The sequence below is a fragment of the Malaya genurostris genome, chromosome 1 (genome assembly GCF_030247185.1).
Source record: "Malaya genurostris strain Urasoe2022 chromosome 1, Malgen_1.1, whole genome shotgun sequence".
NCBI lineage: Eukaryota > Metazoa > Arthropoda > Insecta > Diptera > Culicidae > Malaya > Malaya genurostris.
Window position 1 is genome coordinate 81,914,761 of NC_080570.1, and position 72,089 is coordinate 81,986,849.

A 72,089-nucleotide genomic window follows, 5' to 3' on the forward strand; every position below is an offset into this window, starting at 1 on the left:
GTCCCATGTCTATGTCGATAAAATTCGCCTCACTGTTCGGCTTTTTGTTCCAAATGTAATGAATTGTACGAACTGCAAAAAATTCGGCCACACAGCTACTTACTGTAGTAATAAACCAAAATGTATTAAGTGTGAAGGGCCTCATAAAGATAATGATTGCAACAAGGAAATTGAAAAATTTATTTGTTGTGGGGAAAGTCCTCATGATGATATTTCAGTATGCACTGCATCCAATCATCATCTCAATGAGCAGTAGCATTGCATTGCTACATTGCTTCATTCCATATGATTTGACAAAAAATATCGACTGGATTAAATACCAAAGTAGTATCTCTAGTATTTTGAATTCAATGGAAGAGCTCCCTCCACTTGAAGAATATGACTTCCTCATTTGTTCGATTCTGGAGGCAGCAGAACAATCCTAAACTAAACGCTTTCCTGGGCCAACGACTAACAGAAGGCCTCCCAACCCCTGGTGGGACAAACAGTGCTCAGAGGCTAAACTCGCAAAACAAAATGCTTGCAAGACGTTTCTAAAACGGGGAGGAGGAACTCCTCAGAATTTTGAAAAACTTATGGTTTTAGAAACCAAGTACAAGAACATACTTCGAGCCAAAAAATGTAGCTATTGGAGACATTTTGTCGAAGGTTTGTCAAGAGAAACCTCAATGAGCACTCTTTGGAACACGGTCAGACGAATGAGGAATCGTAACGTGGGCAATGAGAGTGATGAATACTCGAACCGATGGATATTTGACTTTGCTAGGAAAGTTTGCCCAGATTCTGCTCCTACGCAGAGCATTATTCGGGAATCTCCTCTAAATAATGGTTTTATTAATAACCCATTTTCAATGATGGAATTTTCTATAGCACTCTTGTCTTGTAACAATAACGCTCCTGGGTTGGTCAGAATTAAATTCAACTTGATGAAGAATCTGCCCGACCTCGCAAAAAGACGTTTGTTGGAATTGTTCAACAAGTTTCTTGAGCAAAATATTGTTCCACCTGACTTGAGACAAGTGAAAGTTATCCCCATTCAAAAGCCGGGGAAACCAGCTTCCAATCACAACTCATAGAGGCCCATTGCGATGTTGTCCTGCATCAGAAAATTGTTCTAAAAAATTATTCTACGACGTCTCGACACTTGGGTCGAGACGAACGGTTTGTTGTCAGATACTCAGTTTGGCTTCCGTAGAAATAAAGGGTCGAATGATTGCCTTGCATTACTTTCGTCTGACATCCAAATTGCCTTCGCTCAAAAGCAACAAATGGCATCTGCATTTTTAGACATTAAAGGAGCATTTGATTCAGTTTCCATTGATGTTCTTTCAGACAAGCTCCGCCATCATGGACTTCCAGCGGTTATAAATAATTATTTGAACAACCTTTTGTCAGAGAAGTGCATGTATTTTTCACATGCGATTTGGCAACATTCAGGATTAGCAACATGGGTCTCCCGCTAGGCTCATGCCTCAGTCCGTTCCTCTAAACATAATTTTTACGTGAGTGACATTGACAGCTGTCTAGAAACCCAATGTAAACTAAGGTTTCAGTCACTGTACCCAAAGCTATTGATCTGCAAAACCATTGCAAGATACCTTTGATAACTTGTCCGTTTGTGCTGTTCATCTTGGTATCGAATTCTCTGCGGAGAAAACAGAGTTAGCCGTCTTTTCAAGAAAGCATGATCCCGCGCAGCTTCAGCTCCATATGATGGGAAAAATGATCCAACAGGTTTTAACTTTTAAATACCTCAGGGTGTGGTTCGATTCCGAATGCACGTGGGGAGGACACATTAGGTATCTGATAACGAAATGCCAACAAAGAGTAAATTTTCTTCGAACAATAACAGGATCTAGGTGGGGTGCTCATCCGCAAGATCTAATAAAATTGTATCAAACAACAATACTTTCAGTGATGGAATATGGATGCATTTGTTTTCGTTCCGCTGCAAACTCTCATATTATCAAACTTGAGCGAACTCAGTGCCGTTGTTTGCGAATTGCCTTAGGCTGCATGAATTCGACACATACAATGAGTCTTGAAGTTCTGGCGGGAGTTCTTACATTACACGATCGATTTTGGGAGCTTTCATCACGCCTGCTAATAAATGTGAGGTGCTGAATCCCATGGTAATTAATAATTTCGAACGACTAGTCGAGCTTCGATCTTAAACAAAATTCTTGACAGTACATTTTAACCATATGTCACAGGAAATCAACCCATCAAGATATATTCCTATCCGTGTCAGCATCCTGAGTGCCCCTGACTCAACTTTATTTTTCGATACATCATCTACGCTCAACGGAAATCCCAAAAATATTTTCAAGTAAGTTCAGGCATATTGACTCTGAGAAAATGTTTTACACGGACGGATCGCGAATTGAAGAAGCGACAGGGTTTGGTATATTCAACAATAATGTTTCGGCCTCATTTAGGCTTCAAGAACCTGCATCTGTTTATATAGCAGAGCTAGCAGCAGTTCATTATAGTTTGAGTGTAATCGTCACATTATCTCCAAACCATTATTTCCTCTTCACTGATAGTCTGAGTGCAATTGAAGCCATTCGCTCAAACATGACTGGCAAGACTGAACCGTTTTTCCTGGGCAAAATAAAACGGTGCACTCAATTATTCCGAAAATATCGACAAAGGCATGGTTCAGGGGACTGGATGTGAGTAGGGATTTCATTCGTGTGATGTCCAGACTCATGTCCAATCACTACACGTTAGATGCACATCTCCTTCGAATTGGGCTCTCCGAGACTAATCGTTGTGCTTGCGGAGAAGGTTATCGGGATATTGATCATGTCGTTTGGACATGCGTGGAGTATCGTGATGTCAGATCTCAACTAATAAATTCTTTGCGTACCCAATGTAGACTATCCAATGTCCCAGTTCGAGACATTCTTGATTGTCGGGACCTTCCATACATGAAACTTATTTATCATTTCATAAATAAAATTGGAGTTTCAATTTAATAAAGGCCCCTTTTAAGACTTAGTTCTGATTCCAGCTGCGTCCATGAGTTCAACCAATAGCTAAATTAGAATAAAAATTATGTAATGATACAAACAAACTCGAAACAGTTTATGAAATTATCAACAAAATGTCTGAAAATAACAGCTTATTTTATAATTTATAGAAGTTAATCGTTTGGTTCAAATAATATTTCCGAGTAGATTTCATAATTAATGACGAGTTACCTAAGATGATATTTAAGTAATAAGAGGTATATGTTTTAATAAATTCAAATCGTTGTGACTATGTTAGAATTAAATAATGATAAGAATTTTATGTAAAAGTGATGCTACGGCGAAGAAAAACTTATGTAAACTGCTTTAAGAAATAAACGTATTTATGAAAAGAAAAGATCAACAAAAGAATTATTAATGAAAAAATTCACATATATGCTCAAAACTTGCATCTTGAAGACAGCATAAACAGTTTTTCAAACAGCCTACCCAGAATACAGAAATACTGCAAATCAAACTCGGCCAATCAGCCACAGTCTCCCCTAAATTTAGCTGTATCATTACACAAATAATATATATAAATTTTACCATTTTTGTTCTAAATATTAAGGTAAAGCAGGACTTGATAAACATAGACATTGTCGATAACATCAACTCAACTTTTGTTGACATGTAATAAATAGTTAGTATATTCCAATAATGACATCAGCCGGACTAAATACATTTTTCGTTTGGACCTAGATATTTAAACAAACAGAGATCATTGATGATGCTGAGAGGAAGAATCGATTTAAAAGAATCATGTTCTAGCTTCAAATCAACATAAATCAAATTAAAAAATTTACTAACTGTTTTTGTTACTTTAAACATTCTCCATTTCTCTGCGTGTACATAGTCGTCATAAGTTAAAGCATCTAGAAACTCTTACCACAAGGACAAACGTATTGTGCATTGAAGCCATATCTTTAATCACATACCTCGTCATAGTTCCGCATGAGAGCAAACAAGGAACGATACAAACTGGAGCGGAACAGACAGAACTCGTTTTTCCGGTAAAAACGCGCCACCGATCGCGAAGCGTTGGAACAGATGTGTTACGTGCGAGTGTTTGGGACGCTCTCGAGTCCCTTCAATCTCAGAGAGGGCTACGGTAAGATAATGAACTCTCTTGGTGTTATTCAAAAAACGAATATCGAGAGTGGTACGAACCTTGGAAACGTACATCGGACTGAAAGAAGAAGTTAGGCGTATAGGACAGGACATAAATGCGTCAAAAATCATGAGAGGAAAAGGCTGTAGAGAAAAAACACGTCGAGAAGAAATACGTCGTTAATGAATTCGTGTATTTAGGCTCACTAGGCCGGGTTGGCGGCTCAATGCATAGGACGCTGGTCTTACAAATCAGTTGTCGTATGTTCGAGCCCCGACCTGGAAGGATTTGTGTCAGTAGAATCGTAGCACTAGCCATGTACTGGTTCTGTACACTCTGAGTCGGCTGCGAAGTCTGTTGAAACAGAAGGTCAAATTCCACTACAGGAATGTAATACCACGGCTTTACTCAAGGGGCAAATCACTCTAAACTTTGTCTGAACTCAAACAAGTTTTACCGGGAGTAAAAAAGTTTAGCAGGGATCTCGCTGGATTAGAATGGGATTAGAGAAGTTTAGCCGAGATCTGGAAAAGAATTATTTTGACATAAGAAGCTGTTAACGTGGGAGCAGAGATGCCAGGTATTTTCAAAGAAAATCGGTATTGCCTTGTATAAAAAATCTGTATTTATCTGTATTCACTAATGAAAGGAAATTTCGGAAATAAAATGATGTTTAAAGATGTTATTCCATTAGATTGCAGATGCAAGGAGCATTCCTTTATATCGTAAGTCCTTGCCGCACTGACAAGAACCACAATTGAATTGTAAATCCATATACTTTTTTCGTTTGAAAATGATGACTTGGAATTCAAACGCCCAATACGCAACGTCAAGTCAGGTCATACAACTTTTCAGTCTGACAATAAAGTTTCATGACGCCATGACTTCCTTGAACATCAGTTCAAATTGGTTTCAAATTATGATATAAATGTATTTCAGCGTTCATCATTAAACATCTGCACGAAAAATTTTTCATTTTTATATGGGCAATCAAACACGCTCAGACGGAAAAGTTTCATTATTTTTTTCTTACTTTTTGTGGTATCTGTATAAATCTGTATTTAATTTGAGAAATCTGTATAAAATCTGTACTCTGTATTAAATCTTTATGCGCATGTAAAAATCTGTGTAATACAGATAAATCTGTATAAATGGCATCCCTGCGTGGGAGCTCGAATGACACATACACTTCAAACAAGATTAGGCAAAACTAGGTTGGATTAGTTTTAAATTACCCAAACTTATCTAGACTAGTTGGGATTAAATGAGATTGGAGAAAATTATTTTGGGATGACATGAGTTTATTAGTATGAGATTGTCTAGAGTTTAGAGTGATTTGCCCCTTGGCTTTACTAGTGATTGCTGCGCTGATATTGATACCAATAGAGCAGGGCTTGTATTATGAATCCTCAAACGAACGAAGCAACAAAAAAACATCTGCTGTGAACACTTTGCTTGACATAGCTGAATGAGAGACCTATATTAGAGCGAAACTGGATGCGTGTGAGTATATGCTACTGAGCAGACCAATTCCCCTTGCCAAGTAAATTGTCTGTGCACTCAGTCTCAGTTAACACATGAACTAAGCAATCCATGACAATGTAATGAAATGAAGGGTTCGCTCTCGTTAGTATTGTACGAGAAAGAAGACCTTGCTTCACGGCGTGCTACTAGACACGAAGCAAAGTCATATAGGCAATGTTTACGGTTTATTTTTAAAGTGTATGTTTACAGAAATCATTTTTAACATAATGTTCGCATTCCAAGACCAAATTTGATCACATTTTAAACATACTTTAAACGTTTTACAGCCGAAATTTTGCATTTGAGCCTATTTTCAAAACGATCAATTTGTTTCTTGGCAGTTTACACTGTGTATATATCCTAGAAACACTAAAAGCAATGTTCTTTAAATTAATATTCATCGGAACTAAAAGTTATGAATCTAGTTTCCTCATAGGCATCTACAATATGAGAACCATTCATCAAATGCTAACCTCATGAAGCATAGGTCTCAGCAAGCGGGCATATTCATGAACTAATGAACGAACGAAGCAGCTCTCCTTGCTTGGGTTGCGCTGTGAATTCTACCTGACATACGAATGTGTGTGAATAGCACAGATAGTGAAACCCTTTTGTTAATATTCGTTGCTTCAATTTGCAAGCCCTGCAATAGAGAGATTCATACTCGTTTTAGGCACAAAATCGATCTTTGGACTTAGAAAATCCCTTCAATCGAATAAAGTGCGCCACTGCACGAAATCTCTAAATATCTATCTATAAAACGCTAATTTGACCAGTTATTATCTATGGCCACGAGATATGGACTATGTTAGCTGAGGACCAACGTACCCTTAGTGTTTTCTGAAAAAGTACGAGTGTGTAATGTCAGAGACATAACTGGATGTCGTGAATACGAATGAAAATGACACGATTTCTTTACACTTTCGAGTTCGAATTGATAGTTGATCGATTGTGTGAATTGCGAAACTTTCCCCCTTTTCACTACTAAAATTTTAAACGATTTTTGACATCGATTACCTCATTTCGGATTTGCATATTTCATTGAAAAAAACTTTCAAGATGCTGTACAGGATCTCTGCCTTGTGGAATTCTCTACACGGGCATAATTCCGATTCTTGAAATGAGCAAAACGAGTCATGATTTGAGGAAAATAATATATTTTCATGTTATGATAATACACCATGATTAAAATTTCTCGGATGATCCATTCGGACTGATTTCTATGAAATTTATACGTTTGTTTTATTTTGCAACATAAATTCAGGCGTTATGTGTGATTTTTCCAGCGATGGTCATTTTTGCAATATAAATTCAGTGAAAAGCACGTCAAACTTCTTTTAAAATGAAAATATTCTGTTTTTGAAAAACGACGACGCAAGAGATAACGTGTTTACTTGCGTTCATTTCTTTAGTTTTGATTTTGTGTTTCACAATTTAAACACTTAAACGAACTGCATGAAAAAACTCGAGTGATTCAAACCTCTTGAAAAGAAACTCTATGACGAATTTTTGCAAAAAATCGTCTTATTCATAATAGTTAGGTGCATCAATACAGCTTGTGTTGTTATATCTATGAAACATATAAATCAAAGTTTTTGAACAAAATAATATTTTTCTGATTTTCGTTAGATGATGTTCCAAATTCACAATCGAATTAAACGCTAGCTCTCGGAATATTATTCTAGCAACAACGATCACATCAAATATGTAAGAATACATTCGAACAAAATGTAACATTGATGTTTGTCAAATGAAAAGCGTAGCCGTGCTTAGTCTCTTATGATGTCAATTTTCGGTTCATTATCTTTATTTTCATGTCGGTGGGTAAACCTTACGTTTATTAAATAACATGCTTCAGGATCAAGTAAACATTTTCTGTAGGTCTTGCTTTTCAATGTCTGATTTTTGCTTTACTATTAATCTATCAATTAAGAGGGTTCAAAGTGATATTCGGATAGAAAATTAGAGTTACGAGCTTTGAAAGAAATGCATTTTTCAAGTAACGCATTTTCGAACCATTATTAATTTTCGTGGAAGAAGAGTTATTGCTCATGATTTCATGATAAGTTAAAATGATTGGTTTCATGATTTTCTAATCATAACAGCAGTAACGGATTTCTTTCCGTGTACGATATTAAGCACAGTTCGGAACATTTATCTCGAACGATTTTCGCACGGCGAAAAGTGCACGAAACAAATCAAATTATTTTGGATTTTCACTAAACTGATGATTTCTACCTTCGATTTGCAGAAGGTGCGCTCTCCGATGCCGCTGTTTGAATGCATCTTCTCGCCCCGACGTCTGCTTTCATCCAACTCACAAGAAGAAATGATCGATTTCGAGCACGGTTCCCCTTTTATAACGTTAAGTTATTCGTTCATTATTTTATTATCGTGACTTTAAAATTAAATTCATTCGTCACGTTAACGTTAAATTAAAGATATGTGTCTGACTACCTCCAAAGCGTCGTCCTTGCGCGAAAAACCCAAGCAAAAGTAAAGAATTTTCCGCGTTGTTTTAAAATTTTCAGAAAACCTAATTTTTGAGTTGTTTGTGGTTATCTCACACTGTTCAAAATATTATCCTAAATTCCTGATCATATTTTTGATGAAATAGTGAAAGAATTATGTTGCTGCCATTAATACAAGTCGAGATATCCACGATTAAGTTCTGCCCATTCTTCCATATGGCTAATTTTGAAAAGGCGCCCCATAGTAAAGTAAGTCGTATTCACGACAAAAAACTGCTGGGGAAAGGACCATCTATGGTGAAGTGTAGATGGAAGATGAAATTTGGAGACGCATAAGTCACCAATTAAGACAGTTGCAAAGAGAACAAACCCCATCGTACGGACAGCTAATGATGGGCTGGGATGTCATTGGAATATTGGACAGTCCAGTGAAAAAGTTTCTTGAATATAATTCGGTTTTAACAAGAAGAAGAGAATCGCAGCGAGCAATATGGATCGGTCTAGTTGAGTGGCTGACGATGAGCAGCCATGGTTCGAGTCTAGTGGATGTGGAGAATATAGCTGCTAGATAAAGTAAGTCTTCATAGTCTTCTTTACCTTTCTCATAAAATTAATCCACAAACTAAAGCTGAAATTGACCATAGAAATTCCAATAGTTGCGGACACCTCACAATCAAGGTTGTACCTGAAGCCGTCCAATTATAGAAGGTAAAAGTCATAGAATAATTATAGAAGAGAGAGGTTATGAACTCGAATAACGTATGGTCCGCACGCAGAGATATCAGCAAAGTACGCGCCAGCAGTAAGGATTCAGTGTATCCAATACGTAGAGACGTCAGCTATCCTGTTACTTACTAACGATACCCTTACATTGCAGCAGACATCCGACCATCGTAGTGACATTAACCGGGAGCCAACAGTTACCGATACTAATTGCATCAACCGAACTCACCTTGACGACATCGACGTGATCGAACAGGATAACCGCTGATACAACAGTTTGAGGCTAGATAGTCAAGTTCCACAAACATACAGGTAGCATAGACTACACATTTTGATTCCAGAATTCAAAGTGTTCAGTTCTAATTAACGTTTAGTACATGAAATGTTATTATTTTTAAAAACTCTATATCAAAACCAAATACTTAAGTGCATATCTGCGTAGTAGAGTTCGTTTTCTTGCATTCCAATTATTGTTTAGTTTCTTAGAAATCTGAATCACATAATCGGGAAAACAGACTTTAAAAAATCGTGCAATTATATTAGTCAAGGCATTACATCAATATGTTTCATGTATAAGCAATTGCGTAGCTTTGCTATCTTTTTATATGTGCATTTCATCTATTTTAGCTTCTCTCATATAGAAAGGTTATGCAATCACTTGAAAAATCGATAAGCAAAAAGCGTCATATACCACTTGACTCAGTTCGTAGAGCTGAGCAATGTCCGTGTGTGTATGTGTCGAATAATCTCACTAGGTTTTCTCAGAGATGGCTGAACCGGTTTTGATAAACAAAGATTCAAATTAAAGGGATTGTGGTCCTACATGCAATTTCGAATTTCAAGCGGATCCGACTTCTGGTTCCGGAGCTATAGGGTAAAATATGTTAAATATTGTACACCGTCACTTGATGCGGTGAAACAAACCAAGTGAAAATTTTTCTAAACAGGACTCAAAACTGCACAAATCAATAGCCATTATCAGTAGGCAGCTAAACAAACTGATTCCGGCTATGCTGGTGGAAATCTGTCAAAGCATCTCTGAGAAAAATGAGTGAGATTTACTTCGGAATATATGATCACTATTTCCGGTGTTTCCGAAACCGGAAACCAGCATAGCCGGAATCAGTTTGTTTAGCTGTCTATTGATAATGGATCAAATGAAATGTCCCATACGAAATTCCTGAATTTCACCCGAATCTGACTTCCTATTCCGGAGTTGTAGGGTAAATAGTGTTAAATACTTAAATACTTAAAACGGCGAAACAAAACACGTGAAAAATTTCTAAACTTGACGAAAAACTACACAAATCGATAACTATTGGCAGTAGGCAGCTATATTAACCGATTCCGGCTATCCTGGCTCTCGGTTTCCGGTTCCGGAAGCATCGGAAATAGTTGTTATATATTCCAAAATGGGTCTCGCTCATTTTTCTCAGGGAAGCTTTGACAGATTTCCACACAATTAGGTTCAAATGAAAGGTCTCATTGTCCCATACGGAATTCCTGAATTCATCCGGATCCGACTTCCGGTTCCGAAATCATAGGGTAAAATGTGTTAAAGATTTTGTACCCTCACTTAAAGCAGCGAAACAAAAAAAACACAAAAAAATAAACTAGATTGGCCTCAGAACTACTCCAATTATCAACAGGTAGCCAAAGAAACCGATTCTGGCTATCATGGTTTCCGGTTTTCGATTAATGACGAGAGATAATAGTTATATACTTAAAAAAGATCTTATTCACTTTTCCCAAAGATTACAGAAGCGATATTCGCAATCTTAGGGTCAAATGAAAGGTTCGTCACGCGTATCTGAAATAGCTTTACACTTACATTATGTATCGTTAGCGCAAAAAGTGAAGTGATACCAAACAAGGCATTATCAAGTCGACGTCACCCCGATAGCGTGATTTTACACCGTCGTTTAGAGTACGACGTCAAAATAGTGAAAAATCTTCGAAATTTGAATAAAAACTAGTTAGTTGATGTTGATGGCCATACGAACCAATATCAGTTGTACCGGTTCTCAGGATCCGGTGCCGGAAGAATCTACAATAGCGGAACTCATTTCGTTTTCTCGTGGATGACAACCGATCAGAGAATTGTTTCATTATGTAGGTTATACTAGTTAATTCACAAGACATTTCTTTGGTTTCTTTCAAGAATCGAAGAGAAAAATTTTGAATAGAATACCACAGTATTATGTATGAGAATATGATTGATATGAGAAAGGTATCACTACACCACTAGGTGGATTAAAACAGGTTTTTATTCTCGATGCACTTACAAACACTTCTCTGTCTCTTGTGGTCATATAACTCTTTCCTGCAGTTAATTTACAATAAATTAAATAAATATGAGGACTTACGTCAAAATTTTTCTAGAGTAACTCTTTCGTTAAAATATTATTTAGAAAGATATATCGTTATAACTTTTTAAAGTATTCGAAACAGTCGCGTAAAGTTAGTCCAACTGAACCCATATTTCGGTTTCTTTGGTTCTTTACTCTCCAATTCTTGCCATTCATTGGTTTTCTTTTTATCTTCTTCGCTTTCATCGTACTCGTCTGCATCGCCAGCTTCTAGAGGTGAAATAGTTTCAGCTAGAAGAAAAAAATATCGCATTAACTAATTTTTACCAACTGACCTAATATTCGTTCACCTTTCGTTTCATTTACATAATCTTCATCATTGTCTTCATCATATTCAACATTCTCAGTGCTTTCATCGTCGCCTCCAGACATCAAAGATTCAACAATGTCCGTTAATTCGTCAGAATTCTCTTCATCTTTATGTTTCACCGTTGCTTCTGTGATAGGCTTATTGGACGAGTTTAGTTTAGTAGTAATATTTCGCTTTGGTTCTTTTTCTGGAACAGTTTTGCTATCCGAATAATTGTCTCGTATTTTATGCAAACTCGCTTTCTTTTTTTTCTGACTGGTCGAACCAAGTAAGTCTCCTAAGAAATCGCTCCCCAATAAACTAAATCCAGTATAACTGGAATCAGGTGACTGGACTTCAGTTTCATCCTGCTCAGTAATTTCATCGTCGTCTTCATCTTCATCATCATCATCATCATCTTTACGAGCAAGCAGTTAGTTATAATAAATTGAACATGTAACACAATACTTACCATCGCCTAACCCGAATGAACCTAATAAATCGTCTGCTTCATCATCGTCGTCTTCATCATCATCCTCTTCATCTACCTCAATGTCCTCAACAGGTGGTAATGGTTCTGGCTCTGTAACTGACAGGCCACGTGGTCCAAATTTGAAGCATGATACTCGAAGAACCGCTTCAATTTCGTTATCCGCACGAAGCTCCAATCCTAAACACGCTTTGAAAGAATCATCTGCTCGTCTACTTATACCATAGATACGACCACAGAAACGGTTGAATCCCCCTGGCAATGGCATACAAACAGGAGTAGCTTTCCTACCTATGTTAAATTTCACAAATGAACGATACTTCCATGGAGATAATGCACACGTTGCTTACCTGAAATAACACGATTAGCTAGCACTCGATCACCAAACTTTACTCCAATAGACATTCTATTTCCATCGAGGTACTGAATTGTTGCACACCCGGGTCCTTTAATCGGCACAAGCGGAAGGAGAAAATCCCGACAACAATTACATTCGTATGTTGTACATCTACAGTATCGGTTTATCGGATTGGCATCATCAACGTTCACAACAGGAGCCTCACTTATCACCTCTTGAGGAACTTGGTTGATTTCTTGCAATACTTCATTATTCTCCGAGTTAGTCTCTTCGTCTGCATTTGCGTTGCTAGCCTCATTACAATTAACTTCATAACAGTTTACTATTTCACTTGCATCCGAATCATCAACTGCATTCGATTCGGAAATATTTCCATCAACTGCATTTTCACTATCGCTGTATTCCTCGACATCTTGTCTAAGAATAATAGATGATTTATCTGTTAATTTCGATGATTTTGCTAGAATAAAAAATATGTTTGTATTAAATCTAATCAGTGCTAAATGTACCATACTTTCCAACACTCTTCCAAATGATGATACAATCAGAGTTAATATGACTATTGAGGCTTTAAACATCATGTTACGCTGATCTTAAAAAAGAAGCCGTTTTAAACTGGAATTGAGGGAAAATTTTCTTGATAACACACGCTTAAGGGGTTACACCACTGTAGAATTTAAAGCAAATCGAAATTTTTTTCATTGCAAAAGGGCATGTATGATCTTTAAGATAATATTAGAAAAGATGAAAAGCGGGAAAAATTTCTAGACGTCCTGATTTCGAGTATGAGATACGATCTTACAGTTACGAGAACTTTAAACGCGTTTATCTCAGAACCACGTATTTTGAGCTGGCCGGAAACATAAGTCAAGTACATCTTGACCAATCGATTCAAAAATTATACAGAATATTCTGGATAGTTATCTCCACAGAGGTACGTAGGGGTTTTTTGAAAATTGTGAATATTTTTTTATAAACAATTTTGTGATGGAAAAATGCGGTTTTATTTTCAACGAGCTGCCATAAAATTACAGAAAATCAATTAAAAAACCCCTACGTACCTCTATGCACACTGTAATATGAAATTAGAAAATGTTTTATTTTTTGTTCTAGATCGAAAATTGCGGGAGCTGAATTTCCGGCCGTCAAAATGCAGCACATTCGCAGAAATCCCGCAAGCCGCCATTTTGTTTTTCGATTTTTAAAACTGATAATTTTTTTTTGTACTTGAATATACATATTAAAAAATGCTGTAAACAAAATTCGGATTACTCCATTTTTTTGGATCCCAAAATAATCCCCCAAAACAGTCCTTTTTTGTCGTGAATACGACTTACTTTACTATGGGGCGCCTTTTCAAAATTTACCCTCTGAGAGAGTGATAAGATTTTGATCGTGAATATCTCCTGTTATATCTAATGAATCAACATAATTCATGCGACATGCCATCGGAAATATGATCACAATTTTATGATAAAACTTTCAGTTGTGTGACATATTCTCAAATAGTTCAAAATTAAACTTTTCTGAAATGTTTGGTATAAACGAGTATCAAAGAGGATAATTCATAAGGCGCGTTTGCCTTTCTCGTATTTTGAAAGCTCATAGCTCAGTGATCTGTAGAAGGATTTATATAATCTAACTACCAATAGAATTTTCAACTTGAACGTGTATTGCAACAACATTGAAGTTTTTCAAGAGTACACTATTGACAAAACTGTTTGATTTAACCCATGACAGCACCAGCCAATCAGAACGCGAGATGTCTGCATCTATACAAGAGCATCCATATAAAAGTTGAATGGTTCATTTTTCCTACCATTTGCTGAGCAACTCTTCCCGAAATAAGACACACGAGAGCAACATCGACGACCTGTCGTCTCACTGTTTCCCGATATGAATGCACGAGACACCGTAAGCACAATGACACCGAAAATCGCTAGAAAGGTAGCCAAAAGGTCAAGCAAGGCCCATTGACGAAACAAGACACACACGAGAACCATCTCAGATCTCAATATCCAAAAAAATACCAAAGGATTCATCAAGATGGGAGTTAAAATAATTTGAACCGTCACTAACACATTCAATTACGAACGGTAATGCGAAAGTGGAAGTTTTGTTGAACACATCTTTATACTAGTATACAAATATGCCGTGCGAAACAGAGTTGCCACAGATCAATATTTCTTTCTCAGTGATGTGGTCGTCCGGAAAAGGACGGGGTTTTCAACGGATGTCGTTACGGATGGCCAGCTGCAGATGTCGAAGGATGATTTTCGTTTTCTTGTTGTCACGGGCAGCGTTATCGGCTAATTCCAACACTTCGGCAACCAAGTACTCCTTCACTGCCGCCAGATAGACCGATGCACCAGCACCGACACGCTCGGCGTAGTTCCCCTTCCGAGGCAAACGATGGATTCTGCCGTCAACTGGGAACTTCAGACCAGCACGGTTTGAGCGGGACTTTGCCTTGCCCTTAACTGTTCCTCCTGTGTGCGTGTTTCTGCGTAAAAAATCCACAAGATGCTGTTAACAGCTCGACAGCCAATTCAGTATTACTGGCTGCCGCTCTGTTAACTCTCTCTTTTATATCGTTTCACTGTTTCCTAGCAGGTATAAAATGAAATGTGATGTGAGAAATAGCGTCATTTAAATTAAAGCAGCTACTCTGAACGTACGAGACACCGTCAGCACGATGGCACCGAAAAGACGACAGATTTGTACCGTCACTAACACATTCAAGTACGAACGGCAATGCGAAAGCGAATGTTGAACACATCTTTATACTAGTATGGGGTCGTGTGAAAATATGCCATGCGAAACAGGGTTGCCATATATACAGGTTAATCTGTATTATCATTATTACTATCATTATTATTATTAGGATCACTCTTGCATACCGAAGATCGTCGATACATTTCAGACCAGGCCATTGCAATTGTCTCGTACTGAAATTTCGAGAAGAATCAGATATCTTCGAACTTCATAGCTTCAATAAAAATAAACTACAAATTTGTCGTACCTAGCCTCCTAATTAAAAAGGAATTGTTTCAAGTTTGTAATATATAGTTTTAGAATAGTAGCTGTTTAATGTAACTAATCTGTTCTTTAATGTAGGTGTATCGCTTCAAATTCTATTAGTGAAAAAGAGGAAAGCTTTCACAATTCATACAATCAATCAACTAACTGATATTCGGAAAAGTGATGGGAGCGTGTCAGTTTTTTCGTATTCACGACATCCAGTTATGTCTCTGACATTACTCACCCGCCTTTTTTTTTTACTACAGTGGTGTAACCCCCTTAAAGTCTAAGTCTTCAGAACCATAATAAAATTGATAAGAATGTTGTGAAAGAAAATATACAAAAAGCCAATGAAACTTAACCCTACATGATTTATATAGGAACCTTGATTGGAAGCAAACATAAAATCCCTATCAAGAAAAAAACAGCGATGCTAGAGTAATCAGCATTTTTTGGTGAAAATAATGAATTTTTTGAAACTGAAACGAAGCGAAAAATATTAGAGTGGTTAAAATATCTCCGTTGCCCTATCAGAGTTGAAAAAACCGAACCTCTAAACTGAAAATCAGTTATAGTGAAATATCATTAAGATTAACTGACCATTATATTCATTTCATTTGTCAATCGGATTTTCTTCGATGCAGTGAAACGCATCTAATTTTCAGACACATAGGCTAATATCTTTATCTAGACATCAGTCAACCCGTGTGAGCTCTTTGAACGAATACGTGATTTTCACAAACGGTTCACGTGACTGAGAACTGAACGTTTTAATATATTATTTCTTGAAATATGAGTTACATTAAATTATCAAGATTTAAATTGGGTGTTTAGTCACAAGTGGATGAATTACCGTCCTTGTGTCAGTGTGGGACTCTAAACAGTGCTGATACGATGGCCCTCCGACGAGACAGGAGGTTGGTGCAGGCCTAACAGGTTGGGATGTAGGTGCGTATGCTTGGATGCAGCCCAAGAACGAACCTTGTGCTTTATCGAATTAGTTGACTGTGATAAAGCTGGTTCAGAACTAACGAAACCATTCGTTGCATCAGCTCTAGCCAACTCATCAGCCTATTCATTTCCAGTAATACCAGAATGGCGGGGTACCCATGAGAACATAAGAAGTGAACAGCATTTGAAATGCTGAGGTCTTCGATTTTGGTTCAACATGCAATGCAATCACTAGATTCGACCCTGAATCATTCAAACTAAGTGCTTTAAAGCTGTCTAATTGTCGGAACAAAAATATATTCGTTTACCACAGATTTTCTGCTGAAGTGCCGATTGTATTCCACACAGAATCGCGTAGATTTCTGCTTGAAACACAGTACAGTATCCACCAAGTAAATGAGGCTGCTTTAGCCGCATTTTACAACAGTATACACCAGCACCATTACCATTACCACTACCAGAGAACCGTCCGTATAACAAACTATGTGTTCAGCAAGTTGTCGTTCCAAATAACCAGACAACCATTCCTCATGAAGAGGATATCTCACATTGAATGTTTTGAAAGGAAAACTGTCAGTGAGAGATACGTCTCTAGTAGCGAGTAAATACTCATCCCAACTAATCATTTCAGACCACAAGCGAGCGAGGCTAATAGCATAGTCTATAGGGTTACTGTTCCAAAGCCCTGTAACCTTAAGACGGTATGCACAAAATAATGCTTCTTGTTTTAGGAAGACATATAGTGGTATAATGCATAGTAGCGCCACCAGAGCAGCAATTGGAGGGGCTCCTGGCATCGTCATTAGGACCATCTTTTGAAAATGATTTAGCTTTGACTGAACTGTCGCAACTTTTCCTTTTCAAATTTGAATTTTTGAGCGGTTAGTGGAATGAAACTAAACCGTTTAAAAAAAATAAATAATAGGTTCCTTTGGATTCCATTATGAAAAAACTCTTTCGTTAAGATACTAACGTAATAGTGAACGACCAGATACCGGTATTTCGAAAAGCTTTTTGCGTTCTTCAACAGTGTCTTTATAAGTCTTTTGAAGAAAATTTGCTGTGTTGTGTTATTTATAGTAATGCAGGTAGATCAAATTCAGGCAGTAACTGTTTATGTACTTCCTATTTTTGTGTTAGGTAGCAACTTGGAGAGCCAAAAATATTTGTTGCCTTGGTCGTGATTCAATAATGAACTTGAATTGTTTTCATATATATATCTAAACGTCTAATTTCCGTTTGTTGAAAAACTTCTAATTTCCATGGGTTGGAAATTTGTCCCTAAATTTTTTTGTCATTTGTAGAAATTTCCTGATCATCGACAGGCCCGGTAAAAGAGGTGGGTACGGTGGGTAGCACTACCCACCCGATAATTCCAAAGCTGGGTAATTACCCACTTGAAATTTCGAGCAAAAAACAATTGTAATATTAGTATTATTTATAATAATAAGAATATTTTTATTGTAATTCGGAATAATAAGTAATTTCAAAATTATAGAATGCTAGTTCTCAAGGTAGAGTAAGGATGTAAAGATATACCGTAGAAAGGAGAGACGTGACAAGGGTCATTTGAGCAAGCTGAAATCTTTCAGTAACTTAACTTTTCCCTTTCATCAGAGGAGCCGAGCTTCAGCATCTCATCGATGCGAATCATTCGAGTCTCTGATATACCGGAAAATACCGATAAACGTCTTTTACTCTTTACATTCCGCACCAGCAAAAAAAGAATGCAGTAGCAAGTAGAAAGTAACTTCTGGTAGCTTTGCCGGACTTAATAGTAAATTTTAGAAGACCTTCATCGGAATTTTCCGGCAGATGTTTATGGTCAACTCCTCTGGTAGAAAGTGAGAGTTAAGTTACTAAACGATTTCTACATGATCAAATGAACCTTGTCACGTCTCACCTTCTATATCTTCACATAAATAAAATCACTCGAGATCTTTTGACGTAGGACTACATGTTGATTTTTTATACTGGTGTGCAAATTCAAAATACTGAAAACGGTACAAACAGTGTTCAGGTTTTGAACATCTATATCTCAATCATTTTTAATTGATTTTCCATATCATTACATAAAATGCATTAGAAATATTGCTACACTTCGATTGAAGTAGATGAATGTATATCTAAAAAATCATATTTCAGATAATTGGTGATCAAAACTTCAGTTAGTAACGAAAATCTTTGTTATGGTTTTCTTGAATAAATACGACAGTTTTGTATACATAAGATCGCTTTCAAGAAAATCACTCATTCAAACCAAGATTCTGTATCGAATAGACTTGTACACTTTGTGGTTCAGAAAAGAGGAAAAAGTTGCTAACACATCGTTCAAAAAGTCCAGGAACTAATCAGCAAAACATAATTTCGTGTGCAGGAGTATTTTTTATTCATCAACATTATCATTTTCAAATGACATACAATCGCTCTAGCACTTTAATAATTTTTCAATACCATCCTTATGAAATGATTTATCAATGGCCTGAACATCGGCTTCAGTTGCGGCGATGACTGTTTTATTTGAACCATATTTTGCCCTGGCTTGTCTTTTTCTGATCAGCAAAGGACAAGCAATCGCTGGAGGCTAGGTAATTGTGAATAACGCGGGTGAGGAAACAGATCGCAGCCCAATTCGTTTAATTTCGTTATTGTTTTCATCGACCTATGGCATGGTGCATTGTCTTGGTTAACGGTGATTTCTTTGTTATTCTTATGAGGCCGTTTTTTACGACTTCGCTCTTCAATCGCATCACTAACTCAATGTAATAATCACTTTTGATGGTACTTTCCTGTTCAAGATAGTTTATGTTAATTATACCTTGAACATGTTAAAACTGATGCCATGATTGTTTCCAGCTATCTGTTACGTTTTCAGATGGCTTTCCCAGTCCCGGATAAAAATAGTGGATCCATGTTTCGTCCACTGTTTAATACTAACGCGTTCCATTTTATTGCGGTAGACTTTTGTTGATTATGAACGAACACGGCACCCAGTTGGAAAAGATCTTTTTTATGCCCAGATTGTCGTACAAGATCGTAAAAAAATTTCCAGTTCATGTGCTAACCACCTCAGCACATCTAATGTCACGAATTTTGATTTTGCGTTCATACATCAATAGCAAAGCCTTGGTATTACATTTCTGTAGTGGAATTTGACCTTCTGTTTCACCAGACTTTGCAGCCGATTCAGAGTGTACAGAACCATTGTATGGCTGGTGCTACGATTCTTCCAGGTCGGAGCTCGAACATACGACAGCTGGTTTGTAAAACCAGTGCCTTATGCATTGAACCGCCACCCCGGGACTTCATACATCACGATTATCAAAACTTGCTTAATTTTTTCCGGTTGACTGTTTCGTTTGGCCACGTAGGAAATCAGAACACCACAAACCTTTATTTTGAATGGATCCTAGTAGAGAACACACTTATCATTTTTCATTAATTTGTCACTTATATGTCGGTAGATTCAGTGTTCCTGGTGCTGGCATGGTATGTTAAATTTTGATATATGTTTTTTGAACGTGATCTCCGAGTCAGTCCCGGGACTTTTTGATTAACAGTTCGGCTGAAAAGTTCGTATCGTTTCTATGAGAGGGCGCCACTAGAATTAAATCCATACCATTTTCAGTTAGTACCAACCTTCAAAAGATACGTGTATAAATTTGACAGCTGTCTGATTATTAGTTTGTGAGATATTGCATTGTGAAAATAAAATGGAAAAAAAGGAATTTCGTGTGTGGAGTGGGAATTTCGGAGTGAAGTGATGTAGCCATGTTTCGTCCATTGTTATATATCGACGAAAAAATCGGTTTTATTTCGATATAACAGCTCCAAACACTGCTCAGAATCATCAATTCGTTGTTGTTTTTGATCGATTGTGAGCTCACGCGGCACCCATTTTGCACAAAGCTTTCTCATATCCAAATATTCGTGAATAATATATCCAACACGTTCCTTTGATATCTTTAGGGTATAAGCTATCTCGATCAACTTCACTTTACGGTCATTGGAAAATCATTTTGTGGATTTTTTTCACGTTTTCATTGGTAACAGCCTCTTTTGGACGTCCACTGCGTTCATCGTCTTCGGTGCTCATATGACCAGTACGAAATTTTGCAAACCACTTACGAATTGTTGCTTCGCCCAGTGCAGAGTCTGGATAACACTCATCAAGCCATTTTTTGGTATCGGCGGCACTTTTTTTCATCAAAACGTAGTGTTTCATCAACACACGAAATTCCTTTTCTTCCATTTTTTTCACAATAAATCGAAAATCGATTGTTTCTTCGTTATCGAGGATATGTAGGATGACGTCGATGATCATGGAGTACTGGATGAACGAATTCAGCACTTTCCATCAACAACCTCAACAAACTAAACGATCAGTATAACCAAAATTCTCAAAGAAATAATTTCGAAAATTCGCAGACACAAATAAGTTAAAACGGACCACAAAAGACTGCTATATCAATATTGAAAACAAATATTAGAAGTGATTTTGAAACCAGCTTAAACCTTAGATGCGAAATTTTGTTTCAAAACTTTGTGCCGAAAACTCTTCAAACTTCTAATTTACGCGTTTCATGAAAAGTTTTATAGAAAAAATATTTTATTTAAATAACGAGTTTGCACTTCTTAAGGATAAATATCATTTTCATTAGAATAGAGGAATACATACTTCAAAATAGTGGGTCTTTCTCCCCGGTATGAAAAATTACCCACCTGGGTTTAACATGTTTCACCGGCCCTGATCATCGATCCACTTTCTGCTACCATACAAGACATCCATATTGGTCTAACAGTAGTGTAGATCCAATGAATCTATCTGGTTTTGAGTCCTCATGATTTTCAAAAAGCTCTTCCGCATTGACCGAAAGCCATGCAAGCCCTTGTAATCCCCAGAAACCAATGTGAGCAGATCAATTCAGTTTTGACTCAAGAATAACTCCGACGTATTTCACTTGATCAACCGCAGTAACCTCCGAACTAAAGAACTGTAATGCACGAGCTCCTCTGATTATCCTACGCTGAGTGAAAATCACCATTGATGTTTTGCCCGGATTTACAGATAACCCAATCTGACAAAACCATTGCTCAACAGATCGCAGGGCTTGCTGCATGAAATCAAAGAGAACGTTAATGCTTATAATGGCAATCAATATACAGGGTCCGCCATCTAACCTACCGCGCCATGAATAGCGATTGGTTCTTCCCGTTACTTGAAGAGGAAGACTTAGACACCATTTGGTTACAAAAAGACAGCGCTCCGTGCCACACAGCCAACGCTACGATCGATCTTCTGCGCAGAGTCTTCGAAGATCGAATTATCAGTCGAAATTCGGATGTCGTTTGGCCGCCTCTGAGCTGTGATTTGACGCCGTTAGACTATTATCTTTGGGGGCTGTCAAAGATAAGTGTTATGTGAACAAGCCAGAGACAATTCAAGTCTTGAAGGACAACATTCGTGCAGCCATAGCTGAAATAAAGCTGCATACAATCGAAAATGTACTAAGAAACTTGACCGACCGTATGGCGTACTGCAAGGCCGGCCGAGGCAGCCATTTGAATGAAATTATATTTCACAATTAACCGGAAGGATTGTACTTTAATATAAAAAAATAAATTTAGAAATCGGATGAACCGTTTGTGTTTTATTGCATGTTTAAAAAAAAAAGTTACATGGCGGACCCTATGACAACCGTCGGCAAAACAGTACGTCGCAAAACCAAGGTCATTAAGTTTCCATAACAAATCTATCAGAGATTAGGTTTCATAAAAGTTAAAATAGTACATCACGTTGGGGACACCCACAGACACTCGCCTTTCTAACCTCTGCTTGCCGAAGCGATGAATAAAGAAGACTATTGCTAAGCACTGTGTATATTCAATATACAATATACTGATACTTGAAGGTATTTGTTTGCTTGTTCGTTTGGTGTAGAAAAGAGCTCAGTGGATTTAGTTTCTGTCAAACTAGTTCTCCAACAGGCATAAAACCTCTTCTTCTTTTGCATCAACAGATTACAATCATCCAAACAATACATTTTACTTAAATATAGTATTTCTAAACCAATTAAAACTAAAACTAATTAGATAGTAACCCTGAGATTATTTCTTGACAATATTTTGTGATATGTTAGAGTCGAGTGAATTGGAACAATGGTTGAATATGCGGCACATGCTGACAAAAGGCTCGATTTACCTGTTCGTTGCTCATTATTTTGATACTGTAACTGGGACATATAGATAGTTTGGCGACAACTATGTATATATTTGTTTACTTTCGGTTTTGCCCGGTTTTACAATTAGTAGTAATTATTACAGTCTTACTGTTTCTGGTTAGATATTAATAAATACCGCAAAACGGAAATGAAGTACTCTTAGTTGTTGAATAAACCCTTAGATAAAATCGCAAAGCAAAGCCTTGGCGTTACATTCCTTTGGTGGAATTTGGCCTTTCTGATTCAACAGACTTCGCAGCCGATTCTTAGTGTACAGGATAATTGCATGGCTAGTACTATGGATCCTACTGACACTAAGAATCCTTCCAGGTCGGGGCTCGAACATACGACAACTGGCTTGTAAGACCAGCATCCTACGCATTGAACCGCCAACCCGGGACGATAAAATCGCACGTTTTGCTTTGATAAGGAGTGTATCGAAAAGTAGTTAGCAACATTGATTATTGAAAAAGCGAAAAAAAACATATTTTGACATCAGTTTTCGATATATTGTAGAAAAATTACATTTTTATGCAATTCACTGAATATATTGAAGAAAATCCTAGTTTCTGTGAAACGTTCCCACTTTGGACTTGACATTCTTCATTAAATTCTGCACAGTTACTTTTGTGACTTTCCTGGTGGCAGCTGTCCAGTTGTTTTGAACTCCTGCATGTTTTGGGGCACTTTACCTTCCTTCTGAAAGTGCCGCTTGACAATTGCCCAATACCTTCCAATTGGCCGAAGATCCGGGCAGTTTGGTGGGTTGATGCCCTTTTCCACGAATTGTACATTATTTTGTCGTGAATACGACTTACTTTACTATGGGGTGCCTTTTCAAAATTTACCCTCTGAGAGAGTGATAAGTTTTTGATCGTGAATATCTCCTGTTATATCTAATGAATCAACATAATTCTTGCTACATGCCATCGGAAATATGATCACAATTTTATGATAAAACTTTCAGTTGTGTGACATATTCTCAAATAGTTCAAAATTAAACTTTTCTGAAATGTTTGGTATGAACGAGTATCAAAGAAGATAATTCATAAGGCGCGTTTGCCTTTCTCGTATTTTGAAAGCTCATAACTCAGTGATCTGTAGAAGGATTTATATAATCTAACTACCAATAGAATCGAAAATTTTCAACTTGAACGTGTATTACAACAATATTGAAGTTTTTCAATAGTACACTATTAAAAAACCTGTTTGATTTAACCCATGACAGCACCAGCCAATCAGAACGCGAGATGTCTGCATCTATACAAGAGCATCCATATAAAAGTTGAGTGGTTCATTTTTCCTACCATTTGCTGAGCAACTCTTCCCGAAACAAGACACACGAGAGCAACATTGAAGGCTTGTCGTCTGTTTCCCGATATGAATGCACGAGACACCGTCAGCACGACACCGAAAATCGGTAGAAAGGTAGCCAAAAAGTCCAGCAAGGCCCATTGCCGAAACAAGACACACACGAGAACCATCTCAGATCTCAATATTTCCTACCAAAAGATTCATCAAGATGGGAGTTAAAATAATTTGCACCATCACTAACACATTCAATTATGAACGGTAATGCGAAAGTGGAAGTGATGATGATGAACACATCTTTGTACTAGTATACAAATATGCCGTGCGAAACAGAGTATACAGATCAATATGTATTTTTGTCGTAATTACTTTAGTATGCGGCCGAAAACAAAAACTGTTAGAACAAATGTTTCCCTTTGATTTGCGCATTCTACTTTCCAGGCGTATCAGAACTGGCTAAACTTAAAGCAATCCTAAATATTTCTTTATCACAGTGATGTGGTCATCCTGAAAAGGACGGGATTTTCAACGGATGTCGTTACGGATGGCCAGCTGCAGATGGCGAGAGATGTTTTTCGTTTTCTTGTTGTCACGGGCAGCGTTACCGGCCAATTCCAACACTTCGGCAACCAAATACTCCTTCACTGCCGCCAGATAGACCGATGCACCAGCACCGACACGCTCGGCGTAGTTCCCCTTCCGAGGCAAACGATGGATTCTGCCGCCAACTGGGAACTTCAGACCAGCACGGTTTGAGCGGGACTTTGCCTTGCCCTTAACTGTTCCTCCTGTGTGCGTGTTTCTGCGTAAAAATTCCACAAGATGCTGTTAACAGCTCGACAGCCGATTCAGTATTACTGGCTGCCGCTCTGCTAACTCTCTCTTTTATATCGTTTCACTGTTTCCCGTTCTGCGTATAGGAAAGGAATTCTAACAAAGGGGACGTCCATCCACCGCTACCACTAGCAGGTATAAAATGAAATGTGATGTGAGAAATAGTGTCATTTGAGTTAAAGCAGCTACTCTGAACGTACGAGACACCGTCAGCACGATGGCACCGAAAAGATGGCAGATTTGTACCGTCACTAACACATTCAAGTACGAACGGCAATGCGAAAGCGAATGTTGAACACATCTTTATACTAGTATGGGGTCGTGTGAAAATATGCCATGCGAAACAGGGTTGTCATATATACAGGCAGTGATGCCACTTTTTCCCGAGGTCAAATCCGTAGATTTGACTCCAAGTCTAATTATACTCGTACATGCTCCTTTGAGACGAGCTTGCCGTGAACTTATATGGGGAAAACTCACTAAATGTTTCTAAAAAAATATTTAGAATGAAAATTAGTACGTATCAAATACAAGTAAATCAATAAATAAATAAAAACTACGTAAAACTATCAGCTTGGAATGCCAAGCGATAAAGACAGGCTTCCTTAAAATGAGTAATCAGTGCCGGTAGATGTTTGATAGTTTTTATAATTGGACATACAGAAAAATTTGGATAAATGATGCGACAATATTCAAGCATTTTCTGTACATATCTTGGAAAAAATGCATTTTTTAAAACAATTAAAAATTAAATTTTTAAAGGTCCATCCGTAGATCAGTAGAAAAGACAAAAATCCGTAGATCTACGGATAAATCCGTAGGGTTGGCATCGTTGTATACAGGTTGATCTATATTATTATTATTATTACTATCATTATTATTATTAGAATCACTCTTGCATACCGAAGATCGTCGATACATTTCAGACCAGGCCATTGCAATTGTCTCGTACTGAAATTTCGAGAAGAAACAGATATCTTCGAACTTCATAGCTTCAATAAAAATAAACTACAAATTTGTCGTACCTAGCCCCTAATTAAAAAGGAATTGTTTCAAGTTTGGAATATATAGTTGTAGAATAGTAGCTGTTTAATGTAACTAATCTGTACTTTAATGTAGGTGTATCGCTTCAAATTCTATTAGTGAAAAAGAGGAAAGCTTGCACAATTCATACAATCAATCAACTAACTGATATTCGGAAAAGTGATGGGAGCGTGTTAGTTTTTTTGTATTCACGACATCCAGTTATGTCTCTGACATTACTCACCCGCCTTTTTTGACAACCACTGTAGAACGGAGTTGGCGTAGTCCTGGTACACCGATTTCGTATAATATTGTGGTCCGGGGAGCGCTCGAGACTCTTCCTTGGCGTAGCTTTCGTCGTCGATCAGGATGCATCCGTCTTTATTCTGTAGAATCCGGTTATACAGTTTTCGAGTTTTGGCCTGAACTTGCTGTGCCAAGGACTTTTTCGGCACCTTCTGTTTCTTGTACGTTTTCAGGGAGTTCCGAACTTTGATCCGTTGAATCATCCCGATGCTGGTGTTGAACTGCTTGGCCAAATCCCGCGTCGACGCGATGGGTTTTTCCTGATGTACTCAACCACTTTTAAGTCCCGGCCGGGCTAGCTGGGACCCGTTTTCCTACCGGATCGGGGCAAATCCTTCATGGAAAGGGTCTTACCGAACTTCTCGATATTATTTTTGACACTGGTGTGGTGCACTTTCACCACTTTCTGAGCACTAAGTGCGCAGAATTTTCTTTCGCGTTTCCGGATCAATTCGACTCATCATTGGAACGATAAACCTTACCGAAACCAATCGATTGCGCAGCTATTATTGACATGTAAACAAACATGTCACCGCAAAGCACGCTGCAAAAAATTAAGCCATTTCAGAGTAATAACTGTTTGAATGTTGCTAACTACTTATCTATACACTCATTAAATGACGGTGTGAAATTCAATAGCAACCTGTAGGACTACGAGATTTTTTATTTTATGAGTGACATTATTTGATACATACTCACACACATACACGTAGAGACACATACATTGCTCAGTTCGATGAACTGTGTCGAATGATATAGAACACTTAGTTCTCTGGGCCAATTTTCACTAGTCAATTTTTCAAATGATTGTATAAATTTATCTATACAATAAAACCTCAATTTACGCGAACTTTGTTTACGCGTTTTATTTGAAATAACGCGTTTTCTATTCAATTTACGCGGTGATCGCGTAAAAACGGTTTTTGCATAATGGTGGACAATTTATATGCATATGCAAAATAATCTGCCTTCAGGGAATTGAATGTTGTAGATGGTATATGAATAGTATAGTACTTGATTGTTTAGTTTCAAATAATCTAAATAAGATCTTGGGCATCCAAGAATTCTCTTGAAAACATTGTATGTAATCACTTAACGGGTGACTTTTTATAACTATTGAGTGTGGTATGTACTCGTAGGACTAATTACAGAAAATTGGCATACTGTGATAAGATCTCTAGAAGAACTCGCTCATCCAAAATCTCCTCGGAATAAGCCCTAAGGTCTACCAATGTAACCGATGACTTTAGCGAGTTTATTGATTGTTTTCTGTACCTTTTGTGTTTCAATCAATTTATGGAATCATTGCGACGAATTATTAGGAAGTGCTGATTCTTCCAAATATTACTTGGAGTTCCGGCCTTGAGATCTACCTGTGGATGCTCTAGGCCATCTAAAAACTACCTGAAGCTAAGGCCTTAAGAATTAAAGCAGTAACGAACTTATCGTCCTCGGTCCATATTCGTATACCACATGCTAGAAAAGATCAAAATTTCCAAGTAAGCAGTGTGTAGCCCTACGATTATGAGCAGAATTGAAAAACTGTGCATAAACTGCTGAATGCTCGTGTAAATCTTAAGATCTGTTTTCACTGAAGTTCTTGGACGTCTGGGAATGTTCCAAGAAAAGATCAAAATACACAAGTAAGCAGTATGTAGCTCTACGACTATGAGCAGCATTCAAAAACTATACATAGACTGCCGAATGCTCGTATAGATGTTAAGACCTGTATTCACTGAAGTTCTTGAACGACTGGGAACCTACTTGGAACAGCTATAAAGAGACAAGTAAGCGATGTGTAACTCTTAAAGTATGAACCACAAACAAAAAATGTATTAGCCGTTGTAGTTCTTGCTGTGACACAGTGTAGTCCCTAAGAACCATACTCCAAGTAGTTCTTGGATCGTAGAACATCTCTTAAGCATTTCCATAGTCTCAGAACATACTCAGAAGCAGTGCCGTAGTTGTTCAAATTTATTTGGTTAGTCGTTGACTTTGTTGATGGGGCGCCTGGATTTCCGTGGTACAGGGGCGCATTGCAATTGACTGAAGTTAGATTTTTTAACGGGGTTTGCTGTTTCTTCATCTTCGTATTTTTGTATACAACAGTTATATAGTTCTATTATCAGACTTATTTGTTGCGAGCGAGGCGCCGTATTTTCCTCAACAACTCATTTTTAACTCTTTTGTAAGTTTCCTGAAGCTCTACAATTGCCACATAAATCAACAATGAAGACTCATTTGCAACAGACATAAGTGTTATCATAATCTGAATGTTAATGTTTCTAAGTACCCAGGTGTTGAGATTTCCACTTTCTGTATTTATTATTCTTTCAAATAATAGTTCCGATTGTGTGATTTTGAGATAGAGTTCAAAATCTACTTCTTCAAAACTGTACAGAAAGAAATTATGAATTTTACTGGTGACATAATTCTTACTAATTTACAGCCAAGCAGATATGTGCTTCTGTGGCTCAGTCGACTATCTGGTGTGCTTTGTGATCTAATGTTTCCGTCTATCATCAAAAACCATTTGAAATTGCATATTGCACCAAATGCATGATACTTGAGAACAGGCCCGTGCGCAGGAATAATCCATGGGGGGGGGGGGGTTTCAAGGGGAGAGGGGGGTGTCCAAAAGACGAAAAAGCGCCTCATCCACTATATTGCCAATGTAAAACAAATTCTGACAGGCTCGTGCGCAGAAATCCTTAAAGAGGGGGGGGGGGGGGGGGGGTTCAAATTATGTCAGTTTATAAATCGATAAAAAATTGATAAAAAATATGAATTGTCAAGTTATTTGCACTTTAATATAATAAGTACTCCATTGTTCATGAAACTTAATTTTAAAAAAATTCTTCATGGGGGGGGTTAAAACCCCCAAAACCCCCCCCTGCGCACGGGCCTGCTTGAGAATATTAGATCATGCCTAACGTGCAACCTAAACTGATGTAGAACTTATCGATAACGTTAAAGGCCCCGTGTGTAGTGGAGGATGTACTGAAACCAATTGCCAATTGCACTAAACCTGTGCTACACTTTTTGCACCGATACCACTTCGCAGTTTGGAAGAAACCTGTAAAATTGAATTGAATCAGATGTTACAAAAAGTAAGTAAGTGTAATTAAGTGAAATTTACGCGCTAAACATGTTAATTTCAATCTATCATGATGGAAAATACAACTGATAGAAAGAAAATGGAGAATTATCTATTTTAAAGTTTACTCTGCATAAAAATTTAACGGCAACAAATTTAATATTAATATGTGAATAGATTTTTTGAAATTTATGTTACATTTAATGGAAAATTGTGTCTAATGCAGATTTCCGTTTTCACTGTTTTTGTAAGCATTAAGGACCATTCACACATTTCAGTTCCGTGAGGGTTCAGTGAAAGTGCCTTCAGTGCGCCGTCAGTGTTCTTTTTTTATCGGAACCCTTCCATTCCGTTTCCATGCTGTTTCCGTTCCGGCACAGCCAATGCAATGACATACCGACTTCAGTGAAAATAAAAATATCGGTGACGACGAATTTGAGTTTGGCGGACGGACGCTACACTGACAGCGAGCTGCACTGAAACGGCACGGTGCCGGATAGGTGTGAATGCGTGCATAGGAAACGAATAAAATAATATCAGTATCCATGCACGGTGTCGTGCCGGCACTGAACCGGACCGGATATGTATAAATAGTCCTTTAAAATTCCATTTTATTAACACAGAAAAAAATTGTAAATTTTACAGGTGACAAACGATACGATACAGGTTCTACAAACGATACGATTCATAACAACTTAATATGTCAATTGACGCAATATTCCACTCGAGCAGAATTTTACTAGCTCCTAATGTAATTTGCACTTGGCTACCAAGTGACGCTGTATGCGTTTAAAGGTATCAATTATTCACTAAGCAGATATGTGCTTCTGTGGCTCAGTCGATTAACTGGAACGCTTTGAGATCTGATGCTTCTTTTGTTCAAGTCTCGCGCAGTTGCTATCGATATTTTGTATTTTATTTCATTCGTTTTCAAGCCATGTAATTTTCATATCACACAATTCTACATGTTCTTGCATATAAATTAGTTTAAAACATGACGCTCCATTTATAAGATGTAAAATCACTAGATTTTTTTGAGAAATTTTCAGATATTTTTACTGTATAAATTGTCAAATGACGCAAAAATTGACGTAATTTGAACTTGGTTAGCAAGTGGGACTATATAAATTTGTATGAACCATTTACTCATCAGTGGCTTGGGTGACTCAGTCAACTAACGGACATACTTTGCCATTTAATGATTCTTGGTTGAAGTTACCATTGTTTGCTCTATGAGTTTTTATTTTTTGTTCATATCGTTGAATTTCATGCCATATCATTTTCAACACTCACAACATTACATGTTTTTCACGTAAGTTTGCGTGAAGCATCAAATAGTGCATGTTTTGATAATTCTGTGAAAACTTATTTCAATCTTAGTTTGTTTAAAATTGTAGATTGAAGACGGCATTCATTCCTAGCAGCTGTCCCGGATTGTTCTTCACTGTATCAAGCGGTTCATGGCCCAAAATCTTTTTATAAGGAATTACAACTGGCATTTTTCCGCGCTTGACAAGTTGTTATTAATAATATATATTTTAAAATTCATAAAATCCAAGATGACGGCTTTTGGTTCGTGGATATTCTATCAACTCGCTATACAATTAGTGTTTTCGAAATAGGTTTGACAAGTAAGTTATTGTAATTAATGTCATATTATTCTCATGTGGTCTGCCGTAAAATTTTACTGTTACAATTATGCAAGTGACGCATGTCTGACATTACTCACCAGTTTTTTCTGCTAAAAATAAAAGACACTATTCTGGCTTACTGGCTTTCTCATAACGGAGACGATGGTTTTGAAAGAATGGTTGATATATAACCTGGAAAGAATTGGTCAATCAATGCAGAAGCGAAACTGTGGAGGCTGCGATCAATTGTTATTAACTCGATGAAACTTTTTGCTATGTCGTTCTCGCCTAAGATATCTGCTACTACCCCAAATAAATCTTGCGTGCTTAAGATTAATTTCTAATTTAAATAAATCTTGGTTAATCTGACATAACTGTTTACAAATTGAAAAGGTGATGGTAGTTTATACCGAAGGAAATTTTTGATTTTATTCAAGTTTGAAAAAAAGAAACTTGACAGAATCTTCTAGTCATGTTTTTGAAAATATAAGTAATATGAAAAAGGCATCATTACACCACTAGGTTTTTCATTTTCACATATTACCTTCGGTAATATGTGAATCGAAATTCGGTTCCTGATGAAATTAAATAACACGCTATGGGACCATAAGACCTTTCATTTGAATCTAAGTTAGTGAAAATCGGTTCGGCCATCTCTGAAAAAGTGATTGCGGTGATGGCGATACCAAAAACCTGTTTTAATCCACCTACTGGTGTAATTATGCCTTTCTAATACCAATCATACTATCATATATAATACTGTAGTATTCTTCAAAATAATTTTCTTCGATTCTTGAAGGAATAACCGAAATCGGTTTGTTTGACCGTCTACTGATAAAAACTGTCAATTGGAGAAAATTTGAGGTAGAGTTAGAAAATTTTCGCCCTTTTTTCAGTGATGGTATAAAATTTTTAACCCACTTTACCCTATATTTCCGGATTCGGAAGTCTTCTTGGTTAGGAAATTTATCAGAAATAAAAGAATAAAGAACGCAACAGCTGTTTCAACGAATTGTATTTAGCCATGAACTAACAAGACCTGCAAATTGATTTTGCGTATTTTTGCACTGTCACTTTCAAATAAAATATTCGTGGAAATTGAAATGTTTAACACTTATCACCCTATTATCCCGGAATCCGTTGTAAGATTCAGATAAAATTCAATTGAAATTTCAGTTAAACTGTTATAATACTTTTCGTTTGAATTGAAATTTATGCAAATTAGCCAAGCAATTATTGTGAAAAATTGGTCAAATATTTTGACACACACCTACACGAACATTTTGCTATCTAGACTAATTCAAATGATATAGGGCAGTTGAACCAATAGTCGTCTCATAAGTCAGGACATCACAGCATTTATCCGATTACTCGGTCTTCAGCACACATATGATGCATTCGGAGCCAATATCTTCGCCGAAGCAGCCCTAACAATCAAAATTAGTGTGAAAATGAACTATACTTCTGTTATGAAAACGTGAAAATCGGGTCAGAATGCATATATTTTCTTCTTATTATTTGAACCAATGCACAGTAGGGAAAAATGGATCAAAAACGCTACGACTTTTTTGGAGGCAGATGACTAAAAAGCAATTTTTAGTGTAAAATGGTCAGTAAAATCGATTCTACGTACTTAGAAGGACCGCACTAAATGCTATCATGTTCATTTTACCTCAAGGTCCCTTTTGTCGCCGACTAAAAGGCGCCTTTTACAAATTTCCCCTCTGAGAGAGTAATAAGTTTTTAATCGTGAGTATCTCTTGTTGTATCTAACGTATCAACATAATTTTTACTACATGCCATCAGATATATCATCATCAATTTATGATAACATTTTCAGTTGTATGACATAATCACAAATAATTAAAAATTAAAGTGTTCTGAAATTTTTAGTATAAACGAAAGAAAACGTTTTTCTCGTACCTGGGTAGGTATAAAACGTTAATACTTGATATATTTCGTTCAGCTCAGGTTCAAGTATCTAGAATTCAGTTCGATATTTCATCAATGGCGTTCAGTATTTAATCCCTTCAAAGCAGATCGATTGCGTCATCCTGCTGCTTATCGTTTGTATTCTAACAAAATAAGTGGAAAACGATGGGGAATATTACGCAAAATCAGCCCTTCTATTGGATTTAAATATTATCTAAAGGACTATTAGAAATACTTATCTGGTGAAATACCTATGCAAATCAGAAGTGAATATAACCAGTTTAGTGAAGGTTTACAGTTTAATTGATTCTAATTGATAAATTTTCGCATTTTTTCTCGACTTTTTTATTTGGATTTTGGTAGTGTCACATGTTTTAATGTTCATTATATTTGCATTAATATAAATTTCAAAATTTTTCGTATTGAATAAAAAAGTTTAACGTATACGTCCTCCTTTTTTATCATGAAGAACTATATAAATTATTTCATAATATTGAAATGTATATCAGAACGTTTGATGTAACTAATCCGTACTTGAGTGCAGTGCATCGTTTCAAACTCTAGTAAAGAAGGGGAAAGCTTGCACAATTCACATAATCGATTCACTAACTGATATTCGGGAGTGTACCAGTTTAATTCCTATTCAAGTCATCCAGTTATGTCTCTGACATTACTCACCCTTCTTTTTGTACTGGATTGTAATAAAGTTTAACTATATAACATATCACAGAAGAAGTTTCAGAAGACCGAATAGAATGTTTCTGATGTAAAAAGGTCTGACAAATCATTGGCATATAGTTTTAATGACAGCAGGAAACTCGTTGTACCGTTTTTAATCTACAATCCAGAACCAGATCCAATACGATCTATCAATATTGGTTCACATTACGTGGGAAACTGCAGAAATCCAAGTACATACAATAGGATTGGTAGTACTAGCCCTTTTAATCCGTTTTACACCAATTTATTTCATAAATTGTATCATTGGTTAAAATTTCTATCGCATTCCGAAAGGAGGCTTATTGCGGTAGATTAAAATTATATCAGTCAAAGAAAAAGAACTAGAAAGAACTTAAAATTAAAAGCATGTTATACCGTTTCACACCAATATTGATAGAATAAATTGGAGTAACACGGTATAGCATGATTCGTGCGGTCATTGAATCTATTTGTAATCTACTTTTCATGGTATTCTACACAATATCAGTAGGTTTTGGTCAACCGCAGTAAGCCTTCTTTTGAAATGTGAAAGAAAGTTTAATTATTGGTACGATTTATGGAATTAATTGGAGTAAAACGGGTTAAACGAACTACTATTGTTATTCCCATTGTATGTACTTGGATCACTGAAATTTTCTAAGTAATATGGACCACTATGGCTAGGTCGCATTGATTCTGCTTCAGGATCGTAAATCAGAATTGAACTTAAAATTAAGTTTGAAGGAAAATTGGGGTAGAACGATGTTGCACGATTCATGGGATCATGGAAACTACCTGTTAATTAATTTGTAGGGCTATGTGCGTAACATCGAACTATCTTGGTTTAACATAATTGATTGAAGAAAATGATTTGGAGTAAGACAGAAAACAGTTTTTGGAATCGTTCTGACAAACAGCAATCTATTTATAAAACCAGGCCCGTGCGCAGGGGGGGCGTTTTGGGGGTTTTAACCCCCCCCATGAAGAATTTTTTTTTTAAATTAAGTTTCATGAACAATGGAGTACTTATTATATTAAAGTGCAAATAACTTGACAATGACATTTATAAATTGAAATAAATTGAACCCCCCCCACTTTAATGTTTTTCTGCGCACGAGCCCGTCAGAATTCGTTTTACATTGTCAATATAGTTGGACACCCCCCTTTCCCCATGAACCCCCCCTCCCCCCATGGATAATTCCTGCGCACGGGCCTGTATAAAACTAATAAAAATGTCAAGAGTCATTAGTCGAATACATTTTTCAGGGTTTTACCATTAGTGAGGTAGGAAAAAAGAAAAAATTGGGGCAAAACGGCCATGATAGTGAATTTTGTGGCTATTCTAATTATCGTCAATCGATTCTACGGTCAATTCTACATAAGATAAACCTACTTTGAAAATATTTTCAAAGATTTCTATGAAATTATTGAGTAAAGTCGCGTTTTTCATCCTTTTTCCCCACAGTGCAATGTATTAATCAAAGACAGCGGATATCATTATTAGTAATGATCCTAAAATGTTAAATTAGTGGTAAACCTGAGATGATCTAGGGTACAGATACCCTATGAAACTCAACCTCGTTTTAAAGGATGGTTAATGCAATTATTGCATAGTTTTCAAAATGAGAAAAACAAAAAGCACGTCCCACTATCCATGAAATCCAGTATCTATTCATACCCTAATGGCAACGACGAATGGAGCTCATCCCGGTAGAATCTATCTACTGACAACTTTATTCATAAAACTGTCATTTAATACATGCTGGGTACAGCTAACGTATACGCGGCACAATATTATAATCCAGTCTACTCTAGCTCATTATCAATATTTTGGCGATTGATTATTTTCCATTTTAGTCAAATTGCCTAAATGTACGCAATTTCGTACTACGCGTCTTGTACACAAACGAGTATACATTGACAGAAAATACCAGCAAACAGCTTTTCGAATTAATACAGCTTGTCATATCATTGAAAAAAATCAAGATGTCTTCAAGTGGCTATCATAGTCTATAGCGTTAAATGAGTTAGTTATTCTGAAATCGGGAGATCCGAAGTTCGAAACCAGTTATATAAATCCATCACAGAGTTCTTTTTCGTTGTTGCGAATAAAATTACTAAAATGTAAATTCCCGGATGAGATTGTATTTTTGGTGTTGCCCATTCTATTTTTAGCCTTTGTTCGCGGTGTTTTCAGTAATGTCAGAGCAGATCAATAACTGATTATGTTTTCCAATTTTGTTTTTGTTATTTGGCAGTAAAATTAAACTGAGAATAAGTTTTGTTATCAACTAGAGAAATTCCATATCTCTTTTCGATTTCAGTATGTTTTTCGATATTATAGGAATATTTATCTGCTTTCGATTTTGATTTTTTAACTTTTAAGGCGACCAATACTAAGCAAATTGAGTAACCGATAAATACGAATATCACATCAAATTAAGAAGAAAATGTTTATTTTAGCGCTTAGTGGATAGCTTTTTAAGAAAATAAATTCCATTTATTTCCACAATATTACAAATTTCCTAACTATTTCCCACTAATGTCACGAAATAGTAACAGACACAGATAAAGGCCCGTACCCAGGATTTCGTTTCGGGAGGGGCCCAAAAATAAAAAAAATGTTACTGAAGATTGCTTACGTACCCAATTCTAGGTGTGCCTTTTACGGGTGTTTTAAAAAGACACTTTAAACTTTTTCACTGAAACTGTTATTGTGTTACATTTCTTTACGTTCACTGTCTTGTTATTTCTGCAACACATGTCTTAGACCTTCTAAATAATTATATATCTGTTTTTGATTTGGGAGGGGCCCGGGCCCCTCGCCTCCCCCTCTGGGTACGTGACTGCACAGATACTAATAGTGGGAGGAAAGTGCGGTGCTATCTCTGTTGTACTAGTACAGGTGAATCATTTTACATCTTACAGATAACTCATTTTGATAAGTTACATTTAAATAAATGGTAGATTGGAATGTTTATATATACATATATTCTTAAACTTTCAGCTACGTTTAGTTTCCATCGGTTAGATGTTTAACATATAATTTTAATGGAATGATAACTTTATCTAATTTCTCCGAAGTGCACTTTGTGTATATGATCCGGATTTTTTCAAAGTATCTCTATGGTCTTATGTAGATCCTAGTATTATTCTTACGGAATACCAAATCCAGACCAAAACTTTTTAGTTTTGTTTTGGGCAGATGTTTAATATCATGGCTGAAATCTATTAAAACTATTTTCAATTTTTCTGATGGTTGGGTTGAAGTAGGAAGTGATTGTTTTTTCAACAGTATTTCTTTTTTCAAAATTTTGTTGAATTTATTGCTTCGAATATTAATTGAGCTTTCCAATATCGAGAATGTATTTTTTCTCGTTTCTTACCGCATTTTCTCCATGAGCTAGGTTATGCATTCAATGAATCATGGTGAAAAGCTGCCATTTTATGCTGATGAGAAAGATTAGAAGTATAACGTATAATACTTTCCGTATTAGTTAGTTAGTTAGTTCTATATATCAAAAAGGATAAGTTTTCCGTCTTCCTCATGATGAAAATGTCTAAGAAGTCTGCTATTATTTGCTTCTTCACAAGTGAATTTAATGCTTTTGTTCATGTTATCGAATGGTGAACTACCTCACTATGTATTGAGTAGGTCTTTAATCAAAATAATAACATTTCATAAAGTCTCATCTCAGAAGCATATAAGAAATGGAAAATACTAATGAAACCCCCATCAGTTGAATTCATGTGGTAATTAATTCTACTATACCGACCTTCCACTATACAAGGCTGAGTCTTAAGAAAATATGCTAGTATTTATATTAATTCATCTCGTTCAAAATTATTGAAATTCATCATTTCTTATTCAAAACTTCATTATTGTCGAATTTTTCAATAAAGTCTACTTAAAACTATTAAAAGCTGTTAATGAAGATTACAAACAATTATAAATGCTAGTATATTTTATGTTTGAATATATAACTGTTAGAAAAATTGTTGTTAAGGCAACACTGCTCAAAGCTGACTTGTGCATTGCTTCCTCCCGAGATTCTATTTATAGAACTCACAAACAAAGAAATAATTTGCGCTCCATTTATGCTTTCGAAAGCTTTGTAGTATTAGGTAAAAAAAATCGATCTGCACCCTGATGTCAATCCTGAGGCACTCCTTACTTATGCTATATATTTAGCTTGAAAATAAATAATGATTTGCGCCTCAGTAGAATTATATACAGTATTTAAAAAGATTTCCACCATACGCCCGGAATAAGTTTTAAGAGCACCCTTTTTAATTCTCCTACCGTGATTCTGCGCCCTTAAAACATTCCTAAGGCATCCTTCCAAATTAGGCGTACAAGATTTTTTTTGCTTGAAAATAGATAGTGATTTGCGCCCTCAGTTGGATCATTCGATGTATTTTAAAATACTTCCACCCTGCACCCTGAAATCATTCCTAAAGCGTCCTTCCAAATTATCTTTACAAGATGTTATTTATTTAGCGTGAAAACAAATAAAAACTTGCGCCCTCACTAGGATTATTTAATGTATTTAAAAATACTTTCATCCTTCACTCCTTCATTTTCCTATCGCGATTCTGCGCCTTGGAATAATTCCTGAGGTGCCCTTCCAAATTATCTTTACAAGATGTTATGTATTAAGCTAGAAAATAAGTAATAAGTTGCGCCCTCATTTGGATCAATTAATGTTTTCAAAAATACTTTCATTCTGCGCCCTGTAATCTATTGTATAGGTTGCCCTTTTCCCATTTCCTGCGCCCTAGAACTATTACTAAGGCAATCTTCCAAATTATCCTTCGATATGTTATTTTTTAGCTTGAAAATAAGTAATAATTTGCGCCCACTTCTTACGATTATTTAATGTATTTAAACTACTTTCATCCTGCGCCCTGGAATTAATTATATGGGCGCCTTTTTCAATTCTCTTACCGTTATTTTGCGCCCTAGAATCATTCCTAGTGCGCCCTTCAAAATTGTCCTTACAAGATGTTATTTATTAATCTTGAAAAGAAATAAAATCTATCGCCCTCACTGGAATCATTTTATGTATTCAAAAATACTCTCATTATGCGCCCTGAAATCTATTTCCATTTTCCTCCCGTGATTCTGTGCCCTGGAACTATTCCTAAGGCGCCCATCCAAATTATTCTAACAAGTTTTTTTTTAGCTAGAAAATAAGTTATAATTTGCGCCCTCCCGATATTTTACAATCATTTATTTATGCGCCCGCCGGATATTCTACAATTATTTAATGTATTTAAAATACTTTCATCCTGCGCCCTGGAATTAATGATATGGGCTCCCTTTTCAATTCTCTTACCGTGATTCTGCGCCCTAGAATTATTCCTATTGCGCCCTTCCAAATTATCATTACAAGATGTTATTTATTTGGATTGAAAATAAATAATTATTTGCGCCATTAGAAGTATATATCACTATAATCAAGATTACTTTCATCCTACGCCCTGGAAGCAATTATGTTGACGCCTTTTTCAATTCTCCTACCGTGAGTCTGCGCCCTGGAATAATATCCAAGGCACCCTTCCAAATTATCCATACAAGGTATTATTTATTTAGATTTAAAATAAATATTGATTTGCGCCCTCAGAAGGATATTTTACTATAATCAAGATTACTTTCATCCTGCGCCCTGGAAGCAATTATGTGGGCGCCTTTTCCAATTCTCCTACCGTGAGTCTGCACCCTGGAATCATTCCTAAAACGCCCTTCCAAATTATCCATACAAGATGTTATTTATTTAGATTGAAAATAAATAATGATTTGCGCCCTCAGAAGGATATTTTACTACAAACAAGATTACTTTCATCCTGCGCCCTGGAAGCAATTATGTGGGCGCCTTTTCCAATTCTCCTACCGTGAGTCTGCGCCCTGGAATCATTCCCAAATTGCCCTTCCAAATTATCCATACAAGATGTTATTTATTTAGATTGAAAATAAATATTGATTTGCGCCCACAGAAGGATATTTTACTATAATCAAGATTACTTTCATCCTGCGCCCTGGAAGCAATTATGTGGGCGCCTTTTCCAATTCTCCTACCGTGAGTCTGCGCCCTGGAATCATTCCCAAAACGCCCTTCCAAATTATCCATACAAGATGTTATTTCTTTAGATTGAAAATAAATATTGATTTGCGCCCTCAGAAGGATATTTTACTATAATCAAGATTATTTTCATCCTGCGCCCTGGAAGAAATTATGTGGGAGCCTTTTATCAATTCTCCTACCGTGAGTCTGCGTCCTGGAATCATTCCCAAAACGCCCTTCCAAATTATCCATACAAGATGTTATTTATTTAGATTGAAATTAATAATGATTTGCGCCCTCAGAAGGATATTTTACTATAATCAAGATTACTTTCATCCTGCGCCCTGGAATCATTTCCATGGCGCCCTTATAAATTATCCTTACCAGATGATATCTATTTAGATTGAAAATAAATGATGATTTGCGGCCCTCAGAAGGATATTTTACTATAATCAAGATTACTTTCATCCTGCGCCCTGGAAGCAATTATGTGGGCGCCTTTTTCAATTCTCCTACCGTGAGTCTGCGCCCTGGAATAATATCCAAGGCACCCTTCCAAATTATCCATACAAGGTATTATTTATTTAGATTGAAAATAAATATTGATTTGCGCCCTCAGAAGGATATTTTACTATAATCAAGATTACTTTCATCCTGCGCCCTGGAAGCAATTATGTGGGCGCCTTTTCCAATTCTCCTACCGTGAGTCTGCGCCCTGGAATCATTCCCAAAACGCCCTTCCAAATTATCCATACAAGATGTTATTTATTTAGATTGAAAATAAATATCGATTTGCGCCCTCAGAAGGATATTTTACTACAACCCAGATTACTTTCATCCAGCGCCCTGGAAGCAATTATGTGGGCGCCTTTTCCAATTCTCCTACCGTGAGTCTGCGCCCTGGAATCATTCCCAAATTGCCCTTCCAAATTATCCATACAAGATGTTATTTATTTAGATTGAAAATAAATATCGATTTGCGCCCTCAGAAGGATATTTTACTATAATCAAGATTACTTCCATCCTGCGCCCTGCAAGAAATTATGTGGGAGCCTTTTATCAATTCTTTTACCTTGAGTCTGCGCCCTGGAATCATTCCCAAAACGCCCTTCCAAATTATCCATACAAGATGTTATTTATTTAGATTGAAATTAATATTGATTTGCGCCATCAGAAGGATATTTTACTATAATCAAGATTACTTTCATCCTGCGCCCTGCAAGAAATTATGTGGGAGCCGTTTATCAATTCTCCTACCTTGAGTCTGCGCCCTGGAATCATTCCCAAAACGCCCTTCCAAATTATCCATACAAGATGTTATTTATTTAGATTGAAAATAAATATTGATTTGCGTCCTCAGAAGGATATTTTACTATAATCAAGATTACTTTCATCCTGCGCCCTGGAAGCAATTATGTGGGCGCCTTTTCCAATTCTCCTACCGTGAGTCTGCGCCCTGGTGTCATTCCCAAAACGCCCTTCCGAATTATCCATACAAGATGTTATTTATTTAGATTGAAAATAAATATTGATTTGCGCCCTCAGAAGGATATTTCACTATAATCAAGATTACTTTCACCCTGCGCCCTGGGAGCAATCACCTTTTTCAATTGTATTATTATTTCTTTTGCACCCTTCAGGTTACTTGAATCTGTCATTACAAAATTTTCAAAAAAAATTTTTTCGGTTGCAGTTTCAAGAGCTGGTTAGTCACTGACTAACTGTGACTAACCGCAACTACAGCACTGCTCAGAAGGTCATCAGGCGGTAAAGTTAAAGGATTGCTCATGTTATTTACTCTAAAGTCAAAGAAAAATTTGAAAAAGCCTTTTTTACGAGAAAAACTTGAAATAACGCGATGTTTTATTTAATTTACGCGAAATTTAATTTACGCACCCCCGGCTCTGCGCGTAAATTGAGGATCCAATGTATTAGGAAGGCAATAAGTGTACTTTTATAGAAATGCATCATTATGTGCGGTTACCGGCAAACTTTTCTTTTCGGCTTGTACCTTCTGACTAAGTGCACATTATGCGGACATATACACATCAATGGAAAGCCAAAGTCCCTAGCTAACAACTGAATAAGAAACTAAGTTGATTCAATCGATTGAAAAAACTTTATTGTCAATTCAGTAAAGTGATAAATTTTGGCCATTTTGAAGAAGGTGTTCGGTTACCGGCACCCCAGGAAATTTCGCTAAAAATGGAAAAACATAGGTAAAAACTGCAATTATTAAAAAAAGGCGGGTGGGTAATGTCAGAGACATAACTGGATGTCGTGAATACGAAAACAACTGACATGTTCCTTAACACTTCCGAATATCAATCAATTGTATGAATTATGCAAGCATTCCCCTTTTCCACATTTTTCGCAAGAACAAATAAGGCTTCACTTGATCTCGATTACTGTGAATTTCACACAGCGAAATGTGCAAAAATCTAACCAAACTGTTCTAGATTTGCGCTAAACTGAGGATATTTCCTTTCGATTTGCGAAAAACAAATCCTAATAGTTCTTTAGAAAACTTTTAGAGCCATTAGAACGGCTGATTTTGTGTAATGCTCTTCACCGTTGCTTTTTCACCAATGCAAATGACTGGCAGCTGCGACGTAATCGCTCTTGTCGGAGGCGAAACTAGCTTTGCAAACGACACAAAATACATCTGCTCGCAGTGGCGATAGAATCCAAATTGATCCAATTTTTGTTGAGAGGCTTGTTTTTACCTGATTTCATTTGTAGCTTTTTCACTAACGGGCGGTCCAAACGGATATAAAAATAGCGCATACAGAATTTTAATGTCGATTATTTCATTTCGGATTTGCATTTCATTGAAAGAAACTATCCGGATGCTGTACGGGATCCATTTCTGCATTTCAGAAGGACCAAATTGTGGAACTCACTACGATATCAAACACTGTTCGGAACATTTTCTCGAACGATTTGTTGTACAGCAGCAGATATTTTGTTCTCTTCCTCAGAACGCGATCTGATTGGCTGGTGTTGACATGGGTCAAATGAGACAGATTTTTCAATAGTGAATTGAAATACTTCAATGCTTTTTCTATACACGCTTAAGTTGAAAAATTTCGATTCTATTGGTAGTTAGATTATATAAATCCTTCTACAGATCACTGAGCTATGAGCTTTAAAAATACGATAAAGGCAAACGCGCCTTATGAATTATTCTCTTTGATTCTCGTTTATACCAAACATTTCAGAAAAGTTTAATTTTGAATTATTTGAGATTATGTCACACAACTGAATATTTTATCATAAAATTGTGATCATATTTCCGATGGCATGTAGCAAAAATTATGTTGATTCGTTAGATACAACAAGAGATATTCATGATCAAAAACTTATCACTCTCTCAGAGGGTAAATTTTGAAAAGGCACCCCATAGTAAAGTAAGTCGTATTCACGACAAAACGGAATTTATTCTTTTTTGAGGCGTTTTAGAAAAAATCTTCATTGTATGATGGTGACTTCGCCTTGGTTCTCTTGGCCAATGATTTGGATTGTGGCGCCTTTGGTGTTGATTAGGCCGATCTTCCACGTTTTTTCTTAGCCGGAGCATCTGCTGTATGAGCAGCTAGATCTTTGTCTCGACAGCAGCATGCATATCACTGACAATTTTTTCACGATTTGTCGGAAAAAATGGGGTGTCGGTAACCGAACACCTTGTGGTACCGGTAACCGAAATCGGTAGACATTTTGAAAATGACAAAAAAAATTCTTTGGTTGCGAAAATTTTGATAGCATCCGGTATTAAATCACGAAATAGATCGATTTCACCTCATGAATATTCAATTCACTCACCTTACAGATTGATGCTTTTCAATTCATGATACCATAAAAAAAAGTCAGAATAAACTATTGTGTTGATATTCACGCAATTAAAAGTTATTTTGAACGCAGCAAAAAGTACAAGTGACTGTTTGCTTCGCAGTACGGCACAAAAAGAACGTGCTGCTATTACACACACATGACATTTGTCGGAATGACGCTATCTGCTTTCTGTCACAAGTTACGGTGGGGTGCCGACAACCGAACACTGCCGGCAACCGAACATCTTCCCCTACAAATTGAATAAAAGAATTAGGAATTTATATTTTCTCACCTGAAAAACAAAAATTTTAATGTGGCAACCCTGCGAAATTGAACAAAGCACGCTGCGAACGGAGCAAAGTCGTACGTACCAACGCGTATTAGTTTTGCATCGTCATTTTGAATTACGATTTGAAAGTTTTGACACTCATCGCCCTATAATTTTGAAACAGGTAGTCGGATCTGGATGAAATTACACAGTCTATTTAAAGACAATGAGAGCTATAATTTGAATCATGATTCGTAAAAATCGACGGAAGCGTTGCCGAGAAATCGAAACGAGTTCCGTTTTTGAAGTTTTTCTTCACTATTATCTTTCGTGCTTTCGGAAGCGCTTACATATTCACTAACTAACAAGATCTGCCAACTAGATGGATTTAGCAGTAAGTTTTATAAAAATGTGCACCTAGTTTCGCCAAAGCTTGTGAAAAAATACTCATGAAACTGAAAAGAACAGAATTCGGATCTGGATCAACTGGAATCTAAGCTTGTGAAAATCGGTTCAGTTATCTCTGAGAAACGTGTGTTACTATTTTTTTCCTTCTTTTTTGGTGCATATCACCCTGTAATTCCGAAACAGGAAGTGAGATCCAAATAAAACTCAGGAACTTTGTATGAGACCATTAGACCTTTCATTTAAATCTAAGTTTGTTAAAATCGGTTCAGCCATCTGTAAGAAAATTGAGTGGCAATATTTTCCACATACACACATACATACACACATACATACATACATACATACATACATACATACATACATACATACATACATACATACATACATACATACATACATGCATACATACATACATACATACATACATACATACATACATACATACGTACATACATACATACATACATACATACACACACATACATTTCATGATCTCGACGAACTGAATCGAATGGAATATGATTGCAAAGTCGGTTGCAAAGTCGGTTGCGATTGCATAGCCTTTCTATATGAGAGGAAAAATCAATGATAATAATAATAATAATAATAATAATAATAATAATAATAATTATAACAATACTAATTGTTATTATTATTATTATTATTATTATTATTATTATTATTATTATTATTATTATTATTATTATTATTATTATTATTATTATTATTATTATTATTACTATTATTATTATTAATATTATTATTATTATTATTATTATTCCTATTATTATTATTATTATTATTATTATTATCATTATTATTATTATTATTATTATTATTATTATTATTATTTTTTTTTTTTTTTTTTTTTTTATTCTATGTGATTTGACAAAAAATATTGACAAGGTAAAATATCAAAGTATTATCTCCAGTGCCCTAAACTCAGCGGAAAAGGTTCCTCCGCTTGAAGAGTATGACTAACTCGATTGGTCGATTCTGGAGGCCACAGAAGTCCAAAACCAAACGATTTCTTGGCCCAACAACCAACCCTTAGAGGGACAAAGAGTTTTCAGATTCTAAACATGCGAAACAAAACACTTACAAGACGTTTCTAAGACGGGGAGGATTGTAACATTAATGCTCCTCACATAAGAAAAATTAAATTCAACTTGGTGAAGAATATACCTGACCTAACAAAAAGGGCTCAACTGTTCAACAAACATTGTACCACCTGACTGTAGGCAAGTGAAAGTTATCGTCATGGCGTGGTTTCAGTTACTGGACCCAAAGCTGTTAATATAAACTGTTTTTGAGAAAAATGAAAGTTCCCTTAAATTCCACTATGAAGAATTTAAACTAATTCGTTATAATACTAACGTAATAGTGACAGACAGATACTAGCATTTCGAATGCTATTTGCACTTATCCTGAGTATATCAGTTTAAAAGTCTCTTACATTCCACAAACCGCTCAAACCCCAAACAGCTGTTAATCTGCAAAACCCATTGCAATATGCCTCTATTAACTTCATCTGGGTATCGAATTCTCTGCGGAGAAAACAAAGCTGGTCGTCTTTTCAAGAAAGCATGATTCCGCAGCAGAAATTGGGATTGGCTTTGACTAGAACCCACGTTGGTTATCATTCGTTAGAGTTTTTATCATAAAACTCCTTGCGTTTTTGTTTATACACAAATAAATTCTCTCGTGCTTTATGATGTAGTCGTTTAAATATTGATCGCATTTCTCGTGTGCAAGCTACCAAACTTGCTCTATACAAGTCGTTGATACTACCTGTTGTCCTATACGGCCACGAAGCATGGTCGTTGAAAAAACAGATGTTCGAGTTTCGGCGTCTTTGAGAGAAAAAATCCTGCGCTCAATACTCGGCGGCAAAGAAGAGAATGGGAGAATGGCGCAGACGCATGAACCATTAGCTTACCAAGTATACAAAGATGCGGACATTGGAAGGCATATAAAAAACGGCAGACAATAGTGGGCTGGACATGTAGCGAGAATGCCGGAAGAGAGAATAGCATGCGTGATGTTCAGCAGAGAACCTGGGAGAGGTCGTCGACTGCGGGGTAGACCTCGCACTCGCTGGCTGTGCTCAATCGAAGAGGATGCACGCGCAGCGGGAGTACAGAGCGACTGGAAAACGGCGGCTCAAGATCGAGTATCCCTTCGTTCGGTAATGTTCCGAAGACGGGATGTGTACCATAGAAGTAAGTAAAGTAAGTAAGTATTTCTTTGACGCAGTATTCATAGTAGATACCATCATTTTCGTATATGTAATTCGGAATATTAGCCTATCTTCCGTATAATAGCTCGAATTACCATCTTCAGAATATTCCTTCATTTGAACTCTATTTGTTATATTCACAGTGAGTTGAAAATTTTATTTCAGCCAAAAAATGGAAATGAATCGTGAACATTTTCGTGCAATGATTTATCAAGATTTTTGTGTGGGTTATCAAGCAAAGAGTGCTTCAATCAACTTAGTTCTTTTATCAATGTATCACCATCCTATGCGACAGTAAAAAACTGGTATTCCAAGAAGAACCAAATTCAACAAAAGTTGTTTGCGCTCGAAGCACTTCAAAGAAAATGGTGGCTTGTTATTTCGGCATGAACGGACATATCGCATCCGTTGCTTTAAAGGATCGTAAGATCTTAAATTCTGATTGGTATACCATCATTTGTTTGCCAGAAGTTTTTCGTGAAATAAGGAAAACAAACGCAAAACGTTACGATTCCTCGTTCGTCTGGCCGTATTCCAAAGAGTGCTCATTGAGGTTTCTTTTGACAAACCTTCGACAAAATGTCTCCAATAGCTACATTTCTTGGCCTGAAGTATGCTCTTGTACTTGGTTTTTAAAGTCAAGAATTTTTCGGGAAACGCCCCGAATATTGCCTTCGCGATTAGCACTACCTGCAGCTTAGAGTAGCAGCCGTTAACCCACGAGCCAGTATAATTGAAACACACATCGCTTGAATGGTTTCTACTCAATAAGTTTTTTTTTGCAGTGGCTGATTGGAAACATATATTGGAGAAGCCAAATGAATGAAAAGCTTAACAGAAAAGATTATTTTTTTCGAAAAAGATACGCTCAGAGACAGGACTCAAACCTGCGTTCTTATGCATTCCGTTCATACGCGATACCATTTCGTCACCCTTAACCTTGTAATAAATACAACTGTAGAGCACGGTTAGGCATGATAGAACGTACATCGAACATGGTCTACATCCTGGCCGTCACCCGACCGGTAGCATACATCCAAACATATTCTCTGTTCATTAAACAATAGTCTTCTCACTCTATATCTATTTTCCGCTCAAGTACTGAGTAGGAGAGTGTATTTATAACCGCTTGTCACCTTCTCTACTAGTGTCATTCGCTGGTTGGATATCGTCAGCTACAGACCCTACAAAGGTTGTATTGATAGTCTACCCTTCCCTACTGGAAGCAGATTGTTACGGAAAATCAAACCGCAATTGTTTCTAACGATTTATTAATTTTAGTTGGTTTTGTGAAAGTCACCATAACTAAGTTCAGTTTTTGCAACGACTGAGTGCAAACATATATTGATGAAGCCAAATGTATGACAAACTTAACAGAAAAGATGGTTTTTTGGAAAATTATACGCTCAGAGACAGGACTCGAACCTGGGTTCTTGTGCTTTCCGTGCATACGCGCTAAAAACGATTATGTGCCCTAAGCACAAACTTAGGTTAACCCAAGGGGAGGACGCTTAGAACAATGTGCCAATCACACATTAACACAATGCGTTGGTGCATTTATCAATATTGGCACTTTCGTTTTCATACAGTGGCACAGTTGCGGCACACAAAGGGCACAGTTTTGACAAGTAGCTGTTTCATGGAGCACAGCGTGGCACACTTAGACTCACAGTATATCACGGATGTTTTTAGAGGCACAATATAGTTTGTGTTAAGCGACTCTCCCCTTGGGTTAACCCCTAAATGACATTTGTCCGTTATTATCAGTATTATTTTCATAATATTAATAAAAATACTAATAGTTTTTATTATAATTATTATTATAACTATTATTACTTTCATTATTATAATAGTAATTATTATTATTATTATTATTATTATTATTATTATTATTATTATTATTATTATTATTATTATTATTATTATTATTATTATTATTATTATTATGATAACGATTTATTAATTTTAGTTGGTTTGACGTAAAGTCGCCATAATTAAGTTGCAATGACTGAGTGGAAACTTATATTGGAGAAGCCAAATGAATGAAAAACTCACAGAAAAAAATGATTTTTTGGAAAAAGACGCTCAGAGACAGGACTCGAACCTGCGTTCTTATGCATTTCGTGCATACGCGCTACCATTTCGCCACCCGAAGCCTTGTGATAGACACAGCTCTAACAACTGACCGGGTATGGTGAGGCGTACATCGAACATGGTCCAAATCCTAGCCGCCTCACGACCGGTATCCCATATCCAATCATCTTCTCTGTTCATCAGACAACAAACACTACTCTTCTCGCTCTATACCTATTCTTCCGCTCAAGCAGTGGGTAGGAGAGTATATATATAATCACTTGCTGCCTTCTTTATTGTGAAAATCGCCGGCTGGTTACCATACCAATCTGCTTCTGATAGGAAAGATCAGACTATCAAACAGCCTTCATAGAGGTCTGTCACCTATACTAACAAATTAAAAAGGAATTGTTTCAAGTTCAGAATAAACAGTTTTAGAATAGCATCTGTTTAATGTAACTAATCTGTACTTTAGTATAGGTGCATCGTTCCAAGTTCTAGTAGTGAAAAAGGGGAAAGCTTGCACAATTCACACAATCGATCAACTAACTGATATTCGGAAGTGTTAAGGGAGCCTGCTAGTTATTTTTGTATTTAAGACATCCAGTTATGTCTCTGACATTACCCACCCGCCTTTTTGATTGACATTTCATGAGAAATCGATGCAAGTTTCATATTGAAATTTTGACAATCAGTTTCCGGAACCGGACGCCGTTATAGTCGTAGTAAATATGTTATTTGGCCTCGATTTTAATTGCTACACGGGCAAAATTCCGATTCAAGAAATAAGCAAAACGAGTCATGATTTGGGGAAAATAGTATATTTTCATGTTATGATAATACACCATGATTAAAAGTTCTCGGATCATGATCCATTTGGACTGATTTCGTTGAAATTTAGCGTAACGCATTTGACGTTGTTGAGTAAAGGGTGATTTTTTAAGAGCTTGAGAACTTTTTTAAACAATAAAACGCATAAAATTTGCAAAATCTCATCGGTTCTTTATTTTAAACGTTAGATTGGTACATGACATTTACTTTTTGAAGATAATGGTCCATTCGGAAAATCCGCTTTTTTATCGACAAATTTTGTTCAGCGATGAGGCTCATTTCTGGTTGAATGGCTACGTAAATAAGCAAAATTGCCGCATTTGGAGTGAAGAGCAACCAGAAGCCGTTCAAGAACTGCCCATGCATCCCGAAAAATGCACTGTTTGGTGTGGTTTGTACGCTGGTGGAATCATTGGACCGTATTTTTTCAAAGATGCTGTTGGACGCAACGTTACAGTGAATGGCGATCGCTATCGTTCGATGCTAACAAACTTTTTGTTGCCACAAATGGAAGAACTGAACTTGGTTGACATGTGGTTTCAACAAGATGGCGCTACATGCCACACAGCTCGCGATTCTATGGCCATTTTGAGGGAAAACTTCGGAGAACAATTCATCTCAAGAAATGGACCGGTAAGTTGGCCACCAAGATCATGCGATTTGACGCCTTTAGACTATTTTTTGTGGGGCTACGTCAAGTCTAAAGTCTACAGAAATAAGCCAGTAACTATTACAGCTTTGGAAGACAACATTTCCGAAGAAATTCGGGCTATTCCGGCCGAAATGCTCGAAAAAGTTGCCCAAAATTGGACTTTCCGAATGGACCACCTAAGACGCAGCCGCGGTCAACATTTAAATGAAATTATCTTCAAAAAGTAAATGTCATGTACCAATCTAACGTTTAAAATAAAGAACCGATGAGATTTTGCAAATTTTATGCGTTTTATTGTTTAAAAAAGTTCTCAAGCTCTTAAAAAATCACCCTTTATAACCTCAGGCGTACTTCTGCTACGAAGGTAAACTTTGCAACATAAATTCAGGCGTTATGTTTTAAAATATGAATATTTCAAATATGAATTAAATGGAATGGTGTAAAAGTGTGTGACGTATTGTTTATACGATTTCAACTAATGTCTCAAATAATGTACAGTTGAATAGCAAAACAGTGAAAAGCATAACGAATTTCTTTTAATCTGAAGCATCAACAATTTAAATATGTTTTTGAACAACCACGCCACCTAAAATAAAGTGTTTACTTGCGTTCATTGCTCCAGATTTGATTTTTTGTTTCAGAATTTGGAAAACATAAACGAACTGCATGGAAATATACGTGTGAATCAAACCTCTATGTTGAATTCGTGCAAATACCGCGGTTCGATTTTTCCTTTTTTGTTTTCTTAACATCGTTTGCAAAATCGTCTTATTTGAAATATTTAGGTGAATCAATTTAGCTTGTGTTCTTATATCTATGAAACAAATTAATCAAACTGGTTGAATAAAAAAAATCTAATTTTCGTTAGATGGTGCTCCTAATTTGCAGTCGAAATTATTTTTCGATTCACGTTATCTCTCGGAATATTATTTTAACAACAACAGTCACATCGAATATGCAAGAATACATTCAAATATATTCATACACAATGTAAATAAAACCTCTAATGTCAATTTTCGGTTCATTAACTTTATGTTGTCAATTCTCTGTCAGCCGATGGGCGAACCAACACAATTATAAAAGGAATATGCCTCAGGATCAAGTAAAAATTTTCAATAGTTCATGCCTTTCAGTGTCTGCTTTTTGTCTTACCATTAATCTATTAAACAATCCATCACATCACTTGAGGCAGAGGGTTCAAAGTGATATCCGGATAGAAAATTGGAGTTACGAGATTCAAAAGAAATACATTCCTCAAGTAACGCATTTTCGGAACATGACTAATTTTCATGGGAGAAGACTTTTTGCTCATGGTTTCATGAGAAGTTAAAATGATTGGTTTCATGATTTTCTAATCATGACAGCAGTAACGGATTTCTTTCCGTGTATATTAAGTTTATAACTCCATATATTAGCAAGGTCTACAAGTTAAAATACCTTTAGGATGTTTTGAAAGTTTGGCTTTCGCAGTGATTGCATAATTTTTCTTTATGAGAATAGCAAAAATAAATTCTTTTTGCAATTCTAGTAAAATGTTTCGATGAAAACAATTATCGGACCCGATTTTTATATTGAAAGAAAAATGTTACATCTACAATTATATGTTCTTGGGATTTCCGTTTTCTTGCTCTTTTTCTCACAAATTGTAGTAAAAAGCCTGAAATCCCGAGATAGTTATATGTGAAATTCATTTGTTGTCAACCCATTTTGATCCAAAATATCAACTATCAAAAGAAATCGCATAACTCCTATGCAAAAATGTCGCACATATAAACCGACCTAAACGTTTCAACGTGTGTGGAAATGGAGAATTTCTCCTTGTGGGATTCAATCAACATGTACACTTCGGAATGACAACAATGGTTTTTCAACCATGGATGTTAAAGACAATCTTAACGCAGTGTTTTATGTACAGTGCTTCTCGCCCAAACTACGCTTAATCAACAATCAACGACGCGGACTAACGGTATTCTCCGTGAACATTTCCACTCGACCAAATTCAAAAGTTAAGAAAGATTTTTGAAAGTAAATGATATTGCATATACTATTTATACTGAATTTATATTTCTTCTTTGCAATGTTTATTAACAATAAATCATGTTAACGCAGTATTATTAATTCGTCTATTTTAAAGTAATCTCACATCAATCTTCTCCGGAATCAATATGGAACGAAAGTTAAATAAACCAAATTGAACAGCCACAAAAGAAAACGTTACTATGCATAACTAACGGTTCCTGATTGCGAACCAACTGTTAATTAACTTGAAGAAATGTGGTCAAAAATAAAAACGATCAAGATCGCCAGTGCGATCATGAGAGAAAGCCTTTCTTGAAATCAATAGAAAAAGTTCTCACCACGAAATAATTTGAATCATATATATCATATCATATATTTGAATCATATATATATATATATATATATATATATATATATATATATATATATATATATATATATATATATATATATATATATATATATATATATATATATATATATATATATATATATATATATATATATATATATATATATATATATACACCGTGTGAATTCTGAATGTTTGCTAACATGTCAAATGTTTAATAACTAGGCCAATGCTTTCTTAAGTTCATTCTTACCAATGCACAGTAAACCAATACAATACAACATTCACTTCTTTTTTGCGTTCCTATGAGATGTTGAATTCACAACCGACTTCGACGACTTTCTGTTTCGAACTGGTCGTGAACAGATTCAAGACGTACTAGAAAGAGGTCCATCGATCATGAATTGTGGATATATATGTATATATATATATATATATATATATATATATATATATATATATATATATGTATATATATATATATATATATATATATATATATATATATATATATATATATATATATATATATATATATATATATATATATATATATATATATATATATATATATATATATATATACATATATAGATATATATATATATATATATATATATATATATATATATATATATATATATATATATATATATATATATATATATATATATATATATATATATATATATATATATATATATATATATATACATATATAGATATATATATATATATATATATATATATATATATATATATATATATATATATATATATATATATATATATATATATATATATATATATATATATATATATATATATATGTGTGTGTATACATGTACAATTCATGTTCGATGTATTTGACTCCAATCTAAACAATCAGTAGCTGAATGATTTTGTAATTGTACTTTGACGTGAATCCATCTTACTTTACTGTTCCCTATCAAAATTTACGCTCTGGCAAAAGGATAAGTTTTTGAACGAGAATATCTCTTGTTATATTTATCGTAACAACATAATTTTTGCTACATGCCTTCGAGAATATGATCAACAATTTTTGATTATGTTTTCAGCGGTGTGAGATAGCCATAAGCAACTGAAAATTTTGATATCTCGAACTTTTGGAATCAAGGAGGTAAATTCACAATTGCTTGTACAGGGTCCGCCATATAACTTTCTTTTTAACTAGCGGTTATTTCAACATTGGTAACCTTAATGTCACTTCTGATATGACAGCAAATTTGTTTTATCCTTCCGCTGAACGAAAATGGTTGTGTACACGTTTGAGGAACGCGTGAAAATAGTGCAGTTTCACTTTGAAAATCATGGTAACTGGGCTTGCGATCATCTTGAAGAAGACGCCGATTTTTGCCAAAAAATCATCTTCTCGGATGAAGCACATTTTCATCTCGGCGGGTAAGTTAATAAGAAAAATTGTCGCATCTGGGGGACGGAAAACTAGAAAGATTTGGGTCTGGCGGCATCATTGGGCCATTTTTTTTCGAAAATGAGACAGGAGCCGCCGCCACGATCAATGGCGTGCACTACCGCGCCATGATTAGCGATTTGTTCTTCCCGTTACTTGAAGAGGAAGACTTGGACACCATTTGGTTCCAACAAGACGGCGCTCCGTGCCACACAGCCAATGCTACGATCGATCTTCTGCGCACAGTCTTCGAAGATCGAATTATCAGTCGAAATTCGGATGTCGTTTGGCCGCCTCGGAGCTGTGATTTGACGCCATTAGACTTTTTTTTGGACTATGAAAGATAAGTGTTATGTGGACAAGCTAGAGACAATTGCAGCCTTGAATGACAACATTCGTGCAGCCATAGCTGAAATAAAGCGGCATACAATCTAAAATGCACTAAAAAACTGGACCAGCCGTATGGCGTACTGCAAGGCCAGCCGAGGCAACCATTTGAATGAAATTATGTTCCATAATTAACCGAAAGGATTGTACTTTAATATGAAAAAATAAATTTAGAAATCGGATGAACCGTTTGTGTTTTATTGCATGTTTAAAAGAAAAGTTACATGGCGGACCCTGTACTTCTCGCACTTGTGCGACGGCTGTTGCTACATATAACAGTTCGGCTGAAAAGTTCGTATCGTTTAATAGAAACACACATTTTTTTGCCAAAATTCGTTTTTATTATTCAACATAATTGCCATCAGAGGCGATACAGCGATTATAGCGATCTTCCAACTTTTCGATACCATTTTTGTAGTACGATTTGTCCTTTGCCTCAAAATAGGCCTCAGTTTCAGCGATTACCTCTTCATTGCCTCTAAATTTTTCACCAGCGAGCATTCTTTTGAGATATGAGAACAGGAAAAAGTCACTGGGGGGCCAAATCTGGAGAATACGGTGGATGAGGGAGCAATTCGAAGCCCAATTCGTTCAATTTCAGCATGGTTTTCATCGACTTGTGACATCACGTGGCACCCATTTTGCACAAAGCTTTCTCATATCCAAATATTCGTGAATAATATGTCCAACACGTTCCTTTGATATCTTTAGGGTGTCAGCTATCTCGATCAACTTCGCTTTACGGTCATTGAAAATCATTTTGTAGATTTTTTTCACGTTTTCATCGGTAACAGCCTCTTTTGGACGTCCACTGCGTTCATCGTCTTCGGTGCTCATATGACCAGTACGAAATTTTGCAAACCACTTACGAATTGTTGCTTCGCCCGGTGCAGAGTCTTGATAACACTCATCAAGCCATTTTTTGGTATCGGCGGCACTTTTTTTCATCAAAAAGTAGTGTTTCATCAACACACGAAATTCCTTTTCTTCCATTTTTTTCACAATAACAAAAGTAGCTTCACTCAAAATGCAATATCTCACAAACTAATAATCAGACAGCTGTCAAATTTATACACGTATCTTTTGAAGGTTTATACTAACTGAAAATGGTATGGATTTAATTCTAGTGGCGCCCTCTCATAGAAACGATACGAACTTTTCAGCCGATCTGTTATACACATCAATCCCACTATTGAATTAGACGAGTATACGAGAAAAACCTTGGACGAAATTCAACCATTCCGTGTACATTAAATAGAAAAGGACTATTGGTTTTACCCAATTCATAGCTTGCAGGAAAAATAGCCTTGCTATAGTGGTTTTCAACGATTTTTAAACTTCAATACAGTTTTGAAAAGCCCTTCAAATTATGTATTTCAGTCTATTATATGTACTCAAAAATATATCTCACTCACTTTTCTCAGAGATGGCAGAACCGATATTCCCAATCTTAGGTTCAAAAGAAAGGTCTTTTTGTAAAATAATATGGGTAGAACTTAATCGTGAATATCTCTTGTTATACTTAACCCAACATAAATTTTTCTTCATGTTATCGGAAATATTTGTGCTCCATGTATTTTATTTATTTGATATTTATCTTCGTTTAAAATAAAATGATGATTCGTTTAAATATTGGAATGCAATTCTCCAAAAGCGTTGGGCAATCGATGTTATTTGATAGCCGAAGAAAAATTCGTCTGTTTTGTAGTGTAGGAAGATTAATCAGAGCGCAATGATTTGCGAAGCTAGATAATTGAAGACGGTTTTGCCATAGAAGTCATCGTAGTGCAAATCGAGTGAAACATTTTTGAACTCGTTCGATTCGATCGATGTGAACGTTGTGGTAGGGTGCCTAGATTATTACTCCGTATTCCAAAATACTGCGTACTAAAGCGACATCGAAGTCCCTGGTGTTGCGTTTGATATGTTCCAAAACTAAGCCTTCGCCGTAACTAAAGAGAATTGTTCATACCAATAAACATTTTTGTCACACCAGTCAATAACTTTTTCAATGTCCATTTGTAAGGCACATCAATCAACAAAGCTAGTTATTATGCCATACACTTTGAGATCGTCTGCATACATTACTTTAGACGACGATAATTCTCTACATAGTACAAAAAGTAATGGTACTATATGGCTTCCTTGGGGAAAACCTGATGATCTTGACTTTGTAAGATTTGATTAATGATTAATTGAATATATTTCGTAAATAATCGGGATCGAAAGTTGTTGATGGAATTGGGCTTGGCTCTGCTCATCCGCAGTCTCGATACTCCATCGTAGCTGATGTTTGTAGCGATGAACTGGTCCAACTGGAATGACGAGGTGAATTACTGTCTGATACTGACAAAGATATCGGGTTCGATTCCTGATTCGTTCAAGGATCTTCCCGGGTAGGAAATTTTCTTGAATAACCCTGGATAGTGAACCGGTAATATTTTAATTTGAATTTATACCTGCTAGATTAACCAGATTGTTTAATATTTAGTTAACTGGTTAAAATATGTGATGGAATATTTATTATCATTTAGATAAATCGTCCAGCTCAAACCTTTGTAGGGGTATGAGGCGGAACAATAGGTCTTACACGAATCAGAAATCAGAACAAATTGGCTCAAATGGCACGTTCCCCTTGATATTTGGAGATTTGTGCCTTGCCATCAATTTGTTTTTAGCATCATTTTCCCGATATATAAGAGGGAAGGATTGAAAGGAAATGGTAAGGGTTGGACTAGGAGGATGGGAAAAATTGACGACACAAAAACACATAAAAGCAGAAGTAAATTCTGCACCCCTAAGGGATGCTGAACAATCTGCTGAGGATCACATTTAGTGGAAGCAGAAGGAAATTCTGAACCTATACGAGGTCCAGAACAGTCTGCTGTTAATAAAACCTCCAACCCCCGAGAGGATTTAGAGATCTAACAAAAGCGACACCATTCTGCACTCCCGGAAGAATGCAGAACGACTCGCAGTATGTAAGAGCAGAAGTAAATTTGGTACCCCCCAAAGGATGCCAAACAATCTGCTAAACCCTATTTAAGGTGAATACAGAAGGGATTCATTCACTCCAGGAAGAACGATGAACCCTTCTGACTATAGCTCCTTACCACATTGGGTGAGAAACGAGAGAATATCCTTCAATTTTAGCTCCGCATACACAGACTCAACCGTGTACGGAGAACCAAAAACCCGGATACGTAGCTGCGTCAATGCGGGACAGTTACATATCAGATGATATGAAGTACCATAATCGCATTTGCACAAATCACACGAATAATATTCAGCACGTTGAATAGTAGCCATGTGATAATTGAGTTTGCAATGTCCAGTCAGAGCTCTGACCAGAATACTTCAATGATACTTGGAGAAATGCAGTAGACACTTTGACATTTTCAGATTTAAATCTGGTAGAAATGCTTTTGTCTGAGCGCAAGTTTGCAAGCTGCGCCAGTAGCTGGCATGTTTGGATGCAGCCCAATGCGTATCTTGTGCTTTATCCAACTAGTTGAAAGTGGTAAAGCTGGTTCAGGACCAACGAAATCATTCGTTGCACCAGCTCTAGCCAACTCATCAGCCCATTCATTTCCAGTAATATCAGAATGGCCGGGTACCCATAAGAAGTAAACAGCATTTGAAATGCTGAGGTCTTCAATTTGAGTTCGACATGCGATCACTTGATTCGACCGTGAGTCATTCGAACTGAGTGCTTTTAAGGCTGCCTGACTGTCGGAACAAAAATAAATACGTTTACCACAGATCCTCTGCTGAAGTGCCGATTGTACTCCACACAGAATTACGTAGATTTTTGCTTGGAACACAGTACAGTATCTACCAAGTGAATGAAACTGCTCATTTCACGACAGTAGACACCAGCACCAGCACGACCATTCAACAGAGAACCGTCCGTAAAACAAACTATGTGTTCATCAAGTTGTCGTTCCAGACAACCAGACAACCATTCCTAACGAAGAGGATAGCTCACATTGAATGTTTTAAAAGGAAAACTGCATGTGAGAGTTAGGTCACTAGGAGCGAGTAAATACTCATCCCACGTAACCATTTGAGACCACAAGCGAGTGTGGCTGGTAGCATAATCTAATGGGTTACTGTTCCAAAGCCCTGTAACCCTAAGACGGTATGCACAAGATAATGCTTCTTGTTTTAGGAACACATGTAGTGGTTTAATACACAGTAGCGCCTCTAGAGCAGCAGTCGGAGTTGTCGTGAATGCTCCTTTCATCGCCATTAGGACCATCCTTTGGAGATAATTTAGCTTTGACTGAACTATCGCGACTTCTCCTTTCTGCCACCATACAAGACATCCATATGCTAAAATTGGTCTAACAATAGTCATGTAGATCCAATGAATATATCTGGGTTTGAGTCCCCATGATTTTCCAAAAGCTCGTCTGCATTGGCCGAAAGCCATGCAAGCTCTTTTAATCCTGAAGTCAATGTGAGCAGACCAATTCAGTTTTGAGTCAAGAATAACCCCGACGTATTTAACTTGATCGACCACAGTGACCTCTGAACCGAAGAACTGTAACGGACGAGCTCTTTTGCCCGGATTTACAGATAATCCAACCTGACAACACCATTGTTCAACAGATCGCAGGGCTTGCTGCATTAAATCAAAGAGAGTGGTAATGCTTATACCGGTCATCAATATATGATAATCGTCGGCAAAACCATAAGTCGGAAATCCAAGGTTATTAAGTTTCCTTAACAAACCATCAGCGACTAGGTTCCATAAAAGTGGGGATAGTACACCACCTTGAGGAAAAACCCAAGATATTCCGTTCACGACTGCGATGTTTAACCTCCTGCAGCCATTCAGCCATCGGCACGGAAATACACCTTGACTTAGGAGGTCCTATTTTTGTGGCCTTTTACGACATGGAACAGGAAACCAGTGGATCAATTCTTGGTAAAAAATAATTCCGCCGGCTGCCACACGGCTTACCTGTTCGGTGGACTTATACCACCGGTCGTCCCGGGTTGGCGGTTCAATGCTTAGGACGTTGGTCTTACAAGCCAGTTGTCGTATGTTTGAGCCCCGACCTGGAAGGATTCTTAGTGTCAGTAGGATCCATAGTACTAGCCATGCAATGATTCTGTACACTAAGAATCGGCTGCGAAGTCTGTTGAAACAGAAAGGCCAAATTCCACCAAAGGAATGTAATGCCAAGACTTTTTACAGGTGGACCGTAGCGTTATTCTTAGCCAGTTGGGAAACCGCTACCGACACTACACGGCTATCTAGGCTGCTCAGAGAGGGAAGTTAACATTGATGGTCAACTTCCATGGATGGCCGAGCAGCCGGATAAATCGTCCAGCTCACACCTTTGTAGGGGTATGAGGCGGGACAATAGGTCTTACATGAACTGAGGCCATGCGATTTGTGAGATACGAAAAAATCCAATCAGTCAGCCAGTCAGGGAAGCCATAACGCCTCAAATTTTCTATTGCGAGCTGATGGGGAACACAATCGAAAGCTTTCGAAAAATCTACGTACAACGCATCAACTCGTTGCCGTTTTTCGAGTTTGTCAATCAATGCAGAAACGTAGCTCATTATATAGGTCGTTGTTGATCGTTTTCTGACAAAGCCATGCTCATCAGTGTTGATAAAGTGTTTTACTGCAGGATAGAGATTTTCCAACAGCTTACATTCGAAAAATTTTGGTAAGCAACTCAGAATTGGAATGCCTCTGTAGTTATCGACATCATTAACGTTACCAGTTTTATCAATCAATCGATTAAAGTGTCTTTCCACTTCACCGGAAAATAACGCTCAGCTAAAGAACGATTGAAAAGCAATGAAGCCGGTAAAACTAAATCAGAAGAGCATTATTTTATAAAAAAGGTGACAGTCCATCCGATCCTGGTCTTTTTGATCCATTGACACGTTGCACGTACCGGGTTCCGGTGTCCCGGGTTGGCAGTTCAGGGTATAGGGTGTTAGTCGTACAAGCCAATTGTCGTATGTTCGACTACCTGGAAGGATTCTTAGTATAAATAGGATCGTGGTATATGCCATGCAATGACTCTGTACGCTAAGGGTCAAATGGTGAGATAACTAGGTCCTCACAAGTTCCTGTCTCATGCCTCCCCGACACGGAACGACCGAAATTAGCTCTGTGCCTAATTCGTATTACTGTTTTTGAATTAGTTGATTTTGACAACAAAATTTCCAAAATAACTATAAAATTAGTTAAAATTGAGAATTTACTTTGCTGAAAAAACTCTTATTTTTAGAGAATGTGTTTAGTTGGTGAATATCCTGGACACAAACCAGCAATATTTCAATCCAACACGAAATTCTCATTGACAACTAATTTTGTTATTAAAATCAGAAAATTTGTTTCTATTTATCTATCACCATCATTACTGAAGGACAGCACAAAGAAAACAAAACTGAAATGGGTATTATTAACAAGTTTATTAGCCAAAAACTTATGAGAAGTATCAAAGCAAAACAATCCATTAAAAAGCTAAAAAGTACAATCTTATTGAAACTGCTAAAAAGGACAATCTTATTGGTTTTGATGTTTTTCGCATGTGTTCGATATATCTTTATTTAAATTTCTAAACCGATATGTAAAAATGTCGTAAACTGTTAGTGGAAATCGTATTTATTCACAATTTGTGCGCACTTGAAGCGATTGTGCGTAATAATGTTTTTACGCGGAACAGTGAAGTGAATTTCGAATGTTTCACTCTAATTGTGATGAAGTTTTTTTGTATCTTCAAACCTTCCGAGCTACACCGTCCGGTGTACTACTTGTATTCGGTTTTTGTTTTCCGAGTGCTCAAAGTTTTCAGTGAAAATGAAGAAAACAGTGATTTAGAAGAAAAAAATTCAAAAAGATGTTTATGTTTCGTTTATGTCTTTTTCTCCAATACAACATCGTATTTAAACCTGCCAATATAGAAAAGACAACCGCGTCTGAAATTTTTTCGGCAGTACTGTGCCATCTAGTGGCTAGTAGTCATTACGGTGTTACCGTTTCGGTGACAGGGCGCCATATAGCTGCAGACTGCAGAAGCCAATTCAACCATTCATATTCGTTGAAAACAACATTTTATTTCTTTAATTCAACTAAAAAATTAGTTGAATGGAAATGAAATGTGCCTTAGCTAAGAAATGACAGCACGTTTAATTTGTGAATTCAACTAAAATAAATAATCATTTCAACAAATATTTTATTATTATTAAGGGAATGAGAATAAAAAATCTAAATTAGCAAAAGTAAGATTTTTTTAGTTGTCTCAAAAAATAACTAACTAAAATCAGCAAATCAACTAAATTTTTCGCGAAAATGCTGATTTCGGTCGTTCCGTGGAGCGTCTATGATGAACGGCGTCGACTGGGTGTTATCGCCTTCTGCGTTAATAGCAGAATGAGAGAGTGCGAAATGGCTTGTAGTTTGAAGCCAATCCTAAGGTGCAATATTTATCATAGATATCATAGATTTCTGCTTGCTTAAATGACCCTCTGTCACGTTTCTCCTTTTCCGTTCTATATATTCACATTCTTGCTCTCTCTTGAGTACTATCATTTTAGAATTTTCATTTTCTGTTACTACAAAAATGGTCTCTGTTTAGGTGAATATCGCATAAAAAGAAAAACTAAGTATTGACTTAGTCGTCAAAAGAAAAAAATTATCATAGTATATTGCAGCAAGTATATTGCTTGTTGCGTTATTTGTTTTATATAGAATTGAATTATATTACATTGTATTATTATTATTATTATTATTATTATTATTATTATTATTATAATTATAATTATAATTATTAATCTTATTATTACTATTACTATTACTATTACTATTACTATTACTATTAATATTATTATTATTATTATTATTTCTATTACTATTACTATTACTATTACTATTACTATTACTATTACTATTACTATTACTATTACTATTACTATTACTATTACTATTACTATTACTATTACTATTACTATTACTATTACTATTACTATTACTATTACTATTACTATTACTATTACTATTACTATTACTATTACTATTACTATTACTATTACTATTACTATTACTATTACTATTACTATTACTATTACTATTACTATTACTATTACTATTACTATTACTATTACTATTACTATTACTATTACTATTACTATTACTATTACTATTACTATTACTATTACTATTACTATTACTATTACTATTACTATTACTATTACTATTACTATTACTATTCCTATTACTATTACTATTACTATTACTATTACTATTACTATTACTATTACTATTACTATTACTATTACTATTACTATTACTATTACTATTACTATTACTATTACTATTACTATTACTATTACTATTACTATTACTATTACTATTACTATTACTATTACTAATACTATTACTATTACTATTACTATTACTATTACTATTACTATTACTATTACTATTACTATTACTATTACTATTACTATTACTATTACTATTACTATTACTATTACTATTACTATTACTATTACAATTACTATTACTATTACTATTACTATTACTATTACTATTACTATTACTATTACTATTACTATTACTATTACTATTACTATTACTATTACTATTACTATTACTATTACTATTACTATTACTATTACTATTACTATTACTATTACTATTACTATTACTATTACTATTACTATTACTATTACTATTACTATTACTATTACTATTACTATTACTATTACTATTACTATTACTATTACTATTACTATTACTATTACTATTACTATTACTATTACTATTACTATTATTATTATTATTATTATATTATTATTATTATTATTATTATTATTATTATTATTATTATTATTATTATTATTATTATTATTATTATTATTATTATTTAAATTAAGTTTACGTTTCGTCTTGGACTCATCAGTGCGTCAGCAGATTATGCTGACGCAAACCCCTGGATCAACATAATCCGCTGAGCAGATGTAAAGTTAATGCTATTTGCAAGACACTTTTTTATTACACAAGAAGTGTAACGTCTAAACTGACGTCTCGAACGAAACAAGTTTCGGCTTACTGGCCGTACAGATTGTGATAATTTGAAGGGGAAAAAGCTTGTTTTTACCCCCAAATTTATGCTAAGTGCACATAACCATTTTAAATTAAGTTTACGTTTCGTCTTCGACTCATTGCTCAGCGTAATATTTTCTATCCATTCTCACCTAATATTTGTAACCATTCTCACCAACACAAAATGGCAGCATTTCACCATATGTTTCACAGAATGCTAACCTTACCCCTCAGAGATGATGCGGTAGTAAAAGAGAAAAATTTTATCTTCGAAATTAGAAAGCTCAATGGATATCCGGAGCGCTCAATCCAAACAATCCTCGATAAGAAATTAAGATCATTGAAAAAAATTATCACTTATAACTTTGACCCCCCTATCAGAAAATTTGAAAAGAATATCGGTAGACTTCAACTCTAACATGGCATATCCACTTAAATCAATATTAAAACCCTTTGGCTTGGATTTAGTGTTCAGTAGTACTAACTACCAGTTGAAAACTTTACTAGGATCTACTAAAGATCCTACTGACAAATTGAGAAAATCTGGGGTATACAAAACTTCATGTTCTCATTGTGATAAATTATACATTGGATAAACAAAGAGATATTTAGATATCCGTTTCAAGGAACACATAGCGGAAATAGGGAAAGCATCCAAGGATTTGGAACGGGGATTATCACACCATTTCAAGTCGAAAGTAGCTGACTACAAATGACATAAAAATCTTAAGACAAATTTCCAACCCATGGAAATTGGATTCGGAAGAAAGTCTAGAAATTTTCAAACATAATTCCACTTCTTTACTAAACAGAGACCAAGGAAATAGGTCTTCCTGGCTCTTTAAGTTACTACCTACACACAGGGGACAGACAAACATAGAAAACACTTAACCTCTTCCTACCCTAAACAAATTAGATAATTTTGTCGTGAATACGACTTACTTTACTATGGGGTGCCTTTTCAAAATTATCCATATGGAAGAATGGTCAGAACTTGATCGTAAATATCTCGACTTGTAATAATAGTAGCAACATAACTCTTTCACCATTTCATCAAAAATATGATCAGGAATTTAGGATAATCTTTTGAACAACTCAAAAATTAAGTTTTCTCAAAATTTTAAAATAATGCGGAAAACTCTTTACTTTCGCTTGGGTTTTTCGCGCAAGGACGACGATTTTGAGGTAGTCAGGCACATACCTTAGTGATGGGCAATACGGTTCATTTCAATGAGCGGCTCTGAACCGGACGCTCTTTCGTAAGAGCCGGTTCAATTGAACGGCTCATTGGCTGTTTTTCAATAAACGTCAATGTGGAGAAGCGGTTCGAGAGAGTGAGTGTGAGAGCCACGGAAATGCATGAGCGGTATGGGCGGTCTAAAATTGTGTTTCACAACTAGAGGTGTCCTTGTGCGAGGAAGCGGGTTATTGAAATAAATTAGTTGAAATTCCATTTGGAAAAAATCTTTTTTCTTCTCCTATTACGACAGAATTCTTTGAAAATTCACTGTTGAATAAATGTTCCTATGTATTTTTGACACCTCCATTAGAAAACATCATCGTTTAACCAACAACGCAATCAAATTTGGGCGTACACATGCACACAGATTTTCCAAGTTGAAACGTAGATTTTAAAATGGCAACTCTGCTTGAGAGCCGCGGTTCAATTTTGAAGAGCCGTGGTTCGTTCGCTCATTGCTACGAGTCAGTTCAAATGAACGGCTCGTGAGCGCTCGCCCATCACTAACATACCTTCAACTGAATGCGTATAAAAGGGGAACCGTGGTGAAAATCGATCATTTCTTTACGTACGTTCGATGGTAGCAGACGTCGTGGGAGTTAAACCTTCAACCAGCAGCGACGGAAACTGCACCTTCTGCGTGGTTCAAACCTCAAACGCTCAGGTAGCAACTCTCATTCGCTTGCTGGCTATCAAGGCGAGAAGACTACCATCGCGAGAATTAAACCATCAACCAGCAGCGACGGAGAGTGCACCTTCTACGTGGCTGAAACCTCAAACACTCAGGTAGTAACTCTCATTCGCTTGCTGGCCATCAAGGCGAGAAGACTGCCATCGCGGGAGTTAAACCAGCAGCGACGGAGAGTGCACCTTCTGCGTGGTTGAAACCTCAAACGCTCAGGTAGCAACTCTCATTCACTTGCTGGCCATCAAGGCGAGAAGACTGCAATCGCGAGAGTTAAACCATCAAACAGCAGCGACGGAGAGTGCACCTTCTGCGTGGCTAAAACCTTAAACGCTCAGGTAGCAACTCTCATTTGCTTGCTGGCCATCAAGGCGAGAAGACTGCCATTGCGGGAGTTAAACCAGCAGCGACGGAGAGTGCACCTTCTGCGTGGTTGAAACCTCAAACGCACAGGTAGTAACTCTCATTCGCTTGCTGGCCATCAAGGCGAGCAGACTGCCATCGCGAGAGTTAAACCATCAACCAGCAGCAACGGAGAGTGCACCTTCTGCGTGGTTAAAACCTCAAACGCTCAGGTAGCAACTCTCATTCGCTTGCTGGCCATCAAGGCGAGAAGACTGCCATCGCGGGAGTTAAACCAGCAGCGACGGAGAGTGCACCTTCTGCGTGGTTAAAACCTCAAACGCTCAAGTCGCAACTCTCATTTGCTTTTCGGTAGTCGTAACGAGGTTTAGAATTCAGAGCCTGCGTGCTGAAACTGTATTCCGGAACTAATTTGAGTTTCGAAATTGCAGTTCTAGAATTGAAACTGGATTCTGAGTCTGTTATTGGTTCTAAATTTAGTTCTTGAACTCAGGATCCAGTTCTTTATTCCAGACTTCTTCTATTCGGTTCTCTTTAGAACCATAATAATACTCCTAAAGAATTATGCGGAAAATTACTTTACTGTACTCTATACAACCCATTCTGGTAGTCATGGCGAAAAATCGTCTTCAAGTTTCAGAGCTTACTTCTGGAATATGGGTTTAGAATTCAGAGTCTGCGTGCTGAACTAACTCAACTCGTCACTCTTCATCACGAACGGTTTCATAAAAAGTTCTTTACAGAGCCACAATTTTTTTATTATAAAGAACTATACTGCTTATTTCATAATATTTAATTGCGTTTCAGAATGTTTAATGTAACTAATTTGTAATTTAGTCTAGGCGCATCGTTTAAATTTCTAGTAATGAAAGAGGGGAAAGTTGCACAATTCAAACAATCGATCAACTACCAATTCTAATTCGGAAGCATAAAAAAGCGTGTCATATTCGTATTCACGACATCCAGTAATGTCTCTGATATTACACACCCGTACCTTTTTAGAGGTATTTATACCTGTTGTAGGAATCTACCTACTTCCGTTTCATATAAAAGGAACAACATTGCAGCATTCTTTCAATAATTTAAAAAACCGCTAATACACTGAAGATGAATACAAATTGTATTCGAAATACGTATATGTGATGTGACGTTTATTATACATAATTTATAGTGTTGTGAGATACATAGTGAATTTGTATAGTGACGTGATATACTTATAACAGAATTAAATGGTAATATTAAAAAATTTATCCTTGTTAAAAATTTACAAACAACTTGATAAAAAACCAAATATTGGCAAAAATGAACAACGAACAAATGAAATTTTAAATAACCTAGGGGCTGTCCATAAAAGACGTCACGCCGCTAGGGGGAGGGGGGTGTTTCATAAAACGTGACCTTTTGTGACAGGGGGAGGGGGGGAGGTTTTTGGAATGTGACGTCCAATATTTTCAATGGGCGCATTTTTGAAATACCTAATTATATTACTGCTTTGCCCTATTTCCTGAAAAAATCTCCACAATAAACGTTTACATTCTATAGGAAAACGTGTATTTGTTGATGTAAAAGCTTCTTCTTGTAAATTCGGAAATGAGTGATGCAGGAAATCATTTCTGTTGTGATCAGCAAAAGTGCACGGAGGAGCGAGTAAATTAGCGAAATTAATAAATTTTGCCAAATATGAGTAAAAAAAAAGATGTCTTCAAACGGTTTAACTTAAGTTATGCACTGACAATTTTTTCAGTAATTTGATTTTGTAGCATTGATAATAGTATATCATAAGAATTTCTCTTATCTGATTCTGATGCAGTTTATTCAATTGTACTCCATTTGAAAAAGGGCGGGAGATCAACGATTTCAGACGTAGATCATGTCATGTCTTATCTTGAACATATGTGTAACATCAAAGCTTATCGAATCATCCAATAATTGAACTTACATAAATCAAGAATCATTTTAGCTCAAAATCACTACCCATTGTGTGACGGAAGAGCAGTACCGATATTGATCGATGTGATTTAAATTTCACTGATCAACTGTTAATGAAAAGATTCTCCGGCAGTGATCTCGTTTTGATGAGGTTTTGGTCTTTATTTTCTCGGCCCTGTATGCTATACTAAGGAAATATTATTCTTTACCTAAAACAATAATATATCTATATCGATTTTTCCCTCATATTTATATGGTTTGTCATACATATTGAATGTATTAAGATGAATTTTATTTATTTTGAATTTATGACATGTGACATAGGGGGAGTGCTTCTGCTTCTTTGCTTCTGTGACAATTTGTGACAAAGGGGGGAGGGGGAGTAAAAAATCGTCAAAAAAAGTGTGACGTCTTTTATGGACAGCCCCCTAAACAAAACAGACGTACCATCCTATGCAACAAACGACTTTAAAAAACTTATTAGCAAATATAGCGACATTTTTTGCCTTCAAAATGAACCACTTTCTACCAACAATTTTTACTACCAGGACAAAGAGCTGACTGATAACATACCAGTATATATCCCAAACTACAAAACAATACATTCTCAAACGCAAGAAATTGATCGTCAAGTACATAATATGCTAGATGAGAAGATTATTGAACCTTAAGTATCTTCATATAACAATCCCATCCTATTAGTACCGAAAAAGGGTGAAGATAACTCAATAAAGTGGCGTTTAGTTGTTGACTTCAGGCAACTAAATAAAAAACTTTTTGCAGATAAATTTCCACTATCAAGAATTGATGCAAGTCTTGATCAACTTGGTAGAGCAAAATTTTTTAGTACACTAGATGTGATGTCCGGATTTCATCAGATACCACTAAGCGAACATGCAAGAAAATACACTGCATTCTCGACCCAGGCGGGTCATTTTCTATTTACAAGATTGCCATTTGGACTAAATATCAGTCCGAATAGCTTTCAAAGGATGATGACAATAACTCTGGCTGGTTTGTCACCAAAAATGGCTTTCGTCTACATCGATGACATAATTGTTATAGGATGTTCAATAAAACATCATTTTTCAAATTTAGAAAATGTTTTCGAAAGACTTAGAAGATGTAACTTGAAATTAAATGCAAGCAAATGCAGACGAAGTGCGGCGATTCGTAGCATTTTATAACTATTACCGAAAGTTTGTTCCAAATTTCTCAATCATAGCTCATTCACTACATCAATTACTGAAAAAAAATCAAAAATTCATTTGGACAACACAATGCCAAAACGCATTCATTACTTTAAAGCGATATTTAATGTCTCCAACTATACTTCAATTTCCAGACTTTAAAAAAGCTTTCATCTTAACCACAGATGCTTCAGACATAGGATGCGGTGCAGTTCTATTTCAAATTATAGATGGAAATGAACTACCAATTGCATTCGCCAGTAAAACATTTACCCCAGGCGAAAAAAATAATGCTGTGATTTTAAAGGAGTTAACAGCAATTCATTGGGCTGTTGACTACTTCAAATCTTACTTGACCGCTAGTCTATCTATTTGGCATGAAAGACCTCACGTCGAACTTAACTAGAATACGACTAGATCTGAGTGAATTCGGTTTTGAAATACAGTACATTAAGGGTAAAGACAACGTGGGAGCGGACACGTTATCACGTGCTGTCATTACCTCTGATGAACTTAATTCTAATGGTAAATACGCGATCAATGACAAAAGGTCAAAGATCAAAACAGATTGAAAAAAAATAAGGAGTGTGAAACCAAGCCTGATCAACTTGCGATGTACATTACCGAAAATCAATCGGAAATAAAAAAGTTACCACAACTTAAAACAAGAACTGAAAATAATTCTTTAATATTTTCAACTGATATTAAAGCATACGAGATAATAGACAACAAGCGAAATAAGTCTATATTAAGATACGAAACACAAATAAATAATAGAAGTCAAATCAGTTTTGCTCTTTCAAATATTGAAGAATACATGAGAAAAATTAAAATAAATAAAATAGCGCTGTTTCATGAAGACCCATAGAAGTACTTAAACAAATAAGTAATAAAATACTAACAACATTGCAGATAATTATTTATAAACCAGAAATTTTCATTAGTGAACTTTGCAAAATAAACGAAATATTAAAACTCCACCACGAAACTCCGACAGGTGGTCATGTAGGACAGCACAGACTGTACCTCAAATTAAGAGAACTTTACGTATGAAAGAACATGAAAAAATCGATTTCACAATTTATCTGGGCCTGTGAATTGTGAAAATTGAATAAAATCACTAAACATACGAAAGAACCTACGGTGCTTATAAATACACCACAAAAACCCTTTGAAATAGTGGCAATCGATACAGTCGGACCACTATCAAAATCTAATAAAAATAACAGATCGGCGGAAAAGTTCGTATCGTTTCTATGAGAGGGCGCCACTAGAATTAAATCCATACCATTTTCAGTTAGTACAAACCTTCAAAAGATACGTGTATAAATTTGACAGCTGTCTGATTATTAGTTTGTGAGATATTGCATTTTGAGTGAAGTTACTTTTGTTATTGTGAAAAAAATGGAAAAAAAGGAATTTCGTGTGTTGATGAAACACTACTTTTTGATGAAAAAAAGTGCCGCCGATACCAAAAAATGGCTTGATGAGTGTTATCCAGAAGTGGTTTGCAAAATTTCGTACTGGTCATATGAGCACCGAAGACGATGAACGCAGTGGACGTCCAAAAGAGGCTGTTACCGATGAAAACGTGAAAAAAATCCACAAAATGATTTTCAATGCCCGTAAAGTGAAGTTGATCGAGATAGCTGACACCCTAAAGATATCAAAGGAACGTGTTGAACATATTATTCACGAATATTTGGATATGAGAAAGCTTTGTGCAAAATGGGTGCCGCGTGAGCTCACAATCGATCAAAAACAACAACGAATTGATGATTCAGAGCAGTGTTTGGAGCTGTTATATCGAAATAAAACCGATTTTTTCGTCGATATATAACAATGGACGAAACATGACTCCATCACTTCACTCCGGAGTCCAATCGACAGTCAGCTGAGTGGACTGCACGTGATGAACCGAACCCGAAGCGTGGAAAGACTCAACAATCGGCCGGTAAGGTTATGGCGTCTGTATTTTGGGATTTGCGTGGTATAATTTTCATCGACTACCTTGAAAAAGGAAAAACGATCTACAGTGACTATTATATAGCGTTATTAGAGCGTTTGAAGGACGAAATTTCAAAAAAACGGCCTCATTTGAAGAAAAGTTTTGTTTCATCAAGACAATGCACCGTGTCACAAGTCGATGAAAACCATGCTGAAATTGAACGAATTGGGCTTCGAATTGCTCCCTCATCCACCGTATTCTCCTGATTTGGCCTCCAGTGACTTTTTCCTGTTCTCAGACCTCAAGAGAATGCTCGCTGGTAAAAAATTTAGAAGCAATGAAGAGGTAATCGCTGAAACTGAGGTCTATTTTGAGGCAAACGACAAATCGTACTACAAAAATGGTATCGAAAAGTTGGAAGATCGCTATAATCGCTGTATCGCCTCTGATGGCAATTATGTTGAATAATAAAAACGAATTTTGGCAAAAAAATGTGTGTTTCTATTAAACGATACGAACTTTCCAGCCGAACTGTTAACAGGTACGCATTAACCATACAATGTGAACTAACAAAATATGTAGTTCTTGTACCGATACCTACTAAGGAAGCTAATATGATAGCTAAAGCCTTAGTCGAGAACTTTATATTAATATATGGTAAATTTCAAGAACTGAAAACAGATCAGGGTACAGAATACAAAAACGATGTACTGGACCAAATCTGTAAACAACTAAGAATTAGGCAAACTTTCTCCACAGCTTATCATCCACAGACAATTGGCTCATTGGAAAAGAACCATAGGTGTCTAAAAAAATATCTGCGATCCTTCGTCAATCAGAATCAATCTGACTGGGATGATTGGCTACAATTTTATGCATTTTCATACAACTCTACCCCACACACTGATCATGGATACATACCATACGAAATAGTGTTTGGAATAAAACCAAAATTTCCGCAAGAAATCTACAACAATGGAATAGAACCTATACATAATTTCAAACAATATACCAGAGAAATGAAATATAAAATGCAATTATCACACGAAGTAGCAAAGCAACAATTAATAAAACCAAAACAAACAAGACAAGAAATCCTCAATAGAAACGCGAATCCTTTAGAAATAAATATAAATGATATAGTATGTTTGAAAAACGAGAATAGACGCAAATTAGATTCATTTTATTTATGCCCTTATAAAGTTAAAACCATTGCTGACCCAAATTGTGAAATAGAACATATTATTTCAAAGAAGTCCATCCTTGTACACAAAAATAGAGTAATAAAACAATAAACAAAAAAACACGAAAAATGTAAACAAATTATATATATTATAACAAAACGACGTACTTGGAGTAAACAAAATACAAAAAAAAAGAGTTTATTCTAGATGAATTCCACTCTGTTACATTCATCTCCCGAAGAGTGAAGGTGTAATGTAAGAAATTATCCCATCCTAGCATGATCAATTATAAGTACAGTTTACATTCAATCCCAAATCAAATGCGGCATTTCCATGTATTTGGATATCCCGGCCATAAACCTTACTGAAATGCGCGTATCGACCTAAGTCCACCGCACAGGCAGCTAGCAATATATTTCGTGATTGCTTGCCCTACATAAAGCGGAGGTCGATAACCAAATTTATGACGTCACAGCAGAGCCACAGCTATGAACGTTTTTATCAGTCGTTCTCCATTACCAACGACATTCTCTCTC

General features: G+C 36.1%; 1 protein-coding gene across 3 annotated transcripts; it reads right to left on the reverse strand.

The window, feature by feature from the left end:
- Positions 1-11,088: 11,088 nt before the first annotated feature.
- On the reverse strand, positions 11,089-52,458 carry LOC131440631 (uncharacterized). Of its 3 annotated transcripts, none has more exons than XM_058612083.1 (6): positions 52,367-52,458; positions 12,864-12,964; positions 12,342-12,809; positions 11,974-12,282; positions 11,503-11,919; positions 11,089-11,443 (listed from the first exon to the last, which is right to left on the reverse strand). In XM_058612083.1, the coding sequence occupies exons 2-6, from the start codon at positions 12,928-12,930 to the stop codon at positions 11,277-11,279; spliced, it is 1,428 nt and encodes a 475-aa protein (XP_058468066.1). In that variant the 5' UTR covers positions 12,931-12,964; positions 52,367-52,458; the 3' UTR covers positions 11,089-11,276. The 3 variants fall into 3 exon arrangements, with proteins under 3 accessions (XP_058468066.1, XP_058468067.1, XP_058468065.1); XM_058612084.1 differs by having other exon boundaries at positions 12,864-12,936; positions 52,367-52,451; XM_058612082.1 differs by having other exon boundaries at positions 12,864-12,941; positions 52,367-52,451.
- Between the last annotated feature and the right edge of the window lie 19,631 nt (positions 52,459-72,089).

Excerpts from the sequence above, each read along its gene's own strand:
- LOC131440631 (XM_058612082.1), bottom strand. The coding sequence starts at position 52,397 with ATGTTGTATTGTATTGGTTTACTGTGCATTG. Across the intron at positions 12,810-12,863 it reads ATTTGGAAGAGTGTTGGAAA|CAAAATCATCGAAATTAACA; the intron begins GTATGGTACATT and ends TTTTTATTCTAG. Across the intron at positions 11,920-11,973 it reads TTCATTCGGGTTAGGCGATG|ATGATGATGATGATGATGAA; the intron begins GTAAGTATTGTG and ends TTGCTCGTAAAG.